This window comes from Arachis hypogaea, chromosome 19 (assembly GCF_003086295.3).
Source record: "Arachis hypogaea cultivar Tifrunner chromosome 19, arahy.Tifrunner.gnm2.J5K5, whole genome shotgun sequence".
Taxonomy (NCBI): domain Eukaryota; kingdom Viridiplantae; phylum Streptophyta; class Magnoliopsida; order Fabales; family Fabaceae; genus Arachis; species Arachis hypogaea.
Window position 1 is genome coordinate 111,321,948 of NC_092054.1, and position 72,089 is coordinate 111,394,036.

General features: G+C 37.2%; 3 protein-coding genes across 12 annotated transcripts; 2 read left to right on the plus strand and 1 right to left on the minus strand.

Moving 5' to 3' along the window:
* Positions 1-38,218: 38,218 nt before the first annotated feature.
* On the plus strand, positions 38,219-46,777 carry LOC112775469 (RNA-dependent RNA polymerase 1). 6 transcript variants are annotated; one of them, XM_025819092.3, is made up of 7 exons: positions 38,469-38,498; positions 38,775-38,831; positions 39,758-39,814; positions 40,891-41,432; positions 42,212-44,082; positions 44,931-45,081; positions 45,777-46,777. In XM_025819092.3, the coding sequence occupies exons 4-7, from the start codon at positions 40,917-40,919 to the stop codon at positions 46,587-46,589; spliced, it is 3,351 nt and encodes a 1,116-aa protein (XP_025674877.1). In that variant the 5' UTR covers positions 38,469-38,498; positions 38,775-38,831; positions 39,758-39,814; positions 40,891-40,916; the 3' UTR covers positions 46,590-46,777. The 6 variants fall into 6 exon arrangements, with proteins under 6 accessions (XP_025674878.1, XP_072083025.1, XP_072083026.1 ...); XM_072226924.1 differs by lacking the exon at positions 39,758-39,814 and having other exon boundaries at positions 38,448-38,498; XM_072226925.1 differs by lacking the exon at positions 38,775-38,831 and having other exon boundaries at positions 38,464-38,498.
* Positions 46,778-48,071: 1,294 nt separating this feature from the next.
* LOC112776298 (22.0 kDa class IV heat shock protein) lies at positions 48,072-48,982 on the plus strand. Its single transcript, XM_025820397.3, has one exon. It carries the CDS (start codon positions 48,166-48,168, stop codon positions 48,769-48,771), a length of 606 nt encoding a protein of 201 aa, XP_025676182.1. The 5' UTR covers positions 48,072-48,165; the 3' UTR covers positions 48,772-48,982.
* A 1,239-nt stretch (positions 48,983-50,221) lies between these two features.
* Positions 50,222-52,252, minus strand: LOC112778614 (uncharacterized). 5 transcript variants are annotated; one of them, XM_029295635.2, is made up of 3 exons: positions 52,068-52,177; positions 51,627-51,689; positions 50,222-51,533 (listed from the first exon to the last, which is right to left on the minus strand). In XM_029295635.2, exons 2-3 carry the CDS (start codon positions 51,670-51,672, stop codon positions 50,413-50,415), a joined length of 1,167 nt encoding a protein of 388 aa, XP_029151468.1. In that variant the 5' UTR covers positions 51,673-51,689; positions 52,068-52,177; the 3' UTR covers positions 50,222-50,412. The 5 variants fall into 5 exon arrangements, with proteins under 5 accessions (XP_029151468.1, XP_029151466.1, XP_029151469.1 ...); XM_029295633.2 differs by lacking the exon at positions 51,627-51,689 and having other exon boundaries at positions 51,690-52,252; XM_029295636.2 differs by lacking the exon at positions 51,627-51,689 and having other exon boundaries at positions 52,068-52,248.
* Positions 52,253-72,089: the final 19,837 nt, after the last annotated feature.

Here is a 72,089-nt window from a genome sequence, read left to right on the forward strand (position 1 = left end):
CACTTTATCCCCTGGTGAGAAGCCTTCAGTGGGGATTTTTTTTGTTTCTCCATCCTCTTGGCACTTTCTTCTTGGGACTCTTTTCTTTTTCAGGAGGTAGTTCAGGTTTTGAAGCCTCAATTTTTGGAATGTCCTTGCTGAGAATCTCAAATGCAGGCTTTGGTTGTAGCTTCTCCTCTATTCTTTGAGCTTGTTGCACCACTTCTACCTCTTCCTTTCTTTTCCAACATGAGCTTAGGTGTATTAGAAGTGTTTCATCAGGTGCCTCTTTCAAGTTTGGATCTATGGAATCAATCTTCATACACTCTTCCTCTTGGGTGGAATCTTGCAAATTCTTGAAGACATGGAACACTATATGCTCTTCATGCACCATTAGCATCAATTCTCCTTTTTCAACATCTATCAATGCCCTGGCAGTAGCTAAGAAAGGTCTCCCTAGGATAATAGGAGTGTTGTCATCTTTCTCTATGTCTAAGATGACGAAGTCAGCTGGGAGGAAAAATTTGTCCACCTTTACCAATACATTCTCCACTACTCCAAGAGCTTGCTGAATGGATTTGTCCGCCATTTTAAGGGCTATTTTTGTGGGTCTCAATTCATGAATCTGAAGCTTCTTCATCAAGGATAGAGGTATTAGGTTGATGCTTGCACCAAGATCACAAAATGCTTTCTCAATTGTCATGTTGCCTATGGTGTAGGGGATATGAAAGCTCCCTGGGTCCTTCCTCTTCCTTGGTAATCCTTTCTGGATGATGGCACTACACTCCGTATTCATTACAACCATTTGTACCTCCTTCAAGGATCTTTTCTTTGTCAACAATTCCTTCATGAACTTTGCATATAATGGCATTTGTTCAAGTTCTTCTATGAAGGGGATGTTGATGTGCAGTGTCTTGAATATCTCCAGGAACTTGAAGTATTGCTTCTCTTTGTTCTCTCCCTTGAATCTTTGAGGATATGGTAGCATTGGTTGATATGCTCTCACTGCCTCTTTCTTAGTTGACTTATCACTTTGTGTAGAGGTTTCTTAGTCCTGCTTTTGCTCCTTCACCTCTTCTTTTAATTCTTCTTTGTTGTGCTCTTCCTGAGTGATGGCTTCTGTCTCCACCTTCTTACCACTTCTCAGGGTGATTGCTTTACACTCCTCCCATTTTATGGCTTTTCCTGTGTCCCTTGGGTTGGAGATTGTATCACTTGGGAGAACATTGGTTGGTCGTTCAGCTTGTTTGGCCAATTGTCCCAATTGTCGTTCAAGGTTCTTCATGGTGGCTTCATGTCTCTCTTGTCCTTTAATCAAAGTCTCTTGCCCCTTGGCTAAATATTGAGTGGTCTAGGCAAGTGACTGTGTATTTTGGGTAAGAGCTTGCAAGGCTGCTTCAAGACTTGAGATCCTGGTTTCATGATGGTTAATGGGTGGTATGACAGGGTATGATTGTTGTGGCTGGAAGTTGTTAGAAGGGCTAGTGTGGTAATTTTGTGGGTTGGATGTTGGTGCGGGAAAGTTATTTTGATGAGTTTGTGGATTGTTGTGGGGTGGTTAATATGTGTTTTGTGGTTTCTTGTATTGGTTAGTGTTGTTAGATGAGTGATTTTGGTTGTGTGTTACGGGAGTGGTTGGAGTTGTTGTTCTTTTGCCACTGATTTTGATTCTCACCCCACTTCAGGTTAGGGTGATTCCTCCAGGATGAGTTGTATGTGTCACCATGGAATTCATTCTGAGAAGAATTTAAAGCATTCTGCATGTATTGAACTTGTTCTTGTTGCTGCTCAGTGTTGCTTACTTCACCTTGGCCCCATTCAATTGAAGGTTTATTTGTTGTGCTCACTGAAGCTAGTTGGAGGCCATCTATTCTCTTAGCTATCATTTCTATTTGTTGCTGAATTTGTTGGTGCATCAACTTGTTCTGTGCCAAGATCGTGTCCACTCCTTCTAATTCCAACACTCCCTTCTTTTGAACGGGTTGGCGTTGCCTCTGATGAGCATAGAAGTATTGGTTATTTGCCACCATGTCTATGAGATTCTGAGCTTCCTCGGCTGTCTTCATCAATTGTAGCGAGCCTCCTGCAGAATAATCCAAGGACTCTTAAGATTTTAGAGTCAACCCCTCATAGAAATTTTGAAGTTTATCCCATTCACTGAACACCTCAGGTGGACATTTCCTAATCAGAGCTTTGTATCTTTTCCATGCCTCATACAATGATTTCCCATCCATTTGAATGAATGTTTGCACCTTCGTCTTCAACCTGATGATCCTCTGAGGTGGATAGAACTTAGATAGGAATTTATTCACCAAATCATCCCAAGTGTTGATGCTTTCTTTGGGAAATGTCTCCAGCCATTGAGATGCTTTGTCCCTCAAAGAAAATGGGAACAATAGCAGCTTGTAACTATCTGGATGCACACCATTTGTCTTAACAGTTTCACATATTCTTAGGAAGACAGATAGGTGTTGATTTGGATCTTCAAGGGGACCTCCTCCATAGGAACAATTGTTTTGCACCAGAGTGATGAGTTGAGGCTTCAATTCAAAGTTGTTTGCATGAACATTGGGAGTGAGTATACTGCTCCTACAGTGTCTTGGATTTGGGAAAGTGTAAGAAGCTAGAACTCTCCTTGGAGGTGGGCCATTATTGTTGGCATCTCCCTCAGGAGGATTATGCAGATTGCCCTCCATGGCTTGGTCTTCTCCTTCTGAATCTTCCTCACCAATTATCCCCTTTCCTCTTGCTTCTCTTCTTAGTCTTCGGAGGGTTCTCTCGTCTTCAGGATCAAATCTTCTTGCCTCTGACATACACAAACACACGCAAACCAACACCACAAATGAAATACTCTATTGCTAGAGTGAAGTTAAAGTTAGTGAAACAAAATATCAAATAGTTAGTGGGCTTAAAGAAAAAGAAAAATTCTCAATCTAAACTACCATTCACTTAATCATTGTTAATCTTTGCCAATTCCCGACAATGGCGCCAAAAATTTGATACGCGAAAATTTAATATTAACGTGCAATCGGCAAGTATACCGGGTCGTATCAAGTAGTAAAACTCACTAAGAGTGAGGTCGATCCCACGGAGATTGGTAGATTAAACAACTTTAGTTAAATGGTAAATTTAGTTAAGAAAACATTGTTTTGATTCCTAAGATTTGAACACTTGAAAGAGATTGCAAGAAATTAAATGACAAGAAATTTAAAGAACTAAAGTAAGGGAAGCAAATTAAATGACTAGAAGTAATTGACGGAAACTTAAATTGCAAGAAACTTAAATGACATTAAAGATAAACTGCAAGAAAGTAAAGGTTGCAGAATTTTAAAGAGCAGAAGAGTAAATTGCAAGAAATAGAGAAACAGAATGTAAATGGCAAGAATGATAAATTGCAAGAATGTAGAAGGGAATTAGGTAGTGAGTATTCAAAGAACTAAAGAACAAAAGAGATGAGAATTAATGATGGAGAGATCATTAGGGATCAGAGATGTAAATTGTCATGAATTGATGTTACTCAATTCCTTCTCAATCATGGGTATAGATCCATGGCGGATTGTGAATAATTGAATCCCAATCTCTTGGCAATTCAATTTCTCTTCAACACAATTAATTGCCACTCTCGTGATTTAATTGGTCATGAGAAGAGGTGAAGTTCAATTTCTAATCCAAGGCCATACAACTTCCAGGATCTCAACTAAGGGAGGTTATATCTCACATACCAACCCAAAGTGTATTGACCAAAGAAAAAATGAAAGGATGAACTCTAAACTAAGTTACATGGCTCCTTTCTCAAGTTCACCATATAATTCATGTAGATTCAACCCTTCTCTCGAATGTAGTTGAATCTTTGACGAACAAGAGTTTCCTCTTGGATGAACCACTTGAATTGAGAAGGAAAAGAAGAATTATCAATCCATGCAAATAAACAGAGCTCCTCCCCCTAATGAAGGTGGGGTTTTAGTGAATCATAGCTCTGAACTCAACAATAAATGCAAAAATGAAAATTAAACTAAGTTTCAAGAAGAATGAAGAAGAAGAAGAAATATTCCTTTAAAACTGAAATTCAAAGTTGAAAAAAAAAACAAAATAGAAGACGGGTGAGATGCAGTAAAAGAGTAAAAAATGCTAGTGTAATAGTAAAAGTTTCTAAAAAAAGTAAAAGTCCCCCTAAAGTACAAACTCCTTCTCTATTTATACTACTCCTAAAACTCATTTGGAGATCTTCAATTGGGTTAGCAGTGTGGGCTTTATCCTTGTTGAATATTGGCTCAATGGAAGAAGTGTTGCCAAACAGAGGAAACAGAGCTCATTCTTCTCGCTTCTGGCCCAATGGTCTGGTGTTACTGGCAAACACGCCAGCTTTATGCATGTTGGCAACATGCCCAAGAATTTCCTGGGCTGGGAACTTGGTGCTTGGGTGTTGCCAGCCCAAGTTGTTGCTAAACACTTGGCCCTTTCTGCCTTTTTGAACTCAATTTTGATGCCCAAAGTTGCCTCTGGTTTGAGCTTCAATTTTATGCTCCACTTAGACTATTATATATGGTTGGAAAGCTCTGAATGTCAGCTTTCCAACGCAACTAGAAGCACCTCAATTGGATCTCTGTAGCTCAAGTTATGTTCCATTGAAGAAGACATGGTCAGCCTGCCAGAATTGCAGGCATTTTTGGCAAACACGCCTGTGCCAACGTGCTCAGTTTCTGAGGTTCTAAATGAAGCCAGATTTTGAAGCTTCAAATGAACTCCAATCCCATGATATGATATATGGTTGGAAAGCTCTTGATGTCTACTTTCCAATGCCACTAAAATCACCTCATTTGGAACTTTCTAGCTCAAGATATACTCCATTGAAGAGGACAAGGTCAGGCTGCCAATTTTTGCTGGAGTTGTTACTGGAGTTGTTGGCAAACACGCCAGCAACAACGTGCAAGCCTTTTCCTCCATTTTACATGGGTGTTGTTGCCCAAGTTGTTGGCAAACACACCAGCAACAACGTGCAAGCCTTCTCCTCCATTTTGCTGGAGTTGTTACTGGAGTTGTTGGCAAACACGCCAGCAACAACGTGCAAGCCTTCTCCTCCATTTTACATGGGCGTTGTTGCCCAAGTTGTTGCCAACTTGGTTTCCAAGTTGCCAACTTGCTTGTTCTTCCTTGCTCCAGGCACACACATTGGCGTTGCCAACTTGGTTTCCAGGTTGCCAACTTGCTTCATCACCTAAGATAAACCAAAAGATTTTCCTCAAAGTCTTGCCATCTTATGCAATAATTTTCAAGGGAATCATTCACATCAACTTGTATATAAACTTCTTGAGTCATTTACATGGATTATGCCAAATTTCGCTTAGTTCTTGGTTCATGAATACATGGATGAAAAGCTCACAAAATTGCTTATTTATTTCAAAGAAAATGAATGAAACTAAACTAAAACTACTTAAACTAACTAGCTAATATAGCAAAGATGCAAATGCATCAGCAAGGAAGCTTGATGATGCTTTCTGGGCATATAGAACAGCTTTCAAGACCCCTATAGGAACATCACCATATCAATTGGTGTATGGGAAGGCATGCCACCTACCAGTAGAGCTAGAACACAAGGCCTACTGGGCAATCAAACTCTTGAACCTTGATGCAAAGGAAGCAGGAGAAAAACGGTTGCTCCAGCTAAATGAGTTGGATGAATTATGACTTACTGCATTTGAGAATGCAAAAATTTATAAAGAAAGGGCCAAGAAGTGGCATGACAGAAAGATTTCTTCCAGAGTCTTTGAACCTGGACAGAAAGTTCTGCCTTTCAATTCTAGACTGAAGCTCTTCCCTGGAAAGCTTAAGTCACATTGGACAGGACCTTTCCTAATCACTAATGTATCATACTATGGTCATATAGAACTCCAGTGCAATTACTCTGATAAACGATTTACTGTTAACGGCCAGAGAGTGAAACATTACTTGGGTGGTGAGATTGATCAAGACAAATCCACCCTATTACTGACATGAATGCAGTACCGTCAAGCTAATGACGTTAAAGAAGTGCTTGTTGGGAGGCAACCCAGCCATAATCAAAGTTATTTCTCTTTTTCATTAAGTTTATTTAAGATATCTTAGTCTAATTTTTACATTTGTTTAAGTTTGTGATCATGTGCAGTAGTTAGAACAGAAACAGAAATAGTTAGAGTAGAAAACAGAACACCCTGGGGAAGGCCCCTTGCTGGCATTGAACGCTAGGCAAAAGGGAAAGAGGGGCGTTGAATGCCCCCAGGAAGTAGCAAGACTGGCGTTCAATGCCAGCGAAGAGGTACTGGTTGGGCTTGAACGCTACAAATGTGCAGCAATCCTGGCGTTGAATGCCAGCCAGGGGGCACTGGCTGGGCATTCAATGCCCTGAAGTGGGAGGCAAGGTTGGTGTTGAACGCCAGCCAGGAGCACTGGCAAATGCCCAGAGAGAAAGAGCAGCCTGGCGTTGAACGCCAGAATGGACACCATTCTGGGTGTTCAACGCCCAAAAGGGAGGAGCAGTCTGCCGTTGAACGCCAGAATGGATACCATTCTGAGCATTCAACGCCCATAACAGGGTAAGGAGGATGTTGACTTTTTCAATACACATCTTTTCTATATCTTGTCTTTTTAAATCATATCTTCTAAACAAGATTCTTCAAACTATCATATTTCAACTTCAAATTCCTTTCAATTTTAAAATCTTTTCAAATCTTTTTTAAAAACTCATATCTTTTGCAACTCCTTTTCAAATCTTTTTCAATTCTTTTTCAAATCTTTTTAAAAAAACTCATATCTTTTGCAACTCCTTTTCAAATTTTCTATTTAACTTTAAAATCTTTTTCATATCTTCCATCTTATCTTTTTCATATCTTTTGATTTTAAAAACTTATCTTTTTCTATCTTTTACTAAAATGTGAATCATATCTTACTTATCTTTTATCTAATTGAATTTCGAACTCCCACCCTCCCCATCCCTATTTATACCATTCGGGCACCCTCTTCCTCCTTCCATTCATATTATTCTTCTCCTCCTCTTTATCTTCTTTCCTTTCTTTTGCTCGAGGATGAGCAAACCTTTTAAGTTTGGTGTGGAAATAGCCTTTCCTTCTCATTCCACTCGAATTCCATGGCTCCAAAAAGTGAAAATTCCACTTCAAAAAGCAAGAAAGAAGACAACCAAGTAGTTATTTTTAAACCTTTCAGATTCTACACAAAGCAGCATGAAAAAATTATTACAAAATAATGTGCAAGAGGACAGTGATCCCGGAAGCCAAATTCGAATTAAAAGAATATGAGTACCCGAAGATCCTAGAGCAAATTTGGAAGAGAGGCTGGGAGATTCTAGCTGATCCTGAGATCAATGTTGGAATAATAATGATCCATGAATTCTATGCAAATCTGTGGATGACAGATAAGCAAAAGAAATATGGACAAGAATTCCATACTTTTTGTACCATGGTGCGAGGGAAGATTGTCTATTTTCATCTTGACAAGGTGAGAGAGATCTTCAAGTTACCTCCCCAAAAGGATGATCCAGAATCCCTTAATAGAAAGGTGGTGGCTAATCCAAAGTTAGATCAGATTCTAGAAAACATATGTCTGCCTGGAACTAAGTGGATCAACAACACAAAAGGTAATCCAAACCAACTGAGAAGAGTAGATCTCAAACCAATTTCTAGGGGTTGGTTGGATTTCATTTGGCGTTACATACTCCCTACTAGCAACTATTCTGAAGTTACCATCAGAAGGGCTGTGATGATTCACTGCATTATGATGGGGAATGAGGTGGAAGTCCACCAACTAATTCCTTTTGAGCTGTATAAGGTTGCAAACAGGATATCAACTCAAGCAAGATTGGCCTATCCAAACCTTATCTTTTGCTTGTGTAGAGAAGCTGGAGTCATGATTAACAAAGACTCATTCATCCCAGTAGAAAGCCCAATCACCAATCAAGTTGGAAAACGCCCAGGTACCAGCTGATCAACCCAAAAGGAAGGCGCTTGAGCCTCTTCAGGTGCAAGAGATCCCTCCAATTGAATATTTGACACAGCTGAAAGCATTTGTTGCACAATTACAAACCACCTTGGATCAGTTAAGAGAGGAGCAAAAAGATCATACTAGCATGCTTTGCAAACTGGTCAAGGAACAAGAGAAGCAGGGGCGTGAGCTAGAAGAACTAAAGCGTCAAAAATTTTCCCCTGAAGAGCCTAACGCCTACCATGATTAAGGTGGTTGAGTTCCACCTCCCTATTTCTGTGGCTATTCTAATTCCTATTTCTTATGTTTAGATTTACATGATCACTAGTAGCATGTTAGGTTTTTATTTAAATTTCTGTCTTTTAATTTAAGAATTGCATGAGTATTATTAGGATTTAAGTTTTTATTTTCCAATTAGCTATAAAATGTTCCTTTTATCATCTCATTGAACTTAATAAAATTTTGATTTTTTTAGAAGCAGTAATGATACATAAATTTCGAATTCAATATTAAGAATGGTTCAATTAGTTGATGTGGTGGCATTACTTTTGTTTTCTGAATGCATGAATGAACAACGCATATTTGATGTTGGAGTTAAGAATGTTGGTTCTTTAAAGAATGAGGATACAAGAGAAATATTATTGGTGATCTGAAAAATTCAAAAATTGATTCTTGAAGCAAAAAAAAGCAGCAAAAAGCAAAAAAAAAAAAGAGAAAAAAAAGTAGAAAAAGAAATAAAAATCAGAAAAAGCCAATAGCTCTTTAAACCAAAAGGCAAGAGCAAAAATCCAATAGCTCTTTAAACTAAAAGACAAGAGAAAGGAACCAAGGCTATGAGCATCAATGGTTAGGAGGGCCTAAAAGAAATATCTTAGCCTAAACAATTCAATTGAGCTGCTCCCCTAACTATATGCTTGTGGTGTGAAGGTGTGAAGTGAAAAGCTTGAGACTGAGCAGTTAAAGTCGTGGTCCAAAGCAAAGAGTGTGCTTAAGAACTCTGGACACCACTGGCTGGGGATTCTAGCAAAGTTGAATCACAATCCTAAGGGGTTCACCCAGTTAAAGTGTTTGTGGCATTTATGTGTCTGGTGGTAATACTGGAAAATAAAGTGCTTAGGGTCACGGCCAAGACTCTAAAGAAGCTGTGTTCAAGAATAAAAAAGAACTTAACTAAGAGAATCAATAGTATCATCTGGATTCTAAGTTCCTAAAGATGCCAACTATTCTGAGCTTCAATGGAAAATGAGATGCCAAAACTATTTAGAAGCAAAAAGCTATTAGTCCTGCTCATCTAATTGAAACTGAGCTTCATTGAGAACTCTGAAATTTATTGTATCCTTGTATTTATTTTTATCCTACTTTGTTTTTGGTTGCTTGGGGACAAGCAACAGTTTAAGTTTGGTGTTCTGATAAGCGGATATTTTATACGCTTTTTGGCATTGTTTTCATATAGTTTTCATTATGTTTTGTTTAAGTTTCATTATGTTTTCATAGGTTTTAGTGCAAAATTCACATTTTTGGATTATACTTTGAGTTTGTGTGTTTTATGGTGATTTCAGGTATTTTCTGGCTGAAATTGAGGAGCTTGAGCAAAAGTCTGATTCAGAAGCAGAAAAAGGACTGCAGATGTTCTCAAGATCTGACCTCCGTGCACTCGAAGGAGCTTTTCTGGAGCTACAGAAGACCAAATGTTGTGCTCTCAAAAGCTATGGAAAGCTAACATTCAGGAAATTCCAAAAATATATAATAGTTTATACTTTTCTTTAGAAATAAAGGCCCAAAACTGGCGTTCAATGCCAGCCACCAGTCCTACTCCTGGCGTACAGCGCCCACAGGGGAGTAGCTGGCGTCCAACGCCCAAAAGGGAGCCCAGGGGTGGCTTTCAATGCCTCTAAGGGGTACTAGCTCGTGGAAGACACTCAAGCTCAGCCCAAACACTCACCAAGTGGGCTTGATGATCGTGACTCTCGGCGATTTAGAATTTATCTAATGAGGTCTCGTTGTTAAGTATAGTTTCTAAACCAACCAATAGTCCTTTCACACAAAAATTTAGGTTGTCACAAGTAACAAACCCCAATAAAAATTTACCAGAGTATTTGGACTCCGGGTCGTCTCCCTAGGAACCAATGGAGCGCATGCGTATTGGCTATGATGGGGTAAAAAGGGGGTTTTATTTATAAGATGGCAAGGAAGTAGACTAAGTGAGTAAGTAAAGAAAGCAAAATAAAGAACTCTTGGCTAAGACTTGGGTACTTGAGATCACCATCCTAGTTAACAAACCAATTATTGACAATTATGAGAGGCCAACCCATTAAGTTTACTTCTCGAAGCCTTAAGTACGTAACATTTACTCCTAGACTTGAAGTATGTCAAACATGCTTGATCACATCCACCCATAAGTCCTAACCTACCTACCAATTGGCTTAGTAGTGGGTTAGCGTCAATGGGCTTCAAATTGATCACACAGGGTTCTCAAATTACCAAATCCATTATATCCAAAAACTCAAGACCACTCAAGTCCCTTGGCTTAGGCCAAGAGTTGATAAAACTACTCAAGAACTAAAGAGAGCATTTCATCAAACACTTAGAATGCAATGAAAATCAACATCATAAATTGCAAGATGCTAAAATCTACCACTATCAATTGCAAGAAAAGTGAGACCACAACTCAATTCATCAATTAAAGAAACATCAACATCAAAATTGCATTAAATGTAAACAAATCCAACATGAGTCATCATCACAAAAGAGAGAAAAATGAGAAATTAACATAAAAACTAAGAGAATCAAGATGTAGAAAGGAGAAATTATAGAAGAAACAAGATGAGATCAAGTAATTAAACATGAAATTAAAATAATCTAACCTAATCCTAACCTAATTCTAGAGAGAAGAGGGAGCTTCTCTCTCTAGAAAACTAACTAAAGGCTCATGTTGGCTAAACTAATTGCTCCCCCTTTGCTTGGACTTCAATTCTATATGAAATACACTTAGAAACAAGTTGGATTTGGGCCTGGGCATCTCAGAAATCGCCCCCAGCGTTTTGCCTTCAAGTGGGCCACGTGAGAGTATCGGCGCGTGCGCGCCATGTGCGCGTGCGCGTCGCTGGCAAATTCTCAACCCGCGCGGACGTGGCATGTACGCATGCGAGTCCATAGGCGAAATCACTTTTGCGCGTGCGCGCCTGGTGCACGTGTGCCTCCTTTGGTGCATTCCCAATCTTTGTTTCTCCATGCATTCTCCCTTTTTGTATGATTTTCTCCTCATTTCTTCCATCCAATACTTGCCTTATGGACCTGAAATCACTCATCAAACACATCAAGGCATCGAATGGAATTAAAGTGAATTAAAATCACCAATTTAGGGCCTAAAAAGCATGTTTTTACACTTAAGCAAAATTCAAGGGAGAATTATAAAACCATGCTATTTCATTGAATAAATGCGAGAAAAAGTGACAAAATCCCCCAAAATAAGCACAAGATAAATTACGAAATCGGGGTTTATCAAATCTCCTCACACTTAAACTAAGCATGTCCTCATGCTAAAATCAAGAAGAAGCAAAAGGGTATTAACATTTATTCAATGCAACTACTAAATGCAATCTATCTACATGATGCAATGGCTTAGTCAAAATAAATCAACCTCCAAGAATACGCATATAAGCACAAGGGCTAAGGTATTAGCAATCAAGCAAACCATAATTGGATTGAATCATTGAAAGAGTTCACAAACTTGCAAGAAAAGATGATCATGGGTGGAAACATGTAATTGAGCGATCGAACCCTCACCGGATGTGTATCCGCTCTAAGCACTCAAGTGTATGGGGTTGATTCACTCAATTCTCCCTTAATCATGCTTTCCAAGATTTGTTTTTCATCTAACAATCAACAATTACTTTATGCATGCATACAAATATCATGAGGTCTTTCCCATAGGTTGTAATGGGGCTAGGGTCAAGGTAGGATGCACATGGTCAAGTGAGCTTGAGATTTGAATTTTTGATTAGCTTAAACTTTCCACCTAACCTATGACAACCTATACAATTCTAAACAAACCTAACTACCCATTCTTCACTTTTTCCACACACTCATGTATTCTCTTTTTGATCACCACACCTATGCATTGACTCTTATTGAACTTCACTTTGGGGCATTTTGTCCCTTTTTTATTGCTTTTCTTTTTCTTTCTTTTATATATGAAAAATTTATTTAATTTTTTTTATATACAAGAGCATCAATGCATATGATTTACACATAATTAATACATGAGTATGTACCCAATTCCCAATATTTTTCAACAAGAACATAAACACATTTTTATCTCTACCCAATGTTCCCAACTTCCCCAAAATCAGATGATAAACACTCTCACTAGTTTAGGCTAATCAAAGATCCAAATTAAGGGATATTTATTGTTTTTCACTTAGGCTTGTAATGTGCTACAATTAAGAACAATTGGGTTAAGCAAAGGCTCAAAATTGGCTAACAATGGAAGATAAAAAGTAGGCTATTTGGGTAAGTGAGCTATTTGAACAATGGCTTCACTCATATAAATGCATGTATACATAAATTAATGGACATAAAGAATCAAACAAATCAAGGATTACAATCATAGGAGGAGAATAATGCACACAAGAATGGAAGTAAGTGGTTATGCATGATGTAACCACACAATTAGGCTCAATTCTCACATGCTTGTATTCTCAGCTCAAAACATGATCCACAAGTATATAGCTCAAGCAAGTTCTAAAAAAAATTTCAACCAATTGGGGTGGTGCCCTAAAAATGAGTTTCTTAGAAATTTTCATCATATTGATTAAGCTTATTCTAATGCAATATTGTGATTTAGAAAATTTTAAAAATTCTCCTAGTTTACCCCTTTTTCAATCAAAACACATTTCTTATATAAAAAGGGTTGACTAGATTTTTAGCAATCCATTAATTTTCTAATCACAATCAACAACTAAGATGCAAAACACAACCAAGATGCAATTATATATATATACAACATAAAGTATCTACAATAGCATAAATATGTACAGTAATCCGAAAATGATCTAAAAACATAAAGTACGGAATAGAACAAAATAGAGTAGTAGCGAATAGAAATAAAAGTCTGAAAGTTCACCACATAAATGCAAACACCGGTCACGAACGGTGACCTCCCCACACTTTAGAATTAAGCATCGTCCTCGATGCTACTACTGAAGCTCGGGATAGGGGTCAACAATCGCACCAGGCTGTGGTTCATGCTCAGGCTCGGGCTGTGGGATTGGAGGTGGTACTGGCTGTGGCTCAGGAATGTCATGCTGGACCTCAGGAGGCTGTTGGACCTCAGTGGTGGTCTGCGTCTTTGGTGGTGTCTCCTGCTGTGTCAGCTCCTCACTATGCTCCTCCTCCTGGTCCTGCTCGTCAGAGGTGGGAGAGTCTGGGAGTGGAGGAAGCTCAATGCCCTGTGACGCAAATACCTGGTCTAAGCGGTCAAGATGTCGCATGACACGACGCTCGAAGCACACCATGAAGCGAAGAAGGTGCTGCACCAACAGATAAGTCGGCTCAGGTGCTGATGGAGGTGGTGGCACGGATGCTGCGGCTGCTGCGGCTGCTGTGGAGGAAGAGGGTCCTGCTGCTGCTGTGGAGGGTGAGGGTCTGGCTGCCTCAACTACCGCTCTAGCCCGAGAACGACGTCTTGTCGAGGGCTTTTTGTGCACCCATCCACCCCATGGAATAGTAACTTCCTTGTCGTCGTCATCTGGGGGTGTGATGAGCGGATAATTTATACGCTTTTTGGCATTGTTTTTACTTAGTTTTTAGTATGATTTAGTTGGTTTTTAGTATATTTTTATTAGTTTTTAATTAAAAATCACATTTCTGGACTTTACTATGAGTTTGTGTTTTTTTCTGTGATTTCAGGTATTTTCTGGCTGAAATTGAGGGAGCTGAGCAAAAATCTTATTCAGGCTGAAAAAGGACTGCTGATGCTGTTGGATTCTGACCTCCCTGCACTCAAAGTGGATTTTCTGGAGCTACAGAACTTCAAATGGCGCTCTCTCAATTGCGTTAGAAATTAGACATCCAGGGATTTCCAGAAATATATAATAGTCCATACTTTGCTCAAGGATAGATGACATAAACTGGCGTTCAACGCCAGTTCTATGTTGCAGTCTGGCGTCCAGCGCCAGAAACAAGTTACAACTTGGACTTCAACGCCAGAAACAGGTTACAACCTGGCGTTGAATGCCCAAAACAGCCCAGGCACGTGAGAAGCTTAAGTCTCAGCCCCAGTACACACCAAGTGGGCTCCAGAAGTGGATTTCTGCGCTATCTATCATAGTTTACTCATTTTCTGTAAACCTAGGTTACTAGTTTAGTATTTAAACAACTTTTAGAGATTTATTTTGTACCTCATGACATTTTTAGATCTGAACTTTGTACTCTTTGATGGCATGAGTCTCTAAACTCCATTGTTGGGGGTGAGGAGCTCTGCAGCGTCTTGATGAATTAATGCAATTATCTCTGTTTTCCATTTAAACACGCTTGTTCCTATCTAAGATGTTCATTCGCGCTTCACTATGAAGAAGGTGATGATCCGTGACACTCATCACCTTCCTCAATCCATGAACGTGTGCCTGACAACCACCTCCGTTCTACATCAGATTGAATGAGTATCTCTTAGATTTCTTAATCAGAATCTTCGTGGTATAAGCTAGAATTGATGGCGGCATTCATGAGAATCCGGAAAGTCTAAACCTTGTCTGTGGTATTCCGAGTAGGATTCAAGGATTGAATGGCTGTGACGAGCTTCAAACTCGTGATTGTTGGGCGTAGTGACAGACGCAAAAGAATCAAGGGATTCTATTCCGACATGATCGAGAACCAACAGATGATTAGCCGTGCTGTGACAGAGCATTTGGACCATTTTCACTGAGAGAACGGGAAGTAGCCATTGACAACGGTGACACCTTACATACAGCTTGCCATGGAAGGAGCCTTGCGTGTGTAAAGAGGAGTACAAGAGAAAAACTGAAATAAAGAAGACAAAGCATCTCCAAAACCCCAACATATTCTCCATTATTGAGTAACAAGTATTTGTTTTATGCCCTTTGACTTTTTACAATTAAAACTAAGAATTATTATTGATATTATATCATGACTAAGAGTTACAAGATAACTATAGCTTTCTTCAAACCAACAATCTCCATGGGATTCGACCCTTACTCACGTAAGGTATTACTTGGACGACCCAGTGCACTTGCTGGTTAGTAGTACGAGTTGTGAAACGTGTGATTCACAATTCGTGCACCAGGTTTTTGGCGCCGTTGCCGGGGATTGTTCGTGTTTGGACAACTGACGGTTTCTTTTGTTGCTTAGATTAGGAAAAATTTTTCTTTTTGGTTTAGAGTCTCTTATTATTGTTCTTGTTAAAATTTTAGAATCCTTATTTTCTTTTTCAAAATTTTAGTTTTCGAAAAAAAAAATTTATTTATACCTTGTTAAAACACTTTAAATTTATAGCTTAATTAGTTAGAGCGTGCTGCTTATGTTCTTGGTAATTGGCTATCCTTTTTTTAAAAAATCCTTTTTTCAAAAATAATTTTTTTTAAAAATCTTGTACCAAACTTTAAGTTTGGTGTTTTCTTGTTGATTTTTCTTTGTTTTTCGAAAATTTTAGCTTGGTTTTCTAAAAATTTTAAGTTTGGTGTTCCTTCTTCATGTTCTTGCTGTTCTTGTGAGTCTTCAAGGCATTCTTGAGTTTTCCTTGTGTCTTGATCTTAAAATTTTTAAGTTTGGTGTTCCTTGGTGTTTTCCCTCCAAAATTTTCGAAAACAAGGAGCATTAGATCTAAAAATTTTAGATCTTGTGTTATTCTATTATTTTTCTCTTTTCTCATTAAATTCAAAAATATCTTTTCCCTCTATTTTGTAGTTTTTCGAAAATCAATTTTAAAATTCAGATTTTTTTTATTTTTTTATTTCAAAATTTAAAACCCTTTTCAAAAAAAAATCATATCTTTTTCAAAACTTCCTAACCACTTTCTCTCTCCTTATTTTTTCAAAAATCTTCACCCATTTTTATTTATTTTATTTTAATTTATTTATTTTCAAAATAAATAAATAATTAAATAAATAAAAATATTTTTTCTCTATTTTACATCATCTCCCTTTCTCCATCATAGATCTAAGTGGAAATGAACAGTCCAGAAGGACTCTGGGGTCATACGCCAACCCCTCTACTGCTTCATATGGGAGTAGTATTTGCATACCCTCTATTGGAGTCAGTAGCTTTGAGTTGAATCCTCAGCTCATTATCATGGTGCAGCAAAGCTGCCAGTATTCCAGTCTTCCACAGGAAGAACCTACAGAGTTTCTGGCACAGTTTTTACAAATTGCTGACACAGTACATGATAAGGAAGTAGATCAGGATGTCTACAGATTATTACTATTTCCATTTGCTGTAAAAGACCAAGCCAAGAGGTGGTTAAATAACCAACCTAAGGCTAGCATAAAGACATGGAAACAGCTGACAGAAAAATTCCTGAATCAATACTTTCCTCCAAAAAGGATGGCACAGCTAAGGCTGGACATCCAAGGCTTTAAACAAGGAGATAATGAATCTCTTTATGATGCCTGGGAGAGATACAAAGAGATGCTAAGAAAATGCCCCTCTGAAATGTTTTCAGAGTGGGTTCAGTTAGACATCTTCTATTATGGGCTTACAGAAAGAGCTCAGCTTTCTCTAGATTACTCAGCTGGTGGATCTATCCACATGAGAAAGACAATTGAAGAAGCTTAAGATCTCATTGATACAGTTGCCATAAATCAGCATCTGTACCTAAGCAGTGACCCTTCCATGAAAGAAGAGGTTAAAACAGTAACTGCTGAACTCAATCCTGCAGAACAAGCTGCTGAATTCAATCAGCAATTAGATTTTCTAACAAAACAGTTAGCCGAATTCAAGGAGAGACTACAAGAGACAAGGATGGCTAATATAAATATGGAAGAACAATTAAAGCAAACAAAGCAGCAGCTGTCAAAACAAATAACAGAAGAATGCCAAGCAGTTCAATTAAGAAGTGGGAAAACATTAAATACCCCACCTCAAGGCAGCAGGAAGCCAAGAAATGAGCAAACCACCCAACATTCATTTGAGGACAGTAAGAGCCCAGGAAAAGATAATTCTGGAGTTAAAACGCCAGAAATTGGGTGGAAGGCTGGCACTGAACGCCCAGACCATGCTCAGGACTGGCGTTCAACGCCAGAAACAAGCAAGGAACTGGCGTTGAACGCCCAAAGGAGGCACAGTTCTGGCATTCAGACGCCAGGAACAGATGAGGAGTTGGCGTCTAACGCCACTCCAGCTTCCAACCCTGGCTTTCAAATGCCAGTGAGGGATCAGACACCTGCAAGTGCTGATAATAGATCCCTCAAGAAGGCTTCTCAACCTACCTCTGTAGGAAATAAACCTGCAGCAACTAAGGTTGAGGAATACAGAGCCAAGATACCTTATCCTCAAAAATTTCGCAAAGAGGAGCAGGATAAGCAATTTGCCCGCTTTGCAGACTATCTCAGGACTCTTGAAATAAAGATTCCGTTTGCAGAGGCACTTGAGCAAATACCCTCTCGTGCCAAGTTCATGAAAGATATCTTGAGTCATAAGAAGGATTGAAGAGAAACTGAAAGAGTTCTCCTCACTGAAGAATGCAGTGCAATCATTCTGAAAAGCTTCCCAGAAAAGCTTAAAGATCCCGGGAGCTTTATGATACCATGCATATTAGAGGGTAACTGCACCAAGACAGCTCTATGTGATATTGGGGCAAGCATCAACCTAATCCCTGCATCCACTATCAGAAAACTTGGCTTGACTGAAGAAGTCAAACCAACCCGGATCTGTCTTCAACTTGTTGATGGCTCCATTAAATACCCATCAGGCATAATTGAGGACATGATTATCAAGGTTGGGCCATTTGCCTTCCCTACTGACTTTGTAGTGCTGGAAATAGAGGAGCACAAGAGTGCAACTCTCATTCTAGGAAGACCATTCCTAGCAACTGGACGAACCCTCATTGACGTCCGAAAAGGGGAGATAACCCTGAGAGTCAATGAGGATGAGTTTAAGTTGAATGTTGTCAAACCTATGCAACATCCAGACACATCAGACGACTGCCTGGGCGTTGATATTATTGACTCCCTGGTGGAAGAGGTCCATATGACTGAGAGTCTCGAATCGGAGCTAGAGGACATTTTTAAAGATGTTCAGCCTGATCTGGAGAAACCAGAGAAAATAAAAGAACCTCTGAAAACTCCTCAGGAAGAGGAAAAACCTCCTAAACCCGAGCTCAAACCACTACCACCATCCCTGAAATATGCATTTCTGGGAGAAGGTGACACTTTTCCTGTAATCATAAGCTCTGCTTTAGGGCCACAGGAAGAGAAAGCACTAATTCAGGTGCTAAGGACACACAAGACAGCTCTTGGGTGGTCTATAAGTGATTTTAAGGGCATTAGCCCAGCCAGATGCATGCACAAGATCCTATTGGGGGATGATGCTAAGCCAGTGGTTCAACGACAAAGGCGGCTAAATCCCGCCATGAAGGAGGTGGTGCAGAAAGAGGTCACTAAGTTACTAGAGGCTGGGATTATCTATCCTATTTCTGATAGCCCCTGGGTGAGCCCTGTCCATGTTGTCCCTAAGAAGGAAGGAATGACAGTGGTTCATAATGAAAAGAATGAACTGGTTCCTACAAGAACAGTTACAAGGTGGCGTATATGTATTGACTACAGAAGGCTCAATATAGCCACCAGGAAGGATCATTTTCCTTTACCATTCATAGACCAGATGCTAGAGAGACTAGCAGGTCATGAATATTACTGCTTTTTGGATGGGTATTCCGGTTACAACCAAATTGCAGTAGATCCTCAGGACCAAGAAAAAACAGCATTCACATGTCCTTTTGGAGTGTTTGCCTACAGAAGGATGTCTTTTGGTCTGTGTAATGCACCTGCAACCTTTCAGAGGTGCATGCTCTCTATCTTCTCTGATATGGTAGAGAAGTTTCTGGAAGTCTTCATGGATGACTTTTCAGTATTTGGAGACTCATTCAGCTCCTGCCTTAACCATTTAGCACTTGTTCTGAAAAGATGCCAAGAGATCAACCTAGTTTTAAACTGGGAAAAATGTCACTTTATGGTGATTGAAGGGATTGTCCTTGGGCATAAAATTTAAAACAAGGGAATAGAGGTGGATCAAGCTAAAGTTGAAGTAATTGAAAAATTACCACCACCTGCCAATGTTAAGGCAATCAGAAGCTTTCTGGGGCATGCAGGATTCTATAGGAGGTTTATAAAAGATTTTTCAAAAATTGCAAAACCTCTGAGCAATCTGCTAGCTGCTGACACGCCATTTGTGTTTGACACAAAGTGTCTGTAGGCGTTTGAGACCCTGAAAGCTAAGCTGGTCACAGCACCAGTTATTTCTGCACCAGACTAGACATTACCATTCGAATTAATGTGTGATGCCAGTGACCATACCATTGGTGCAGTATTGGGACAGAGGCATAACAAGCTTCTGCATGTCATTTATTATGCTAGCAGTGTTTTAAATGATGCCCAAAAAAATTACACAACCACAGAAAAAGAATTACCTGCAGTGGTTTATGCCATTGACAAGTTTAGATCCTACTTAGTAGGATCAAAAGTGATTGTGTACACTGACCATGCTGCTCTTAAATATCTACTCACAAAGCAGGATTCAAAGCCCAGGCTCATAAGATGGGTGTTGCTTCTGCAAGAGTTTGATATAGAAATAAGAGACAGAAAAGGGACAGAGAATCAAGTAGCTGATCACCTGTCCCGGATAGAACCAGTAGCAGGAGCATCCCTCCCTCCTACTGAGATCTCTGAAACCTTTCCGGATGAGCAATTGTTTGCTATTCAGGAAGCTCTGTGGTTTGAAGACATTGCAAACTATAAGACACAAGGTTCTCCTTCTATAACCATGGAGAGGAAGCATGAAAAGCTTCTCTCACTGCAGAGTCAACCAAAGCCCCCACAGTCAAACTCTAAGTTTGGTGTTGGGAGGCCACAACCAAACTCTAAGTTTGGTGTTGGGAGGTCCCAACCTTGCTCTGATTATCTGTGAGGTTCCATGAGAGCTCACTGTCAAGCTATTGACATTAAAGAAGCGCTTGTTGGGAGGCAACCCAATGTTATTTAATTATATCTATTTATTTTCCATTGCTATTTTATGTTTTCTTTAGTTTGATGATCATGTGAAGTCACAAAAACAAATGGAAAATCAAAAATAGAATGAAAAACAGCATAAAAAATAGCATACCCTGGAGGAAGATCATTCTGGCGTTTAAACGCCAGAAACAAGCATCTGTCTGGCGTTTAACGCCAAAAACAAGCATCAGTCTGGCGTTAAACGCCAAAAACAGGCTACATTTGGGCGTTTAACGCCAGAAACAGGCAGCAGTCTGGTGTTAAACGCCAGGATTGCACAGTAAGAATATTTTGTACACCTAATTGGAGCAGGGATGCAAAATCCTTGACCCCACTGGATCTGTAGACCCCACAGGATCCCCACCTACCTCACCATTCAAATTCAAACCATTTCCCTCCCAAACCCACCCATTCACACACTTCCATCTCCTCCATCTTCTCCACTTCTTCCTTCTTTTGCTCGAGGACGAGCAAACCTTTTAAGTTTGGTGTGGTAAAAGCATTGCTTTTGTTTTTCCATAATTCAGTGGTAGAGCAATTGACTGCAGATCAAAAAGCTATGAGGAAAGAGCAACAAAGGCAAGGAAGAGACATAGAGGAGCTCAAGAGCACCATTGGTTCTTCAAGAAGAGGAAGACGCCACCCTCATTAAGGTGGACCCATTCCTTAATCTTCTTATTCTTATTTTCCTGTTTTTCGTTTACTATGCTTCATGCTTAATTATGTTTGTATCTTTACTATATGATCACTAGTTTCTAAGTGTCTATGTCTTAAAGATATGAATGTCCTATGAATCCATCACCTTTCTTAAATGAAAATTGTTTTCTGAAAAAGAAAAAGAAGTACATGAATTTCAAATTTTAAAATAGTTTAATTATTTTGATGTGGTGGCAATACTCTTTGTTTTCTGAATGAATGCTTGAACAGTGCATATGTCTTTTGAATTTGTTGCTTATGAATGTTAAAATTGTTGGCTCTTGAAAGAATGATGAAAAAGGAGAAATGTTATTTGATAATCTGAAAAATCATAAAAATGATTCTTGAAGCAAGAAAAAGCAGTGAAGAACAAAGCTTGCAGAAAAAAAAATAGCAAAAAAAAAAAAGAGAAAAAGCAAGCAGAAAAAGCCAAAAGCTCTTAAAACCAAAAGGCAAGAGCAAAAAGCCAGTAGCCCTTAAAACCAAAAGGCAAGGGTAAATTAAAAGGATCCAAGGCTTTGAGCATCAGTGGATAGGAGGGCCTAAAGGAATAAAATCCTGGCCTAAGCGGCTAAACCAAGCTGTCCCTAACCATGTGCTTGTGGCGTGAAGGTGTCAAGTGAAAACTTGAGACTGAGCGGTTAAAGTCAAGGTCCAAAGCAAAAGAAGAGTGTGCTTAAGAACCCTGGACACCTCTAATTGGGGACTCTAGCAAAGTTGAGTCACAATCTGAAAAGGTTCACCCAGTTATGTGTCTGTGGCATGTATGTATCCGGTGGTAATACTGGAAAACAGAGTGCTTAGGGCCACGGCCAAGACTCATAAAGTAGCTGTGTTCAAGAATCAACAGACTAAACTAGGAGAATCAATAACACTATCTAGATTCTGAGTTCCTATAGATGCCAATCATTCTGAACTTCAAAGGATAAAGTGAGATGCCAAAACTGTTCAGAAGCGAAAAGCTAATAGCCCCGCTCATCTAATTAACACTGATCTTCATAGATGTTTTTGGAATTCATTGTATATTCTCTTCTTTTTATCCTACTTTGTTTTTAGTTGCTTGGGGATAAGCAACAATTTAAGTTTGGTGTTGTGATGAGCGGATAATTTATACGCTTTTTGGCATTGTTTTTACTTAGTTTTTAGTATGATTTAGTTGGTTTTTAGTATATTTTTATTAGTTTTTAATTAAAAATCACATTTCTGGACTTTACTATGAGTTTGTGTTTTTTTCTGTGATTTCAGGTATTTTCTGGCTGAAATTGAGGGAGCTGAGCAAAAATCTGATTCAGGCTGAAAAAGGACTGCTGATGTTGTTGGATTCTGACCTCTCTTCACTCAAAGTAAATTTTCTGGAGCTACAGAACTTCAAATGGCACACTCTCAATTGCGTTGAAAAGTAGACATCCAGGGCTTTCCAGCAATATATAATAGTCCATACGTTGCTCAAGGATAGATGACGTAAACTGGCGTTCAACGCCAGTTCTATGTTGCAGTCTGGCGTCCAGCGCCAGAAACAAGTTACAAGTTGGAGTTCAATGCCAGAAACAGGTTACAACCTGGCGTTGAATGCCCAAAACAGCCCAGGCACGTGAGAAGCTTAAGTCTCAGCCCCAGCACACACCAAGTGGGCCCCAGAAGTAGATTTCTGTGCTATCTATCATAGGTTACTCATTTTCTGTAAACCTAGGTTACTAGTTTAGTATTTAAACAACTTTTAGAGATTTATTTTGTACCTCATGACATTTTTAGATCTGAACTTTGTACTCTTTGACGGCATGAGTCTCTAAACTCCATTGTTGGGGGTGAGGAGCTCTGCAGCGTCTTGATGAATTAATGCAATTATCTCTGTTTTCCATTCAAACACGCTTGTTCCTATCTAAGATGTTCATTCGCGCTTCACTATGAAGAAGGTGATGATCCGTGACACTCATCACCTTCCTCAATCCATGAACGTGTGCCTGACAACCACCTCCGTTCTACATCAGATTGAATGAGTATCTCTAAGATTTCTTAATCAGAATCTTCGTGGTATAAGCTAGAATTGATGGCGACATTCATGAGAATCCGGAAAGTCTAAACCTTGTCTGTGGTATTCCGAGTAGGATTCAAGGATTGAATGGCTGTGACGAGCTTCAAACTCGCGATTGTTGGGCATAGTGACAGACGCAAAAGAATCAAGGGATTCTATTCCGACATGATCGAGAACCAACAGATGATTAGCCGTGCTGTGACAGAGCATTTGGACCATTTTCACTGAGAGGACGGGAAGTAGCCATTGACAACGGTGACACCTTACATACAGCTTGCCATGGAAGGAGCCTTGCGTGTGTGAAGAGGAGTACAAGAGAAAAACTGAAATAAAGAAGACAAATCATCTCCAAAACCCTAACATATTCTCCATTATTGAGTAACAAGTATTTGTTTTATGCCCTTTGACTTTTTACAATTAAAACTAAGAATTATTGTTGATATTATATCCTGAATAAGAGTTACAAGATAACCATAGCTTGCTTCAAACCAACAATCTCCGTGGGATTCGACCCTTACTCACATAAGGTATTACTTGGACGACCCAGTGCACTTGCTGGTTAGTGGTACGAGTTGTGAAACGTGTGATTCACAATTCGTGCACCAGGGTGGTGGTGTCGCATCATCGTCCTCCCACGGGACATCAGCTAGCTCAGCCAAACTAGTAACCAGCGTAGGAAATAGTAGCAAGCCGCGGATGTGAGCTCTCCACATGCTATGCCTAATCAGCCAGGGGAAATACACCTCTTTCCCTTCCATGACACACCCAATCAGAATCAGCATATCCATCGAAATCTCTGAGAAGTGAGTGGTAGGCAGGATGTAGTGGGCAAAGATCTGCTGCCAGGTCCTAGCCTCCCTAGACAGATATGCAGATAGCATCCCCTTAGGTTTCTTGTTGTTCGAGTCCATCACCTAGGGAGCGTCTGGTATAGTAATCACACGCCTAAGTGCCTCATAATCAAAAGTCATGGAAAGGATAGCCACCTCTGCCTATTGGTAGGCACAAGTCTCAAGAATACCAACTCTGCAAAGCAATGCATCCCCTATAGCCTCCTCAGTGATTATAATCTCTCTACCCCTTACGTGCACTGAATCCAAGTTCACTCGGAAGAAGTTATAGTAAAACTCTTTAACCTATGAGATGTTAATCCTTCCTAGGTCCCTATCAACGAAATCCAATCCCAACTCCGAAATACGGGCGTTTATGGCACGCCTCACATCATTGGGAAGATTCAGCTTCTTCTCAATGTTCAGATTTTTCTTTGTATAACGGGAAAAAGCGTAGCTCGCAGTAAAGGTTGGGGAATTTGGTTGAATCAGTGGATGGAAGTGACTGATTTTCTATATCTTCTTCATTCAGCGGATTCTTGGCATAGTTAGCATATGGTGAGGGGGTAGAGGTCTTGGAGCGCTTCTTCTTTTTGGAAGTGGTGGCTATAGCTTTTCCTTTAGCCGACATCCTGAAAAACAGAGATAATATAACATAAGCATATAGCCAAGTAGGTATAAAGCACCCAAAGCAAAGCATACTCATGAAGTGAATAAAGAAAGGATATTTCTTGGAATGCAAGCAAACATAATTTAGAATTCAAACCAAACTTCAAACCAAGAATTCAAACCATACTTTGCACATTATTCGTTTACTGAGCTTAGAAAGCACCATATCCAAAAGAATGTAAAGAGTTAAGTTGAAAACCAAAAGAAGTCAGTCGGTTAAACAGGTTAAAGTTAGAAATCAGTTTGAAAATCAGTGATATGGTAATTACTAACTCAATTCGAAAGGAATGCACAAAACAGGGATGTAAGCACGTTCACAATCATTAATTGCAACAAGTCATTGATGATGAAATATGATATAGCTAGAAAGCAACTAATGTGAAACAAACCATCAATCAATGCAAGGATCACTAGTAATGTTGGTGAAATCAAAACCTTGAGAAACAAGTAAATCAAGCACATTTAACACCAATTCTAGCAATGCATACAAGTCACAAGTTCAAATATGAATTGGAAACCTCATGGTCTATGTGACTTAATGAGACTATGTATGAACATAATGAACTATTTGGTCACATAGATGAGAACATTCAAACTTGTGTGTCTATGCAAAAGAGGCACAAAATTTTAAGGAAATCACAAGTGATGGTCAATTAGAAAATTCATTCAAACCATTCAATGCCTATACGCAAACCATCATGCATCACAAGCAAAGAGTTTAAGCAAGACCAAAACTTGTCCCTAAGGATTTTCCAAAACCAATTAAGCAACAAGATTCTAATTGAACAGAAATCATCAACTAGAATTTGTTATACCCATCAAACAAGGTTAATTTAAGGATTATGGTTAAGAAAAATTCGGCAGCATTTCAGCAGCATATTGGCTATTTTCCAAATTCAAACAGTCAAAGCAGATTCCATATGAATTCATCAACAATTAGAAACACAAAATCATATATATGAGTTCATATGGATGTAACAGATAGCCAATAGTTCAGCAACAAAACAATTCAAACAGCACAGAGAGCAGAAGCAGTTGCTTCAATCAGCATTTCCTTCACCAATCCATCACAAGTAAGCAGCATTAATAGATTACATGAACACAGAGCAATGCAGCAAAACAGAGCAATTTCACATAGCAGCAGAAACTCAAACAAGCCTAAATCCACTACTCAGCCCAAATTCGCTAACCACCTAAATCAAGCTAAACTAACTAACTAAGCTAATTCTAACTACACTAATAGAATTACAGTAAACAGTAGAAAGGATGCAGAATAGGGGAAGCAGGAACCTAGGGTGCAAAAACTGAACGGGGCAAATGAGAGGAAGGTGAAGTGGAGTGGTGGCTCGACGTCGCTGTGAAGTGAAGCTCGCACTGGCGACAATGGTGGTCGCGGTGGCGCTGAGGCTGTGAGAGCGAGCAGAGACAGAGAGGGGTGGAGTGGAGGAGAGAAAAGGAGTGAGGAGGAGGGGGTTGGTGATGGCGGCGGCGATGGTCGCGGGTCGCTCGCCGAAGGGTAGCCGGTGGTGGGTTGCTTAGAGGTTGGAGGTTGAAGATGCAGGGAGAGAAGAAATGGAACGTTAGGGGGGTTTTGCGCGAGTGCGCTAGGGCTTCGCGTCTCTGGTTAAATGGGGTTTTTGAATCCACACGCGCGCGCATCATGCGCGTCCGCGTGGGTGATAGAAATAGGGAGGTGGCGCGGGGGCGCCATACGCGCCTACGCGTATATGGACGAGTTAAGGGTTGGCGCGGACGCTTACAGTGCACGTCCACGCGGGTATGCTGGGCCAGAGGCACAAAAGAGGCCCAGAGTTGGCACAACTCTCGGGTCCTTTGGCCTGGGTGATGCTAAAACGCATCGACGTGCGCGCGCACCGTGCGCGTTCGCGTGGATGGTATGAGCTTATGGAATGGGCGCGGAGGCGCGAAGTACGCCAACGTGTGTATGAAGAAATAGGGAGTGGCGCGGACACGGACGCATGACACAGAGTTGGCCCAAAAGTGGCACAACTCTCTGGTCCTTGGCCCAGATAGTTGAAATGGGCAGCCTACGCGCACGCGCACCTTGCGCTAGTGCGTGGCTTGGGTTTTTTTTTTTTAAAGCATCAAAAGACCTCCTAACTTTCCATCCTTCTCTAAGACTCTAAACTAGCTAAGATGCAATATTAAACGCATTTTGAAACATAAGGACTTTTTCAAACAACTTGAGAAAACTTGCAATTCAAGCAAAAACTCAATTCAAAGATTCATCCCATATTAAAGCATAGAATGCATAAACACCTTAGCAAGCAAATGAAAATATATCAAGAAGTAAAGAAACTATATACAATGGAACCCAATTCATTCATTCATTATATCTACAAGAGAATGGAAAGAGTTTACCATGGTGGGGGTGTCTCCCACCAAGCACTTTTAGTTTAAGTCCTTAAGTTGGGCATTGGGAGGCTTCTTGTCAAGGTGGCTTATGCTTGTATCCATCCTTGAACCTCCAAGAGTGCTTGTCCTTCAATTGGTCGTCAGAAGTTCCAACCTTCTTCATTAAGCTTTGGTGAGGTCCTCTCCAAGATGTGAGCTCCCGAGATTGACTATCATAGGATAATCCAGGATCCCATATCTTGTCCTCGCACCCATCTTCTAGTTGATTGCCTTGACTTTGCCCGGGCGACGAGAAAACAGAATTATCATGGAAGCACCAAACTACTCTCCTAGACCCATTTAATTGAGCATACACCAATCCATGCTCTCCAATTTCGAGCTTCCCACTATAATTAGCCTAGATTTAGAACTCCAACCACTAAACATCCTCCTCTTTCGCTTAATTCCACAAAGCGCCATAAGTTGGCCATCCGTTTCAAGCAAACCATACTCAAGTGGGATAATAAAGCTGAGAGTTAGAAGTTTTACCCACTCAAGCGGTGGATTGGATGACGAACTAGGTGGAGGAGTTCCCAAAGATCTTGATAAAGCATGCTCTACTCCCGTCCATCCTCTTCTAGAGGTTTCCACCACTTGGCGAAGTTCTTCAAGTTCCTCCTCATGCCAAGCTTCCTCAAGTTCACATTCTTTTTCACCAATTTCTTCTATTTCTTCCCCATCACTCTCATCGTAGATGGAAGGTATAGTGAAATCTACCTCATCATCAATTCTATGCATTTTGGGGAAGGACTCTTCAAACTCAAAAGGATCATATGTTGATTTGGAATCATCATAGGTAGGAGCGCTTGTTGCTCGGAATACTTCTCCCAGTTCTTCACCCTCAGTAGGTCTTGGAGGTTTCAAGTCTTCCTCAACCTTACTTTCTAGTCCACTGGGGAAGGGTTCAACAAGATCATCAAGGGAATTGATCAACATGGGCAAAAAATCACTAGTGATGGAATCCACTTCTTGATCAATTTCCTTCAACTCTCTGTTTACTTCCGCAACATTACTCTTCTCTTCAATATCCTTTCCAAACTCCTTGAAAAAGGATTCTTTAATTTGTGATTCCTTTATGTACTCAACGTATCCTAAACATCCACCCACTACTTCCTTTTGTTCGCTAATCTCTATCTTCTCCTCTTATTGTTCTTCTTGCTTCAATTCTTCTTTCTCACCATGGAGCTTCAAGTTCATATCCTCACTAAGCTCCTTGACTGTTTCTCCACATTCAACAATGGGGGTACTTAAGGTGCATGAACTCAGGTGGGACGTTAGGTGATTCACAGCTTCTACCATGCTAGCTATCTTTGCTCTTAGCTCCTTAAACTTAGTTTCATCCTCCTCTTGCCGCCTTAAGATGCGAGATTCAAGGTCTCTCAGTCCTAATATGAAGGCTTCATCGGGAGGTGGTGTTGGAAAAGAGAATTCATCGGTTAAGGGAAGATTGTTGTAATCGGAAGGTGGTTCATATTGGTGGAGTCCTTAAGGCGGTGTATGTGGAATTTGTGGTTCTTGGGAATGTTGGTATTGGGATGGTGGTTGTTCTATATGTGATTCTAATGGTGGTTGATATGGTGTGTATGAGTTATAGTCATGTAGAGTTGAATGGTGATGTGAGGCTTGTGAGTATGACGTGTGGCTATATTGAGGAATAGGGTCACATGCATATGATGATTGTGGTTGACAACCACAATAAGGGTCATTACACACATTGGACTGGTATACATTAGGATCAGAATTATACCCATAGGAGTTCGTAGGAGGTTGTTGCCATGAAGGTTATTCATAAGTGTGAGGTTCCTCCCATCCTTGATTCCCAAATCCTTGATGCATATCCTCATTGGAGCTTCCATTTCCTATAACATAGTTTGAAATACACTCATAGCCAAAAGGATGAGAATTCATAATGAAATAGAAAATAAAAACAAAGAGCAATAAGAAATAAAGAAAATAGAATCCTAACTAGTAAAAACTGGCAAACAAACCAAAGTTCAAGCTATTCACAATATATACAATAGCCAATAACATAGCACCATTGGATCCCCGGCAACGGCGCCATTTTGATGATCGTGACTCTCGGTAGTTTAGAATTTATCTAATGAGGTCTCGTTGTTAAGATAGTTTCTAAACCAATCAATAGTCATTTCATACAAAAATTTAGGTTGTCACAAGTAACAAACCCCAGTGAAAATTTACCGGAGTATTTGGACTCCGGGTCGTCTCCCTAGGAACCAATGGAGTACATGCGTATTGGCTATGATGGGTAAAAAGGGGGTTTTGTTTATAAGATGGCAAGGAAGTAGACTGAGTGAGTAAGTAAAGAAAGCAAAATAAAGAACTCTTGGCTAAGACTTGGGTACTTGAGATCACCATCCTAGTTAACAAACCAATTATTGACAATTATGAGAGGCCAACCCATTAAGTTTACTTCTCGAAGCCTTAAGTACGTAACATTTACTCCTAGACTTGAAGTATGTCAAACATGCTTGATCACATCCACCCATAAGTCCTAACCTACCTACCAATTGGCTTAGTAGTGGGTTAGCGTCAATGGGCTTCAAATTGATCACACAAGGTTCTCAAATTACCAAATCCATTATATCCAAAAACTCAAGACTACTCAAGTCCCTTGGCTTAGGCCAAGAGTTGATAAAACTACTCAAGAACTAAAGAGAGAATTTCATCAAACACTTAGAATGCAATGAAAATCAACATCATAAATTGCAAGATGCTAAAATCTACCACTATCAATTGCAAGAAAATTGAGATCACAACTCAATTCATCAATTAAAGAAACATCAACATCAAAATTGCATTAAATGTAAACAAATCCAACATGAGTCATCATCACAAAAGAGAGCAAAATGGGAAATTAACATAAAAACTAAGAGAATCAAGATGTAGAAAGGAGGAATTATAGAAGAAACAAGATGAGATCAAGTAATTAAACATGAAATTAAAATAATCTAACCTAATCCTAACCTAATTCTAGAGAGAAGAGGGAGCTTCTCTCTCTAGAAAACTAACTAAAAGCTCATGTTGGCTAAACTAATTGCTCCCCCTTTGCTTGGACTTCAATTCTACATGAAATACACTCAGAAACAACTTGGATTTGGGCCTGGGCAGCTCAGAAATTGCCCCCAGCGTTTTGCCTTCAAGTGGGCCACGTGAGAGTATCGGTGCGTGCGCGACATGTGCGCGTGCGCGTCGCTGGCAAATTCTCAACCCGCGCGGACGCGGCATGCACGCGTGCACGTCCATAGGCGAGATCACTTTTGCGCGTGCGCGCCTGGTGCGCGTGCGCGCCTGGTGCGCGTGCGCGTCCTTTGGTGCATTCCCAATCTTTGTTTCTCCATGCATTCTCCCTTTTTGTATAATTTTCTCCTCATTTCTTCCATCCAATACTTGCCTTATGGACCTGAAATCACTCATCAAACACATCAAGGCATCGAATGGAATTAAAGTGAATTAAAATCACCAATTTAGGGCCTAAAAAGCATGTTTTTACACTTAAGCAAAATTCAAGGGAGAATTACAAAACCATGCTATTTCATTGAATAAATGCGAGAAAAAGTGACAAAATCTCCCAAAATAAGCACAAGATAAATCACGAAATCGGGGTTTATCAGGGCTCCAAAAGTGGATTTTCGGATCCCTAAGACTAGTCTATCATATTTCTGTAATCCTTTGGATTTTCCGTTGTTGGCACATACTTAATCTAACAACGACATTTTCTATGTTAATATGGTAAGATAGTATCTATACAATTGATAGCAAGGGTAGTAACATGTTGCACGCAAAGAGAGTAACGCACGCAGAGCATAATGAGGATCGTAACAAGAATGACTAACAAACGCAACTAATAGAATTGGTGCCTATTATGCGAGCGTGACATTGGCAAGAGGGACAGGTATGAATTGTGAGCCTTCCTTTTTGAATCTCTCTCTGAATTCTCTTCATGTGATTCCCTTTCTGTTTCTCATTCTTTCTTCTGCTCTGTGGCTTTATGCAGGTTGAGCCAGGCTACCATTACAAATTTCCAATCCTCTCAGCCCCAATATTGTACACCCATATGTACTCCCATTGACTCTATTTGTGATTTTCCTATACTTACATATTCATACCAATGGTTTTGCTTAATTTGAGTAAGCAGTCGTATCATTTTGGCGCTTTCATTGAGCTGCCATGGAAGACAACACGCGGCTACAAATGATGCAATCAGCCATTACTAGGCTCACTGAGCAAGGGGAGAGTCATCGTGAACAAATATCTACTATCAATAGCACGCTAGCTAACATTCAAGTTCAATTGGCCCAATGTCTTGAACAAAAGCAGTGGCCTGCCGACATGACTCCTGGGGGGGTCGGGCTTCGCTCCACCATGCCAAATGAAATTGATTTTTCCCTTTTTACGGGTGGTGATGACGTTATGTGGTGCACGAATCCCCACACTTTGTACAACTGAACCAGCAAGTGCACTGGGTCGTCCAAGTAATACCTGAGCGAGTCAGGGTCGATCCCACGAGTATTGTGGTTTAAAGCAAGCTATGGTTATCTTGTAGATCTTAGTCAGGTGAATTGGAGATGTAGGTATGTTTGTTTAATTACATAAAAGAAAATAAAGAGAAAAGGGTACTCAGAACTCAGAAGTTGTGTAAACTATGATAAGAAGGTGGCTAAGCCTTGGAGATGCTTTGTCCTTCTGGATTAACTCTAGTCTTACTGTCTTCTTCAATTATGAATGATTTGTTCTATGGCAGGATGTATGTGATTAACGTCTTTTTTAAGAGATCGCTAATTGAAAGAGTAGAAGATTGATGGTTTAGAAGTTATAGAAAACTCTCGTTGTAAGTATAGTTACTAAACCAAGCAATCAACCTTTCTTACAAACGTTTTGGTTGTCACAAGTAACAAACCCCTTTAAAATTGATAACCGAGTATTTAAACCCCGGGTCGTCTTCTCAAGGAATTGCAGGGAGGTATGTTCTTATTATTGGTTATGAGTTTGTAAATTGGGGAAATTTGGAGTTTGGGCAATGGGCACAGTATATTTAAATGACAAGTAAAATAAATAAATAACTGTAAACTAAACTCTTGGCAAGGTAAGAGAAATTGGAAGTCCAGACCAAGTTATCTTTATCAATGATAATGAAAATTGAATCTTAATTCCACTTAGTCAACCTTTACTAAAGCAAAGGAAAGTCAAGGGACTAATTAGTTTGATCTTTGAATCCTATTTATTTCCTAAGAAAAGATTGGGATTATTGAAGTTCAATTCAATTGGCAAGATAACAATTAACAATTATACTGTTGAGTTGGATAACTTCTGAGTTACTGATTTCTTAACCAAAACCAAAAGGGAAAAAGTAAATCTACTGGAATAAAAATGCCTTCAGATGTAACGCAACAATAACAGCAATCATAAATTGAAATATCTCAAATAACATTAATTAAGAGAATTATATGTAACATGGAAGAGTTCATAAATTAAATAAAAATAAAGAACCTGGGATTGAGAGTCACTCCTAAAACTAAGAGAAGTCCTAAATCCTAATCCTAAGAGAGAGGAGAGAACCTCTCTCTCTAAAAAAACTACATCTACTCCTAAAATTGTGAATATGAGAGCCTGATGATGAATGGATGCATTCTCCCACTTTATAGCCTCTAATCTATATTTTCTGGGCCGCAAACTGGGTCAGAAATAGCCCAGAATTTGCTGGTTGCAAATTCAAATGCGCTGGCTTCCGTCACTGCGACGCGGCCGCATGGATCACGCGGTCGCGTCGCCTAGCGTCAGAAGGACTATAGTATATTATATATCAAATCGAAGCCCCGGATGTTAGCTTTCTAACACAACTGGAACCGCATCATTTGGATCTCTGTAGCTAAAGTTATAGCCGTTTGAGTGCGAAGAGGTCAGGCTGGACAGCTTAGCAATTTCTCCAACTTCTTGTATTCCTTCCACTTTTGCATGCTTCCTTTCCATCCTCCAAGCCATTCCTGCCTTATAATAACTGAAAACACTTAACACACATATCAAGGTATCTAATGGTAATAAGAGAGGATTAATAATAAGCAAATATAAGATCAAAGAAGCATGTTTTCAATCAAAACACATAATTTGGAAGGAAATATAAAACCATGCAAATAGTATGAATAAGTGGGTAAAGAGTTAATAAAAATCACTCAATTGAGTACAAGATAAACCATAAAATAGTGGTTTATCACTAATACTCCTCCAGATCTGAACCCCAGGGTTAGTGCGGATCTATTCTGATTGAAGGTGAAGCTCCTACAGTTCATTCTCCTTGGTGATCCTACTCAAAATGCCACAGACAAGGTCGGATCTTCCGGATCAGAGAATGCTGCGCCTTTGGGGTCTAGCCTCTACCACAGAGACTCTAATCTCCCCATACCTCGGCTGAATTGGTATCTCAAAAAGTCCCCAATGAAGTCGTGGATTAGCCGTCTAAGAGATGTATAATCAAGCTGGTGGTTCATCATTATCCGATGAAAGACTCACTCTGAACCCATGTAAAATGTGATAACCTTATGCCAGTTCAACGCATTCATATTGATGAAAAACGGAGATACATCTTAGAATAGAGAATCAAACATGAATTGAGAAAGAACAGTAGTACTTTTATTAATCCATAAAACTCAGCAGGGCTCCTCCCCTCAACCTAGGAGGTTTAGAAACTCATATTGATAGAAAATACAATCATAAAAACGAAATATGGTAGATGGTATAGCTGCTTTGTTTACATTGCAGGTTAGGCAACTTCCAGTGGAGGAAGATTCATCCCCATTCGCCTTTCCTCCTGAGTTAGCACCTGATATCGCAAAATTACTGCATGGTTTCCCTGAGGGTTTTTGCCCTCCCAAAGGGCTTCCATCGAAGCGAGCACATGATAATTATATTCTTCTAATTTCTGGTACTATTCCTATGAAGGTCCGACCCTATAAATGTGCTCATAGCCAGAAGACAGAAATAGAGAAGCTAATGATGGAAATGTTAAATGAAGGAATCATTCATCCGAGTACTAGTCCTTTCTCATCACTGGTGATTTTGGTAAAAAAGAAGGACGGATCTTGGCGCTTTTGCACTGACTATAGGGCATTGAATTTGGAAACGATCAAAGACTCTTTCCCTATGCCAACAGTGGACAAATTATTGGATGAATTGTTTGGCGCTCGATTTTTCTCTAAACTAGATCTCAGAACAGGGTATCATCAAATTTGGGTCGCCCCTGAGGATTGCTACAAGACTGTATTTAGGACTCACCACGGTCTCTATGAATGGCTAGTAATGCCATTTGGGCGGACAAATGCACCGGCCACATTTCAATCCCTTAAGAACTCGGTGTTTGCTGGTATGTTATGCATATTCATGCTGGTATTTTTCGATGATATATTGGTTTATAGTCCTGATTGGCCTTCACATCTGACACACTTATGCAGGGTCCTTCGGTTCTAAGAGACAATTGTTTGGTTGCAAAGTTGTCTAAGTGCTCTTTCGGTCAGTGTAATATCGATTTTCTTTGTCATATAGTCTCCGGCGAAGGGGTCCGGGTGGATGATGCTAAGGTCTCAGCTATTAAGGATTGGCCTATTCCTATATCAGTGCGCCAACTACGGGGTTTTCTAGGCCTTGCAAGCTATTATCATAAATTTATCGAGAATTTTGCTATGATGGCATCTTCCCTCACTGACCTATTGCGGAAGGAAAGCTTTTGCTTGTCTGATTCAGTAGAGGAGACTTTTAATACGTTGAAGAATGCTCTGATGAATGGTTCTATTTTAGCTTAACCAGATTTCTCTAAACCATTTGTCCTGGAAACAAACGCGTCAGGTTCTGGTTTTGGAGCTATTTTGAGTCAGGATAACCATCCAATTGCATACTTCTCAAAGAAACTTTCATTAACTATGCAGAAGTAGTCCACCTATGCCAAAGAAATGCAGGCGATACTCACAGCAGTTTTAAAATTCTGGCATTATTTACTAGGTCATCGTTTTGTCATTCGAACGGATCATCGAAGCCTGAGAGAAATGCAGGACCAAGTGATCCAAACCCCAGAGCAACAAGCTTGGCTTCCGAAGTTGCTTGGGTATGACTTTACCATTGAATACAAAAAGGGCAAAGACAATCAAGGGGAAGATGGTTGTCTTGTGCCTTTATGACATTGTTCACCATGGAGTCCTCTTTTGTATTACAGCTTAAGGCTTCTCTCTGATCATTTACACCAGCTTCTGAGTTCTCGGTGGCTGAGTTGGAGTCTGACAGATTGCAGAAACAGGATGGATTGTGGTATTGGGATGGCAGGCTAGTGGTGCCAAATGATCCATCCCTCATCCCAACCATTTTAGCTGAATTCCATGATTCTAAGGTGGGCGGTCATGCAGGATTTTAGAAGACTCTAGCGAGGGTTTCAGCTCAATTTTTTTGGAGGCATATGCGTGCGGCTGTTAAAGAGTATATGGCTAGGTGCCAAGTGTGTCAACAGGCTAAGTACCTAACGCAGGCTCCAGTGGGGTTACTGGTTCCGCTGCTGATTCCCTCTGCATTTTGGCAAGATATCGCTATGGATTTTGTCACGGGGCTTCCTAAAGTACAAGGATATTCGGTGATAATGGTGGTGGTGGACCATTTATCTAAATTTGCTCATTTCGTACCTCTGCCGGTGAATTACACTACAGAAAAAGTGGCTGATATTTTTATTGATCGGATTGTGAGTTTACATGGTCCTCCAAGCTCAATTGCGTCTGACCAAGATAAAGTCTTCACTGGTATATTTTGGGAGTATTTTTGTGCTAGACAAGGAATCACACTGACTCATAGTACAATCTTCCACCCAGTGACTGATGGCCAATCTGAGGTGTTAAATCGTTGCTTGGAATTGTATCTCCGGTGCTTTACAAAACATAACCTACAAGACTGGATTTCTCTGCTTCCTTGGGCTGCATTCAGTTACAATACGTCTTGGCACTCCTCAATTGGCATGTCCCCTTATAAGGCTCTTTTTGGTCGTGATCTCCTTGCTATTCTCTGATACACTCCCCATTCTAATGACCCTCAAACCCTGCAGGATCCTCAAACCCTGCAGGATCAGCTGCAGTAAAGAGAGAGTGTTCTGGCAGAGCTCAAATTGAACCTGGAGCGGGCTCGAAATAGAATGAAAACCAAAGCGGATCTGAAATAAAGGGACCTGGAGTTTTAAAATGGGGATTTTGTATTTGTTAAATTGCAACCTTATCGACAGCAGTCCCTTGCTCTACCGGCGAATCAGAAATTGTCTATGAAGTATTTTGGACCTTTCAAGGTGCTAGCACGTGTGGGGAAGGTGGCTTATAAGTTAGATCTCCCGGCCTACGACCGGATTCATCCGGTATTTCACATCTTCCTTCTCAAGAAGTGTGTGGGACATCTTGTTGCAGCTACTTTTCCTTCTCCTTGGTTCACGGGTGGCAATCCTGTGATACTAGAGCCTTAGCAAGTGTTAAGTCACCACATGATTAAAAAAGACAACATATGGCAGGAGGAGGTTTTAATTCAATAGCACTCATTGGCAGCAGAAGAAGCCACTTGGAAACTATATGAGCAGATGAAGCACCAATTTTCTTCCTTTGACCTTGAGGGCAAGGTCCCTTCTAAAGGTGGGGTAATGATAGCAAGGATAGTAATATGCTGCACGCAAAGGGAGCAACGCACGCAGAGCACAATGAGGATCGTAACAAGAATGACGAACAAACGCAACTGACAAAATTGGTGCCTATTAAGCGGGCTTGACATTGGCAAGAGGGACGGGTGTGAATTGTGAGCCTTCCTTTCTAAATCTCTCTCTAAATTCTCTTCCCGTGATTCCCTTTGTGTTTCTCATTCTTCTTATGCTCTGTGGCTTTGTGCAGGTTGAGATAGGCTACCATTACAAATTTCCATTCCTCTCAACCCCAATATTGTACTCCCATATGTACTCCCATGGATTCCATTTGTGATTTTCCTATACTTACATATTCATACAAGTGGTTTTGCTTAATTTGAGTAAGTAGTCGTATCAATAATATAAAATTAATCTAATAATATCACACAATAATATCTAGGAGATAATAATTTTTATTAAATATAGTACTCTTTTAATTATTAAATATTCATTCAATGTTTATAATTATATTTAAAAATATTTTGATAATTAATTTTTCAGTATTCATAAATAATTAGTATAATACGAGTATATTTAATTAATAATTTAATTTAAATCAATAAAAACAAATATACCTATTTGTTATTTATCAAAAAGACCGGTTATTAGTTATTTTTTTTATAAAAAAAATTAATTTTTAATTTATTTATTATTTATTATTAAAATAAAAATTTAAAATTTTTATTTATAAATATATAAATACCTCGAAACCTAAATACCAAGAATTCCCTTTTTCTTCTCTGCTTTCTAATTTTGCTAGGTTCAAATTTTGTTCACAAATTTTCGATTTTAATGGATATAATTTCTAAATTACAAGAACAGGTTAAACAAATAATGTTATTTTTTAAAAATTAATTTTGTAATACTCATAAATAATTAGTACAACAATACAAATATATTTGTTTTTATTAAATTAAATTAAATTATTAATCTAAATTATAAACTATATCATTTAAGTTATAACTCATTATTTTTATAATTTTAAAATTTAAAATTATTTAAATTAAATTGAATGAAATAAAAATCAAACAAACATAGCATCAATTAAATTATACACACATTTCGGTGACTAAAATGTCAATTAAAACTTTGTGCATATTTATGCTACTAAGATCCTTTATGAATTTTGCACGTATTTCGATTCTCAGAATCCATTTAACTCTTGTGACATAAATCGGGTTATGAGTATTTAAGATTTGTTCATCTTTTGAAATTTCTCGGTAATCGAAACATGACACATTGTATTTACGTAATTACGCTGTATTTTATGTATTTTCGTAAATTTTGTATTTATTTAATTTAAATTAAAAAAATCAAGTTAATACTCAAGGTGGTCCTTAAATTTGCAGTCGAGTCTCAATGTTGTTCCTAAACTTAAAATTCTCATAAATTTGTCCCTCAACTTAACAACGGTGGTCCTTGAGATACTTTTCGGTGACGAAACGATGACTTAAAATTCTCCTAAATTTGTCCCTCAACTTAACAACGGTAGTCCTTGAGATACTTTTCGGTGACGAAACGATGACGTAATTGGATGGAGATCACGTTGAAAGCTACGCTGGACTGGTAAAACGTTACAGTTTTATTTTTGACGCCCAAATAAAACATATTCGAACGTCCTTTAGGGTATTTTAAGGGATTTTAAGTTTTAACTCCAAATACCCTAACCCATATCGTTTATATTCGATTTGGACGCTAAAAATAAAACGACGACGTTTTATCACTCCAGCATGACTTCTAACGCACCCTCTATCCAATCGTCCTCATTTCATCACCAAAAAGTATGTCAAAGATGATCATTATTAAGTTAAAAAACAAACTTAAAACAATTTTAAATAATTTAGGCTCTACTGTAAATTTAGGACCAATTTAAATATTTACTCAGAAAAAATATCCCTTCCTTAGCTGAGTCAAAAAATCATAATATATCGGAATTTGGAACGCAAACTTTTCGTGTTGACTTGGCATTGACGAGTGAGGATTCTTAGGTCAGTCTCTCTGATACTTTACTCTCTTGTCTCTTCTCTTTCTTTGTGCCTGATCATGATCATGCTCTTCAGTCGTATCCTCATGCTCATTTTCACTATAGCTTCTGCATTGCTTTACTCTTCTTCCAACATTGATTGGTTTTGTTGTTACTCTTTGGTCGTTGGACTATGATGCATTGTAGAATATAAGTGCCATCTTTGGTTGCTGTAACTGTAAGGAAGAGTCTTTTTATTTTTTCGGTCCATAACTCGTGGTGATCCAATTTCTTTAAGCAGGAAATGCTCAATTTTTTTGCCTCAAATTCACGCAAGTTCATCACTATTTGGTTAGAGGTTCGGTTTTCTGTTATTTTGTTCCATATTTATGACCAAGTTATCCTTTTTTTGACTAAGGAAAGCCAGAACTCGTTACCTCAGGTGTTAACCAAAATGATTTTGCAGCCATTTTTGGGGTTCCTTAGTGTGAATTCCTTGACAGTTAGTTTTTATTATTTTATTTTATTTTTAATCTTATGTTGGGCAGAAAAAACTTTTAACACTTATTTTTAAAATCAAATTCCTTGGTGCAAATAGCTGTTTATTCATATCGTAAACGAAAACAAAGGCTCTAGATTCTAGTAATGTGCTTATTTTGAGAAATCAGGTCGCACAATGGATGCAAATGCTTCTGATTTTGGGAAAAAATAATTGATTTTAGTATTTTACAACTTACTTTTTTAATACAGTTGATAATAGCTGAGGACAAATTTTATTTAGAAGGTTTTCTGCTTAACTTTTTGAACAAACGCTAAATATTTTTATACCATGTTGATTGTTTCATAAAATCTATACAAAAATGTGGAAAGTAATTTTTTCAGTAAACAAGATGATTTTTTGTCTAAAAACCAAAAGCATGCATCCTAATTTCATAGATATCTCGAAGCCATTTAAGCCATGTTCATGTCTGTTTCTTCAATAATTTTAATCAAGACTATTATTTATTTATGTTCTTTGCGTTTATTCATGAGCCAGTGAGTTTTTTACAACTTTTTCTATATAAAAAAGGTTGTTCTTGAGCTTCAGCTGTATTTTCTTTTTATTTTATTTATTCACCCTTCAATTTTTATATTTATTCATTTGCACTTATTGACTGCCCATTGGATCTTAAGAGAGTCATGATTTTGTATTGTGCACTTGAATATTTTCTGAAATTTTAGGATCTGGCTTACTTGTTACATTCAAAGCTAGACATAATTTTTATTTTCTTCTTCTCTTTTCAGTTGCATTTGTTTCAGTTGCACATGTTACATATTTTGACAACAGTATACTATATTTTGGTAAATATCCTCTATCCCGCTTACATAACCACTTGGTGGAATATCCATCTCTAGTGCTGAGCAAATTAAAGAGCTTATGTTTTTCTTGTGTTGGCTGAACATAATCCATGTTTGAAACTTTTGACATTTTGTTAACATGATCTTAACTCCATTAACAATTCAACCCATTTAGAATAAGTTTGGATAGTATCACTAGTTCCAGAAATCATTGACAATTTCTGCAGGGTGCACTCATTAAAATTGTTGAAACTTTTTGATAGATTGTGCTGTGCAAACTAGATACTTATCCATATTCTTAACAGCTGATAATTAATGAGTTAGGAAAGTCGTTTTATATTATTATATTCATTGATGTAACTTCTGATTTGTTCAAAAAGTATTACCTTGTTAATAAATGTTACATTACAATACTTATATTTTAAATTTTAACTTTACAGTCTTAAGAGATGTATGTATTTTCAGAAGATGTCAATGATATCTATTGTTACTGTGGCACCTGAGAAAGGTTATGTAATATGAATATACTTGGAATGTTTTGGTTTGGCTATGCAGAAAGTTTCTGAACCTTTCATGTTCCCTTTTTTTTTAACTATATTTACATTGTGGACTGCAATGAGAGCTGAATCTGTGAAATGCATTTTGAATCTCATCCATTAGGTTAAACCTAAGCTTGCAGCCTGAACTGATGTTCGGTTATTCAGATAAATTTCATCATTAAAAGTGTGGAAGTTCTTGCAGACATGGCTGTCTTATAACTAATTTGTGTATTTGGTCAGTTAGATTATGTTAAGAAGGGTTTGTTTTACATGTAAAACACCCATTTGTCAAAAGCAGTGAAGTTTTCCCTTGAAAACAAATTGGCTTGGAAGGTGCATTCTAGTGTCTGGATCAATTGTCATCTATCCATGTTTACCAGAACAATGTGAATAAACATTCAATGCATTTGATATCGTAATATTTTGGACGACAAATTTAAATTAACTGTTTAAATAGAAGATCTAGCATCATATTAGTGTTGCCTTTTGTCACTACTTTTTAATTGTTTTACTTATTTATTTTGTTCTCCTCCTATTCAGGAAAGGCAAAAGAGTGGTTATGAAGGATGGGTAAAACAATTGAGTTGTATGGATTCCCATATTATGTTACTGTGGACGTTGTAAAGACATATGTGGAACATATTACCGGTGAAGGAACTGTATTAGCTGTTAAGATAAGGCAAGGCAAAGGTAAGGTTCCAAGGGCATTTGCGATTATTCAATTTACCTCTGCAAGCAATGCTTCACACATACTGTCTAAAGCTACAAAAAAGTTGTGGTTTGGCAACTCCTATCTGAAGGCTCGGGAAATGATAAAAGATATTGTGCCAAAGCCAAGATCTTCTCAGCATTGTTTGAATAATGTGAAACTTTATTTCGGCTGTCAGCTCTCCAAGGAAAGATTCTCTGTTTTATGGAGAAATATGGATGTCCGTTTAAGTTTCGGGTATGGAATGAGAAAGTTTCATTTCTTTCTTTCCCATAACAATTCAGAATATAAACTTGAGCTTTATTATGAGAATATTTGGAAGATTGAGCTGCATCGACCCAGAGGTGAAACTGCTAATTATCTCCTGATTCAGGTTCTTAAATCTAAACTTATCATTATTGGTTTTAATCTATTCTTCAGATTTAAGTAACACTTTTATTATAGTGGAAAATGAATTCCAACAGAAAAGTTTAACTTCCAACAGGAGTTACCCGCTGTAGTCACTCTCCTACCCATGGACCATAATAAATACATTGCTTGAGTTTGAATTGGGGTATTTCCTTTTGTTGAACCTTGGTTCTAGACTTGAGCAAGTTTCCTTAGCACTGGATTTTCTTTAACTGAAGGAAAATAGTTCTATCAAAGTGACAAGAGACCTGACAACAATGCTGTGATGTTTCTGCAGAAGTTAATAGGTTGGATACCTTGTTCACTGAAAATTCACAATGAAGTGAACCTGAACTGATAAGTCAAACTATATTTAAAAAAAAAAGGTATAAACCAGCTTTCTTGCAAGAAAGCAACTAAATATAATGATACAGGGAGTAGCCTTTAGAAATCCTATTGACAATGCTCATTAACTATTTTCCTTATCATTTCATCTATTACTAGGTGTAAACCCTCGACCATCCACAACAATGTGCATATGGTTTAAATTTGATCTCAAGCGTGTTATTACTTATTGGAACGTTTTTCTTTTTTAATGTATTTCAGAATTTACCATGTCGATATGACTTGGAAAGCCAAAATAATTGTCTTGATTTTCAGTCTTTTATCGTTTCGTGGGATGTTTTTTCCTTGTAATTGCATGTTGCTATGGATGCTCTATGCATGACTTATGACGAACATCTTTAATTTTTCTTCAAATTTCAGTTACTTGGTGCTCCCCGTATTTTTGAGAAAGAAGAATCTACTTCAGGAGATATATATGATCATCCGTTATTCAACTTTTATAAAGATGTTCCTGATGACCAATGGATTCGAGCAACAGATTTCACACCTTGCAGCAGTATTGGGCAGTCATCTGCCTTAGTTATAGAGCTTCCATATGACCAACAGTTTCCAGATTTCAGGGAAAACTTTGGTTATTATGAGGAAAGTGAGAGGCAATTCACTTTAGTGACAGGGGTTCCTTTTTCTAGCAATCTGGACCTTGTTCCCATTGTTACTCCTCCACAAGGCATTCAAATACCATATGACATCTTGTTCAAAGTTAATTCACTGGTTCAGCATGGGAGTCTCGCTGGTCCATCACTTGATGATGACTTTTACCGTTTAGTTGATCCATACAGAATGAAGCTTGAATTTATAGAACATGCTTTAGAAAAAATGTTCTATTCAAAGGAGTTCTGTTATGAACCCATAAAGTGGCTGAGTGATCAGTACAGAAGGTACATTTCTGGCAATGCATTAGGGAACCCTCCTCGATCACCTGCGATATCCTTGGATACTGGTTTGGTCTATGTAAAGAGGGTTCAGATTACACCTTGCAAAGTGTATTTTTGTGGCCCAGAGATTAATGTCTCAAATCGTGTTCTCCGCCATTTCCATCAGGATCTTGACAACTTCCTACGTGTTTCATTTGTTGATGAAGAGCTAGAAAAACTGTATTCTACTGATTTGTCACCACGTACTTCTGTGAACAGGAAGACTGAAATATACACAAGAATTCTTTCCATCCTTAGAGATGGCATAACTATTGGTGACAAGAAGTTTGAATTTCTAGCTTTCTCATCAAGTCAGTTGCGGGAAAATTCTCTTTGGATGTTTGCTCCTACAGCAACTGGATGTACTGCTGCATATATCAGGGAATGGATGGGAGATTTTCGTAATATTAGAAATGTGGCCAAATATGCTGCTAGGCTGGGGCAATCTTTTGGTTCATCTACTGAAACACTAACTGTTAAGAAGCATGAAATTGAAGTTATTCCTGATGTAGAGTTTAATGGCTATGTCTTTTCTGATGGAATTGGGAAGATATCTCTTGAATTTGCCAAGAAGGTTGCTAAAAAATGTGGTTACAGTTCCACTCCATCTGCCTTTCAGATCCGATATGGCGGGTACAAAGGAGTTGTGGCTGTTGACCCAACATCGACAACAAAGCTATCACTGAGGAAGAGTATGCGGAAGTATGATTCAGATAACTCAAAGTTGGATGTTTTGTCATGTAGTAAATTTCAGCCTTGTTATCTAAATCGTCAGTTGATTTCTCTCTTATCTACTCTTGGCGTCAAGGATGAAGCTTTTGAGAAAAAACAGAAAGAGGCTGTTGATCAACTGAACACTATACTAACAGATTCATTAAAGGCGCAAGAGGCTCTGGACATGATGTACACTGGGGAAATCAGTAATGTTCTGAAGGAGATGCTCATCTGTGGCTACAAGCCGAATGTAGAACCGTTTCTATCAATGATGCTGCAAACATTCAGGGCATCAAAACTTTTGGAATTGCGACTCAAGACGAGGATTCTGATTCCAAAAGGACGAGCAATGATGGGTTGTCTGGATGAAACTGGAAGCCTAGAATATGGTCAGGTGTTTGTTCATTTCTCTGACAATAGGCATGGGAGTCTTTCTGGTAGTTCTTCATATGATCCTGCAAAATCTTACATAGTCAATGGTAAGGTAGTAGTGGCAAAAAATCCCTGTTTGCACCCGGGAGATGTGCGTGTTTTAAAGGCTGTGAATGTGCCAGCCTTGCATCACATGTTAGATTGTGTTGTTTTCCCACGAAAGGGACGCAGGTACTTATATTTCTTAATATCTCAATTATTATTTATGGTAAACACTATCTCAGAAGATACTGTATCATGTATATGTTAAGCGCAGTCCACATCTTAGTGACTAAAATTTACATAAAACAAGTTTGGGGAAATAATTAATACCTACTTGGCCTTTACCATTATGTATAGGCAGCTGCACTATGAACTGCTAGTTTTACGTGTTGAAAATTGTCCTTGCTTCTGTTACTTTTAAGATGTATAGCTGTAACTTTTTTTTTTTTACTTTTTTTATGGTTGTTTTTTAGTTTTTCTGTTAAAAAAACATCAACTATGAACTCCATTCAGTCAAATAGACGTTGCAGTTTTACAGTCAATGGTGGTTTCTTCCACTGCTTTCTAATTATTTTTGATACTCCATTAATATTTTAGTTTTCACTTATATACAATATTTAGGTTGGATAATATAAATTTCTTAAAAGATTATTTCTAATGATGACATCATTTAAAATAAAAAATAGAGAGAAAGAATGAAGAAGAAAAAGACCTGCATGCAATGCAATTTGGGGGTTAAAAGAAAAAAAAAAGTAAATCAGAGTGAGAATGAAAGAGAGAAAAACCTGGAATGCAGTTGCAGCTAATAATATTCTTTTAGGCATCAATATTGTTCTTTATTTCTCTTAGATATGTTCGTCAAATGCTTATGAGTTTTGAATCATACATTATACATGATCTGAATGGTACATCAAAGTTGATCTTCTTTAAATATGCTTGAGCAAGTTATTTCCATTCATAAATGATTTTTTAAACTTTTGCATGTGGCCATCCTCTCAAACTGTCTCTGGGCATCAATAACTGATTTTCGTTATAAGGCCTCATCCAAATGAGTGTTCTGGAAGTGATTTGGATGGTGATATCTACTTTGTTTCTTGGGACCCTGAATTGATTCCACCAAGAGTAATTGAACCAATGGACTACACTGCTGGTCCAAGTACGGAACTGGATCATGATGTCATGATTGAGGTATCGTTTTTAGATATTGTTATCTTTGATATATTTGTTATTATTTTTGTTTTTAAATCTTATGTTGCTATTATGTATAATCTTTAATCATGTTTCAACATTTCTGCTGTTGTTATGGATTATGTTGTCACATCCATCCAAGGTTTCACTTCAATACTGATTATAAGTTATAACAACTTGAGCCAAGCTATACTTTCTGTCAGAGTATCTCCCTTAAAATAATTTCCCATTTTTCTTTATCTTTTCAAAGTGTAAACACAACTTCACTTAGTCACTTAAATACAGTCCACGTCAATTCTATTATCTAAATCCAATAGTCATTCTAAATTAAAATATATGTCGTTTTGTTATTTATTTTTTTCTAGTTTCATTTCATAAGTCAGAAGTGTTAAACAATCTCATAAATATTAGTTATGTTCAAAAATACCAAAATCTAGCCTCAAAACACCCAAAATGTCTCCTGTTTTAGTCATTCTCTTCTATCGCAGATCACATCTGAAACATTTCTCTTTTTCATCCACGAAGCTTGAACTCTATAACTTAGATATCTCTATTTTCTTTTCTATTTGTTATGAATTTACGATAGACCAAAATACTGAAACGATTTAACTTTTCGTATGGTCTTTGAGTTCATCTTAGTCTCTTCTGTACCAATTCACTTTTTATTTCAATTTTCTTTTAATTATTTGGTACAGGAGATTGAGGAGTATTTTGTAAACTACATAGTTAATGACAGTCTAGGAATAATTGCCAATGCACACACTGTATTTGCTGATCGAGAGCCCTTAAAAGCAATGGCTGAACCATGCCTCAAGCTAGCAAAGTTATTTTCAATAGCGGTTGACTTTCCAAAAACTGGTGTTCCAGCTGTTCTTCCTCGTGAACTTTATGTCACAGATTATCCAGATTTCATGGAGAAGCCTGATAAAAATCCCTATGAGTCGCAGAATATTATAGGAAAGCTTTTCAGGGAAGTGCGAGGAATCGCAACCAGTGCCAGCTCGATCACATCCTTTACCTGGGAAGTGGCTATACAGTCATATGACCCCGACATGGAAGTTGATGGTTTTGAGGATTATGCTGATGATGCTTTCTTTCACAAAACCAACTATGACTACAAATTGGGAAATCTGATGGACTACTACGGGATCAAAACAGAAGCGGAAATCTTGAGCGGGAATATCATGAAAATGTCAAAATCTTTCACCAAAAGGAGGGATTCAGATGCAATTAATGCAGCTGTGAGGTCTCTAAGGAAAGAGGCTCGAACGTGGTTCAACGATGGCAACGGTGATGATGCCTATGCAAAGGCTTCTGCATGGTATTATGTTACTTATCATCCTGATTACTATGGTCTGTATAATGAAGGCATGAATAGGGACCATTTTCTAAGCTTCCCATGGTGTGTTTACCCTCAACTTGTTCAAATCAAGAAGGAGAAAGCCTGGATTAGAAGATCTTATAATCTATCATTGGAGGATAGTTTCCCGCAGTTGAGTTTAAATTGACAACTCTGCCCTTCTCTTTGTTGACTATGTGTGTATATTTAACTATTTATGTTGTGAGTAATTTAAGGCTCTGCTTCTGTTTGTTATTTCACTTGCATGCATGTAAATATGATGAAGATGTATATGGATGGGTAAAAACTCTGGCTATTGCAGATGTGTTAATGATATCCTTTGTGTTATTTCCCTTATATGTAAAGTAGTATTAATGCCTGCGAAATAACGAATGTCAATTCCCACATGATGAGTTTTATTAAAAAATAAGTAAAATAAATTTATTCTTGTCTACATTTCCAAACACGATGATCATTATATGAAATTAGACAAATTGAAAGAGAATAATGAGAGTTTCAACTCTCAACTTTACTTGTATAAAGTAAAATTCTCTATGAATTTTAACATTATTCACTAATATTTAAATATTTCAAACTTCTCTTGACTATAATTCGTTCACTTTTTCAAATTGTGGAAGTCTGATATAAGTATAACTGACTGCCTGCATGTGCTGCACTTTTTTTTTGTCTCAGCTTGACACTCCTTCACCTTCGTCTCCTTCTTGTTATATAGCTTTATATTTTAGTAGATAGCAATTGCAGGTAGCCCATCAGTAACCAAATTGAACTAAAATAGCTATGTTAACATATCTCTCCAATCAATCTTTTCTTTTCTCTCTGAATTATATATAAGTCAAATAAGTCCCTTAAAATTTTGTTATAAGTAAAAAAAATCTCTAAACTTATAAAATATATGTCAATTTAGTCCTCTCAAAAGAAACAACTAGAAGGTGGGGAACAAAGGTGGAGGACGAATTTGTCTATTAAAAATGGCATCATTTGGTGTTTTAGCCACGTGTCTAGGGACTAATTTGTCTCAACGCAACGCGTATTATTTTACCTGATACCTTACACCTACAATCTCTACGTAAGAAAGAAAATGTTGTGTTAACTTATTTAACTTGGCTTGGGATTTATATAATATATATCTAACAATCTTAAAAATTGAAAACCTAAATTTTTTTTATGACAAATCTGTTGGAGCATAAGATTTTTAGAAATTTATTTAAGATATTAGTCTTTTTAGTAATTTTTTTTATGATATGTTTAAAATATGACTTTAGGACATATATGAGTAAGATCCTGATAAATAAATTTTTATGTCAGATTATTTTATTAGTAAATTTTGTTTGTCTTTAATATAAAAATTTAACACTAAAACTTATTTATTTAAAAAATAAATAATTAAAAATTAATTTAATAATTAAAATTTATTAATAATTAAAATAGTTTATTAAAAGTTTGGACTTTGGATACTACTAAATTTATTAATAACTAATATTAATACTCCACAGTTGAAAGTAGTATGTGCAAAAGACAAGAAGGCTCTGGAACATTTAGGAAAACTCTTGCACTCGCTCTTACGTTCCTATACTATCGAATCATAATGGAACATTCTCCATATCTCTACCACCAAATTAAAGCACATCCTTTCACACTATATATAGACACCAGAATTACACTTAACTCATCAGTCATCATCACTGCCAAGTCCAACCAAGTTCTGAATTCCAAGCACAACGAAAATGAGGCCACAAAAACTCAAGTTGCTGCTAGCATCATTGTTGTTGCTTATTGTTGCGCAATGTTGTTCCAACACAAAAGCTTCTCTCCTTCCTTTGATAGATCCTCCCACCTCTCTCTTATCTGACCTCTGGCCGGACCCGTTCCGAGTGCTGGAGCAAGTACCATTCGGGGTAGGCGGCAGGGACGAGCAAGCGGCGATGGCGCTCTCGCCGGCGAGAGTAGACTGGAAGGAGACTCCGGAGGGTCACGTGATCATGCTGGACGTGCCGGGGCTGAAGAGAGACGAGATTAAGATCGAGGTTGACGAAGGAAGGGTGCTGCGAGTGAGCGGAGAGCGCAAGAGGGAGGAAGAAAGGAAGGGAGATCACTGGCATAGGGTTGAGAGGTCATATGGAAAGTTCTGGAGGCAGTTTCGGATGCCGGAGAATGTTGACTTGGATTCTGTTAAGGCGAAGCTTGACAACGGTGTGCTTACTTTGATTCTTGATAAGTTGTCACCTGATAAGATCAAGGGTCCTAGGGTGGTTACCATTGCTCCTGGGGAGTCTGAGGGTGAGGGTCCCGCCAAACTCGACAACAGTGGCGCCAAGCGTCAAGAGCTTTGAATTTAGAGTCTTTTCGCGAGTTGAAGGGGATCATCATCACTATCGTCTTGCGTTTAATTTGTGAATAAGAGTATGTACAATGTAATGTTGCTTGCATTGTGTCTCCATGGATGAAGTTTGAGGTCCTATATATATGTGGCATATATACGCTACTAATACACAACTGTTTTGTTAATCTGCTGATGAATGGAAAAAGAGGTTTTTTAAATAACTAATTTTTCTTTGATCAATAATCAACCAATAAATTAGTGAATTGACAAATCTTAAAGGTTAAAAAGAAAAATTCAAAGGAGGATATTTTTTTTTTCCTCTTCAACTAATTTATTTTGATTGAAATAATACTAAGTTAATATTAATTTATTGCTTAAATTATTTTATTTATTTTAAAATTTAAATTTTTTATTTTAAATTTTAAATAATAAACAACAAAAGATCTGAAATAATAAATTTTAGTTTTAAAATTAATTAATATTAATTCATTATAAGTTAGTTTTTATATATTTTATCATATAACGAGAATATCAACAAGCAAATCAACTTGGCATAGTTTGGTCAGAGTTAGGCCATGAGATTGGTTTAAAAACAGTTTCTTGATCCGTAAAATAAAATTAGAAAGTCCACCAAAATCCATCCTCAATCGGCTTATCAAATTCTCTTCCGAAGATGTCTCCACAAAGCTCAAAGCATTTTTAGCCTAGGTCACTAGCATTCTTAGAAGAATAATGCTATATATTTAAATTTTTTTGTTAACTAAATTTAATTTAGTCTAATATAATAAAAATTAATTATAATTAACATTATTTTAGGTCTTATTGTTTAATTTAGATAAATTTAATTCATAAAAAAATTTAAATGTATAGCATTATTTTTGTTAAAATTGCAACCAAAAGAATCCGAAGATCTGTTGTCTCCATTTAAGATAAAACATAGATAGCTAGCGATAAATTAAATTTAACTTGTAGCACAAATTTATCAATGTCGTGCATGCTTTTGATTTGTTTTCTAGTTTTTAGAGGCAGATGTTTTGTAAGTCCGGAGATTCAAGACCTTTTCTTACTGACTTTCCATATATCAAAAGCAAATCCTCTAGTCTTGTATTATTTATCTGATTCTAGTGGCTTAAATTACTTGTTTTTTTTTTTTTTTTTGTTCTTTTAAAAAGGGGGTAACAGTGATTGATTAGCACTTGAAACTGGAAAAAGAATTATTTAACTTTACAGCATCTTTAAAATGTTTTAGGTTTGTGTAATAAATTTCGATAAAAGAAAAATTCCATGATTTGTTCTTTGTCATTCACCCTAGGCAATAGGCATCTAACATATAAATCCCCTGACAAAAATAGTTTTCTTTTAGATACAACCAACGTGACTTCACTTAACAGTAGACTGTAGACCTCTACTTTTCTACAAAAAGTTCTACATACGAATGAATTAGATTACTCAAATTTCTAGTAACAAGAATCCAATATCAATGGTAAAAGAATTAGAAGTGTCTGCGATTCAATAACTAGAATTATAAACTTTTCAAGTTTCAACTGGAGTATGCCATATATGCACATAAAATCAAATGATTAAAAATCTACAATCAAAGACTAGATTCTTTACTGTCACCATTAACTGCTTCTATACTTCTTTATCTGCATTATTTGGAAGTTGGAAACTCTATTGACATCTTCCCCAAAGATTTTGTTAGCATGTCAGTCATAGTATTAGAGCCTGCAGATGGCATGGTTGCTTGGACTCCGCTTGTCCTTTCTTCTGGCTTCTCACAATTGTCTTGATCATAACTTTCAGATTCTCTCAAAAATGTTTCCCCCGTCTCATTTGCTTTCTGGCTATCATTAGTATCCGGATTAAGAGCAGCTAGTTTTGTACTAAGCGCATTTACAGCAACGTCCATAAAATGGTTACGAAGCTCCACCTGGTAGATGCCTTTTGCAATGCCGCTCTCTTTAGGTTGGCTTGTCCCGCTATATTTGAAATCTGGCTCCTTTGTGTTTCGCTCATCAGAGCCGGTCAAGCTCATATCCTCCAAGGCACTTCTTATCTTGGAAGGATTAAAGTAACTTCTTTTAGCAACAGGGTGCTCCTCTTGGGAGGCATTTTCCCTCTCTGTTACTTGCTCCTCATTGCGCTTTCGCTTTACTTTCTGATACATCTGTTGAACATCTTTTTCTTGAGTTGCAGAGGAACCCTGACAAGTTTTTCTCAGTAATGTACTGCCATGAAAGTTGCTTACATCATGTGCCTGTGGATTGACAGTGTGCAAACCCCTGGAGCGCCTCCTTGCTGATAAAACCCTCCGTCTATCTAGTTCAACTGCCATAAATTCTTTGTTGCAAACAAAACACAAAAGTCTACAGTTAACTTTAACTCTAGGGTACAGGAATACAAGCTTGCACCTACGGCACATAGTCCAAAATGTACTTGATCTTGATGCAGGTGAATTGTCCTTCTGAATCTTTGCATTTGAAGAGGCAGCCTCAGTAACATTGTGATCACAATTATCCCCCTCTTGTGATGGTATATATTCACACTCAGTTGCAAGTTTACATGTTTCCACCTTCACCTCCTCATCGAATGCTGGGGCATTAATCTTCTCATCGAACATTGCCCTCTTAGCCTTATCCGACAGCACACTCCATGCTTGCGAAACAAGTTCAAAGGCCCCATCTGCGCCAACAAACTTGTTCTCCTCAGAGTGAATCAGGGAAGCTAAACTCATGTACGATTCCCTCATTATGGCAACATCGTCTTGCGCACCTACACCAAGCATAGTGTACCAATCAATTTCACCATTTATTTTGATCTTAGCAGCCAGGTATATACCAAATATTTTTATCATCTGCTTAATACCCTCAAGACCAGGAAACAAATTTCGAGCCATACAAGCGAACCTCATTGCAGTATAAACATCACCTGCAGCAAACATTTTCTCAGAAATCTCTTTGGCTCTGATGGCCTTATGCTTATTTGACTCATCCATGTGCCTGCGGAAATATTAAGATACAATCCACACTTCTCTTCTGCACTCAAAAACTACACAGCAGGATCCTCCATTGATAGGGTTATGAAAACAATTTATAAATTTTCATAGGAATGCATTCATTCTCTACTGTGATCAATAAAGTGCATTATAATCACTAACCATCAAATGATCGGAAACCCCTTTCTTTTCCTCCCTCTTCTTTCGTTTTCTACAATTCTAAGTTTCTAAGTTCTAACTGCTACCTAACAGCATACTGAGAGTAAAAAATTGAAAAGAGAAATAGAAACTTCGAAGATAATTTGAAATACCTCAAATCTCGATGATGCTGTTGGAGAACTGGTGGAAGAAGGAGAAGAGAAGAAAGATCAAATAATGGGAGAAGAAAGAACTTATTTTTAGGCAAATCCTGCTTTTGCTGACTTGATTCTTTGCTTGTGGAAAAAACCGCAGATTCGGGGAAGTTCGTTTTGCAATTTTCAAAATTAATTCAAATATGGGAAATTGGGAATATATCTATTTATTATGTCTTTTCTCTTAATTGTTTTGTCTGGTATAATTTTTTATTATATAATTTTTAAATTTAATTTAAAAAATATGTGAGAAAAGATATTAAATAATAAGATTATATTTAATAAAATAAATAATTAAAAAATAAAAAATAAAAATTCCATTTCAGGAGAAGATACAATTTGTTACCAAAATCCAACCTTTTTTTTAATATTGTATTGTTAGAGGTGAAATCCTTTATCATGAACTAAACTGTGTATTAAACACAACTATGGTCATTTACAAAACGTCAATTGTGTTTCTTCAATTAAAATAATATTTTTCTAACAAAACGTCACTAATATTTTATGTTTTAATAATTAAAATAATATTTTTTATTACAAAACATCAGTGATGTTTTGTTTTTTGATGATTAAAAAAATTTTTTATTACAACACATCAGTAATATTTTTATATTTCACATTAAAATTATCCATATATAAAAATTTTAGCCTACCAAAATCCCTCCTAACGTGTTTGGATCACTTTTCCTTTTTTGCATTTAGTCAAACTTTTACGGAGGAGTATGTCAATTTTTTTTAACTTGTAAAATTTTTAAATATTTAATTTTGAGAATTTAATTTTTAAAATTTAAATTTAGCATATAAAATTCAAAATTTAAAATTAAGTTCAAAATTTAGAATGAAAAAATCAATTGATATTGACATTGAAAAAGTTAGCTCGCTATTAAGTTCAAATTTTATTATTCAAATTTCTTTGACAATTTTATATTTTATCTTTTTCATTTTTTTCTTTTAATTTTAAGCAAAATTTTTAATCATGTCATATATATACAAAAAAATCAGTTACTAAATTAATTATTTATAAAAAATATACATTAAAATAAATTAAATAATATATATTTATATATAATATATAGTAGTTAATTTGATTGTTAATTTTTTGTGTGTATGTATAACATTACTTTGCTATTTTTCGATGTGAGGATTATAATATTTTTGTTTTTTAAACTAGAATTATTAAGATGATTCTTTGTATTAAAATAATTCTCTTGTTTTAGTCTTTAAATTATATGTAAAACATAATGTTTATAATTTTATATTTAAAAAGTACACCAAATCTCTTTTAAGCCTAATCTAATAGTCAATAGATATAGTACATAAGCTTACGTTAACAAGAAAATTTTCATAAACAAATTAAAAATATCTTTTCAAAAACAATTAAACAACATTTAAATATCAAATTATTTTTTGGAGCAAAAATCAATTAAGTCCATCTCGATTACGACCAAATTGGTTGGATTCCAACAACCGATTATGTTTTTTTGTATTTTTTTTTCTTTTTACATTTGTAATATATGTATTATTTTTAGTAGTGAAATTTTTATAGTTGCTAGAAATAAATTTTCAAAGTATAATTTGACTTAAATATTTTTAAAATTAGTAATTCATTATTTAATATTATTTAAAATATTATTACATAGTTCTAAAATTGAACTGTATCGGTCGGTCAAATAAAAAACTGAAGACTAATCCGATTTAGTTTGTAAGAACCATTAATAGAAGTGAGGTTTGGATGAGCATCGTTGCTGATAAACATCCAAAATTGAAAGAACCATTATGTCAAGAATCAAGATACTAATAAACTAAGTTCGTGGTTATGTACTGATTTTATACGAGAAAAACAAATTTTTACTATTGGCGGTTATCTCTCACATGAAAATAATGATAGGATGGTATTTCAATTTAGGTTTAATTACTCTGTTGTTTTTATAGTTTTGTAAAATTTTTAATTAAATTTTTATATTTTTTTTTAATTGAGTTCTTGTACCAAATTTTTTTTTAATTAAGTCCTTTTTAGTAGTAATTGACTTAATTTTATAGAGACCCAACTAAAAAAAAATGGTACAGAACCTAAATAAAAGGAAAAAAAAGTGTAGTCAATTAAAAAAAAATTGATTCAAGGGCTCAATTAAAATAAAAAAAGTATAGGGACTTAATTGAAAATTTTGCGAAACTATAGGACCAGAAAAATAATTAAACCTCCAGTTTATTGTTACAAATAATCATATTGCAACTGTGCCACAAGAAGTTGAGAATATTATTTAATTTAGAGTAAATGTCGATCCTAACTATTTGTCCGATGAATTTTGCATTTCTTAATAAATATAAAAATTTAAATTGATCTCTATCTATTTTTATATATGTACAATTTCGTCTTTACAATCGATTTCCAACAAATCACTTGCTGATGTGTCAGTAAGTTGTACACGTGGATTTTTCTCTTTCATAATTGAGACAAATCACCTCCTGGACCTTTGACAAAACATTGCATTCCATAAATAAGCGTTATCATCTGGGTGTTCAAAGTTGTTTATGATTTTTTCTTTATTATTCATTATCTTCATTATATGTAGAGTGAAAATAAGCGTTTTTCTCCCAAAGAAGACTATGGCTACAGAAGTTAGAGACTCTTCTTTACGAACCATGGAGAAAAGTAGTAAAGCTGGAAACAATTTGTGCTGGAGTCCAACTCTGAGTTCCACTGGGAGTATAGGAAAAAGGGTAAACCAAGGCAAGAAAAAATTTGTGGCACCCAGATATCATTGTGGCACATATGCAATATTGTTTAAATTTAGCACCGCAGAAAATCTGAACATGCTTTTTTTTTTCTCTTATTTTAAGGTAAGATTCTTTAAATTTATTTTGTTTCAAAATTTGTTGTTGTTACCATGGAGTGTTATTTATCGCATACCGTAGCTCCACATTGCAAATATTTGCTTGGCTTGAAGAATATATTGCTTTATATACACATAAAGCCGATATCAATCAGAATGGAGTGGTTGAAAGTTTGAAGAAGATGGAGGAAAGATTGGAGGCACTGGAAGTCATGATGACAAAGTAGAGAACTGAAAAAATATTTGGAAGCAACACTAAATGCAGAACCCTAACCACTTTTTTAATTGGAATTGCAGTTACACTTCTAATTTTATCAATTTTCAGTGGATTAATTGATAAAAATATAAATTTGTTTGGTGTTGTATTTTGTGTAGGTTTGCTGAAGGAAAAGGAAAAGTAGCAGCTAGGGTTTCATTTAGGAATAGGGTAAAAAGTGTGTTAATAGAATTAGGGTTTGTGTATAAAATTGGGGATTTTGGGTTTAATTTGAATAAGATAATTTTAATAAAATTGGAGCATAGAGTACTAATTTTTAAAAAAACTAATTTAATCTCTAAAGTTACTTTAAAATATTTGTGGTATAAAAATATTAATTGATTCTCAATGAATTATTCTAATTGAAAATACATGGTAATATAATTAAATTTCTTTATCTTTAAACTTAAGGTATTAAATGATATAAATATAAATTATCTAAAATTAAATCATATAAAATTATTATTATTTCATAACTTCCAACTTCATAATTTAAACATAAAAAAATAATTCAATAATTATAAAATTAGACAAAATTCTAATTTAAATAGCCAAACCTCATTATTTTCGAATTTCTTAGAACTTTAAATCATAAATAGGAAAATAATCTATAAGTATAGAGTTTGGATAAAAACCTTAATTTTTATTTCAAATCCAATTAATTGCCTTTAATTATTTTTCAATAAAAATAATTTCTAAAATTAAAACTATAAATAAATATATATAATTTGAGATTAGTTCAAAATAGGACTTTTCAAAAGTCTTTGGTCTTACATCCTACCCACCTTATAAAAATTTTCGCCCTCGAAAATTGATACAAAATGAGAGAGATTTTCATATTACTTCACTTTTGAACTTATTTAAAGAAATGGCAACAAGTCCTCAATATATATATATATATATATATATATATATATATATATATATATATATATATATACACACACAAATAGTTTCAAATACCAGAATTTTCATATGGCATAAAAATATAAAGGATATAAGTATGATGTGAAACATAAGTTACAAGATAGACTTGATGTGCAAGATGATATGTTTCAAATATTTGATGGTAAAGCAATGCGGCAAAAGGTTATAACACAAGTTGGGGTTAAAATGATGTGCTTAACGTCCACATACTGATCTTATATCAACTTTAGAGATTCAATTATTCAAACTTCAACATAATTTATCTCCATCATTTTTAACCGTACTTCATTGAGCAACTCATCCGAAGGTTCTCAACTTTGTTAAACACTTTGCAATCCTTACTACTGGTTATAAGTCCCACATCAACAAAACTCTTTCACGTAAAACAAGGTTTCACAACTCCCTGTGATGTCGTACACTTATTCACCTTTTGCATTCACCAAACGTGTCCTAAAGGACTAATGTGTCGTATACTAAGTCTAATGGTCGCACAAAATGCTAAAATTAATCTCGAGTATACTTAGAAGGATAGTAGACCATAGAAAAGAAAGAAAAGTAAAAAGGATCGTGTTCGTGAGAATTTGAAAGAATTATTGAAATCACAAGTAGACAAGGATAAACAAGTAATGAAGAATGTTGGAAAAAGCATCAACTGATAACTTTAAGAGTAACTCTTGAGTCAAAGGGATTGGATAGGATCAATAAGATGAAAAATAACACAGTATTTTGAAACGAATTCAAGCTAAATCAAGAAATATGAGGTTTACAGAAGAAGAATATCCAAACCAAAAACAAAGTTTATAGAACTCAAGAGTATGGTTTAAAAATATTTTCGAATGCATTGTTCGTAAAGAATGGAAAACTTAAGGGAAAATCATTTCATGTTCTGAAAGAGAAAATGGATAACAAACATCCTTCAAAAGATTAATAAAAGCATAAATGTGGCACTATTTCAATATAAATTCAAGTGGAAATAGATTACACAAACTTTGTAAATGGAAAGATTAATTTGGCTAAGAGCAAAATTGTATTTTCTATTCTTTTTTTTTAAGCATGTATGAAAACTATAATCTTGTTGGAAGAAAATCTGAGATAAATTTTTACTCATAAAAGAAAAGATGATGCATTACAACCAAACAGGTTTAAATCACATAGAAATTTTCAGAGTATAAGGTAAAGGAGTGTACGCTAAATTGAAAGCGATTTTATTAAAACTTCAATAGATGTATCGCCCCAAAACAAGTTCAAATTACACCAAAGAGAGGCACTGCTTAAGTAAAGCAATTCTAGTCAGGGACAACTTTGCATAAAAATAAATCGAAACTTGTTTAAAAAGGTTTAAGACAAAACTTCAATAATATACTTTAAGTCACAACTTTATAAGGATGTTCAATAATATTTTTTATGTGCTAAAAAAAAGAAACTAACTCATTTTAAGAAAGAGACTTAAATTAAAGGATTTCAATTAGGATTCATAAAGCATGTCACTCATAGAAACAAAAAGCTTAAGAAGAAACTTAACAACTTAAAAAGTTGATTCAACACTTAAATTTCTTCAAAAGAATTTAAAACCTTTTCAAAAATGGTTCAAAACAAAATTCTGAAAGTATACTTGAAATAATCGCCTCGCAAGTATCATTTAAGAAGATCACGATGTGCTTAAAATGAAATCAGTCCATGGAAGAAAGGACCTTTAATTAAGGGAATTCAAACAAGAACTCACTGGGTATGGATTATCAAATGAGTTTTCAATTGGTCTAAAAGAATACAAAACACGCCAGGAAGACAACTCAATCAATAGAAAATTCTCAAGAAAGAACCTTTGACTAAAGAAAGACAAATAAAAGGACAAATGGTGCATTAGATGGAAACGAATTAAAGTTGATTCGGATGAGAATGAGATTCGCAAGAAATGGAAAACTAAGACTAATGGTGACGTTTAAAAAAATAAAAGGGTAGTTAAAAACAGAATTAAATATGACATCCACAGAAATAAAAAAGTTTAAGAAAGAAATTGGTCCATTCATGAGAATAAAGACATGAGTCCAACATTTTTTTTGTAAGAACAACAATTGCATAAATAATATAGTATGCTAAACCAAATTCGAATGAAAAAAATAAATTAGGTGAAGCTTACCAAACAAAACCAACTGGAAAGAGACAAAAACCTTTCTTTGAAAAATATCTAAATATATAGTCAAATCAGGATATTCGCAAAAACTGTAATAAAATTGTTAGAAAATCAAATTGTATTTAAAGTATATATACATTTCCATAAATCAGTGAAGAAACAGGCGAGGTATTGGAAACAACTAGTTTTAAACTGTATAAGAAACTTTTAACGTTTATATAAAGAAGTACATATCAAATTAAAAGTGGTTGTATATTTCAAATCAAAAACGGTTTTGTTAAGATTTAAAGAATGGCTGTAATTATTGTCAAATAAGAGGAAAACTAAATTACAATTTATTTACAAAAGACTCGAAATATGAATTTAAAAAGCTGTCCTGCATCAAAACAGATTCAAATGTATATAAAAAATATGTGATTCAAAAAGAAGTGCCTAAATAAAGAAGGTAAATACACCAAGGGTTTTAAACAGGCATATGCAGTTAGGATCAAACAAAAGCGTACGTGAACAAGAGAGTAGGATTGAAAGATAATCTGTTCACTTTCCAAGAAAAGTATCGCAGACAAGAACCTTAGAGCATACCAAGCAGGAATAAGATAAGTGATATTCGCAGAGTTCAAGACACCTAACCGAGTAACCTCAAGAATTAACTCCTAACGTTCCCAAAACCTGCGATTCGCATTACCTATGACTCGCATATTGTCTATGATAACCCATTGGTGTTTCCATATACATAATTCACTAGTGTTAAGCCGGCCAAACTTAATACCAGGAATTATGCAATGCAAGACTATTGGCATTAATCAATAGACCGTCATGTGCATAAAGCTCTAATTCTCGTTATTCAAACAAGACCTGCTACATGACAAACTCTCAGAGTATGCAATTGAAGCATAAACAATCCATTCGCAAGGCTCTACAGGAAAGACTGCTTTGATACCATAATGTAACACCCTCACTATTAGAAGTCACGCTTTCGGCTGCGCTACTCTGATAGCAAGGAGTATTACGACTACTTTACATACTAAATACTAAAATAGGAGCATGTGACTCAACACTGTATCGCTGATTTCCTTGAAAACCGGAAATAAACACTTTATCTTAAGAAAAATACAAACAGGCATAGATTCATATACAAGATTCCTTACATAATAACTCATAATATAATATACATATAAAACATACAATTCCTATCCCTCTTACAAACTTGTAATAACAAAGACGAGGGAATAAAATAATCTAATTAATACAACAACATATCAACCAAACGCAGTATAACTCTTCTTAACGCTTCTTCATCCGGTTCCTGAAAAGGTAAAGCTGTAGGGGGGTGAGAACCTAACCACACGGTCTCACCACGGAGTTTCAAAGTTGTCATAAGAAGATATTCAATAAGAAAACTGTTTTCAGATTCTGTGATTATCATTGTCTTATAAATACTTCTAAAATCCAATAGCTAATCGTTCAAAACCTTTTCAAAAAGGCAGTGTTTAACATTTTTAGAAATTCAAAATCTTTCCTTTCTCATAAGCAAATCTCAATCAGAAAAAAAAACCACACAATCAAACAACACAGTCATTAATTCAGCACCAAGGTTCATTCTCAAATGTAGCACGCCAGGACAAACACAGGCAAGACAGACAAGGAAAGCACAAGTAGGTAGCAGCTACAGCAAATAGTTCAAGTAGCAGTTAAGAACAGTTTAGAAATTAGGCAAACCAAAACAATTTCAAACCCAAGCAAAGCATACGAATGCATATGATGCATGCCTGTCCTATGGCTGATGAGGCTCATCTGTCGGTTATCCAGCCAACCCAACAAGTCTGAATTGTCCTTAGACCATCCCCCGACGTGCATCCCCAAGAGTCTATGCATAGCTTTTTCTCAAATAATCAATATTGCTCAATAGGGGTAACATTCCCGGGAATTTATATAGTGCCCGGTCACACTTACGTCGTAGGGTCAACAGAGTATCGAGTTTTCAACCTGGTACACGTGGTGGCAAGCCACGGCACTTAATCCAGGGAACCTCGTATCTCAGATATTTCAAATTCATAAGCCATATAAATAATTCATTCATCATTTATCAACATCTAAGCCATTCTCAATATCATCATCATTCGTCAATCCATATCCATTTCCATATTCATTCAAAAATCATATTTCAAATCAATCCTCATCATCCTTCTTTTCGTTTCGTTCACTAACAATTCTCAATCCAAAACATAACTTTTTCTTTGATAAATGAAGTATTCTTAAATTATATAATGCTTAAAATTAAACCTTTTAAAATAACTACTTCAAATGAAACTTCTAATTTTATAAAATTTCGGCAGCATCTCCTCTAAAACTCGGATTCTGCTACCCTTTTCGGGTCCCATCCAAACATTTCTCAAACCTTTCCAAAACCTCAATCATTTTCCAAGATTCGGCTAGTTCCAATATCAAATAATTTTCAAAGCGAATCAGTGCCCATAATAGATCTCTTTTTAAAATCAAACCAGCTCAAATACTAATCATTTATAAAGTCACTAACTCAAAATTAAACCATTTCCAAAGCCAGTTCCTTTACATCATCAAAAATAGCTTCAAAACCAAGAAAAGCCATTTTTCATAATAATCAACTAAATAACCTTTCAAACTAATTTCTTTTCAGCAATCACAAACTACTCAAGCAGTCAAGCAATCAGTCATTCAGTCCAGCAAACAACCACATTTAGAAGACAATTATAATCACAGGCATATGTTCTCTCGCATTAATATCTATTTATCACAACTCTGTAATATAAATTAGATTTTAAGAAAAAACCCTACCTCATTCGCGATTCAACTACGCGACAAACTGCATTTCTATTCTTATCCCACAACAACAGCATCAATACTGACCATTCCAGGAGTAGCCACAGCCTCTAAACACAACCTTAGCTCAATCCTAAAACATTAATGTTGCGTAAAACTCAATAATCTATAACAGAACATCAGCTAAAAGAGTTTGGAACAAGGAACGACTTACTGGGCTGACGAATGATCGAGAAAACGGAGCAACAGCAGCCCCGATGACGACGCAGCACCTTGATGCTGTATGTAGCAGCCATAGAACTCAGCATTCAAGACCCGTAACTCGATCCTATGACACCAAGACCCCAGATCCTCAAACAATTTAAAACAAAAATACTAATTTAAAGATTTCAGAATGCATCGCTTACCCAAACAGACTTAGGCCTCAGTGGTGGTTTTTGGTGGCAGTGGCAGCGGCGTGGAGCTCCGGTAACGCAGAGGCGCGGCTAGAAGCTTCAGCAGCGGCGGATCTGGCGACGGTTCAGACGGAGACGGCGCCGACAACGCGAGCTACGACTGGGCACGGCGGCTGGACAGGTCGCGGCCTTCCCTGGTTTCTCTCTCTCTCACCTGGGGATCCTCTCTCTGCCCGTCGTTCTGCTTGACGGCGACGGACTCCGAGGCGGCGACGGCGGCGTCACGTGCAGTAGCAATCCATGATGATGACGATGGCAGCGCTGGTTTCATGGCGAGAAGGACGGCGGCAATGGGCTTCACGGCAGAGACGACGATGACGACCGGAACCCGCGAAGACGACGACAGACCCAGCTTCGACGGCGACAGCTCCTTCGCGAGCTCCTTCCCTCTCTCCTCGTGTTCGCCTCTTTCTCTCTCCTCCATTGTTGGCGACGACAGCAGTGACTAGCAGTGGGCTGGGCGCAGCTGGGCGGCGGCGGGATGAGCTCGACGGCGAGGCGTGGTGGCGCGGCCGCGATGCTCCTCCTTCCCCTCTTCTCTTTTCTCTCCGTGGATCCCTCTCCTCCTTCCCTTTTTGTTTCATTTTCTTTTCTGAAGGAGTTGTGTGGTGTTGTATTTTATGTATGTTTGCTCAAGGAAAAAAAAAAGTAGCGGCTAGGATTTCATTTAGGAATAGGGTAAAAAGTGTGTTAATAGAATTAGAGTTTGTGTATAAAATTGGGGATTTTGGGTTTAATTTGAATAAGATAATTTTAATAAAATTGGAGCATAGAGTACTAATTTTAAAAAAAAACTAATTTAATCTCTAAAGTTACTTTAAAATATTTGTGGTATAAAAATACTAATTGATTCTTAATGAATTATTCTAATTGAAAATACATGGTAATATAATTAAATTTCTTTATCTTTAAACTTAAGGTATTAAATGATATAAATATAAATTATCTAAAATTAAATCATATAAAATTCTTATTATTTCATAAGTTCCAACTTCATAATTTAAACATAAAAAAATAATTCAATAATTATAAAATTAGACAAAATTCTAATTTAAATAGCCAAACCTCATTATTTTCGAATTTCTTAGAACTTTAAATCATAAATAGGAAAATAATCCATAAGTATAGAGTATGGATAAAAACCTTAATTTTTATTTCAAATCCAATTAATTGCCTTTAATTATTTTTCAATAAAAATAATTTCTAAAATTAAAACTATAAATAAATATATATAATTTGAGATTAGTTCAAAATAGGACTTTTCAAAAGTCTTTGGTCTTACACTATGCACCTGGCAGGGATGGTAGGTCAATCCCGCCTGTCGAGGTCGCGGTGGCGACGTAAGGGCGGTGGTTAGTGCCGCTTACGTTGAGATGTGAAGTCTATGGCAGAGTATCTCGCTCACATCCGGATTACAAGAGTGTGCCCGACACTATATCCGTGGGTAGTGTGCCCGACACTATATCTGTGGGGGGATCCCAGTTATATTCATGACCGAAAGGCGACATCTCCATGGGGATGTGTCAGGTTGGCAGTTGAACCGACGATGAGATATCACAGCCAAATAAGACAGACATTCATCATATGCATATTTTATCTGTTTGTTTTCTTTGCTAACTTGCATTGTTTACCTAATTGTATAACATGATTATTTGCTTCTTGAATTTCTTGATATACATGATTATACTTATGTTTTACTTGCATTGTTATTACTTGTGTTTTCTGCTGGGATTGAGGAGGTTCGGAAGGTGGTGGCGATGGGATCGCATGGAGGTTAGGCTGGTGAAGACTGTGGGACAGCGGTGTAAATGTTAGATTACCCTTACTTTCATTATGGTTTTAAAGTGATGGTTTTAAACTTTAGTATGCTTTAAGCTTGAATATTTATAATTGATATGAAGTTCTAGGATTGCCTCTGGCGTCCCAGAGTCTTATATCTCACATTACTGGGCACTGTTACCATAATGAGAACCTCCGGTTCTCATTCCATACTTTGTTGTTGTTTTTCATATGCAGGGCATAACCTACCTCGGTGAGTTGCGAGATGGTGACAGAGCGAAGGATCTTGATTATCTTTTGGAGTCTTTTAATTTCTTTTGTTTAGTACTCCTACTTTTGTATTTATATTTGCCTTAGAGGCTTACTTTGAGAGAGATATATTGTATATGTTGGTTTTACTTTCAAAGCTCTGTATGTCTATATGTAACTAGTTGGCCTAAATTCCGCAGGCTGAGGCTAGTTCCTTATGACTATTATACTCATATATCTATTTAAGCTTTCTAATCTTGTATCTATATCCTATGTCTTAAGTTTGTGGCTTCGTGTGAATGTTTTGCGCTTTTGAAACTCTGTTTTTGAGCTTATTTCTTCATCGGGCTTCTAGAATTATTATATCCTTCTATATATATTAATGTATAATCCTTAGAATTGTCGTGACCTTTAATTAACCTTTTCTTTATGGCATGAGGTAAGGCTTAGGGTAATTAGGGTGTTACATTTAGTGGTATCAGAGTGGTTCGTCCTTGTGAGCCTGAGGGATGGACCGATTGTGCTCCATTGCATACCCTGTGTCTTTTTCTTTGATGCTATTTAGGTTATTTGCTTCATATATGCATAGCATGCTTGTTTGTGAGTACCTTTTTGGGATAATTGAAGCACTAGATTTTTGATATTGAGACTGGTCACCTTGATATCGACTGTTTGTTGTAGACAGGAACCCTAATGGCTACTCGCGGACGAGGTTGTACTCGTACATGGGGAGGAACTAAGAATGACCAATCGGCCAACAACCATGCCGAGTTCATGGCGGCTATGACTAATCTGGAAAATACTATGCAAGCTAACGCTGCGGCAACCATGCAAGCCATGGAAAGGATGGGTCAACCATTGGAGAACGATAATGGAAACAAGAATGGAAATGGCGAAGGAGACAGTAATGACTTAGGAGGTGCTCCGATGACCTTGGATTCGTTTCTCAAGGTTCATGCACCGATTTTTAGAGGTTCAACCAACTCCACTGAAGTGGACAATTGGTTTCGAGCTATGGAGTGCGCACTACAGGCTCAGCATGTTCCAGCTAACAAATACGTAGAGTTTGCAGCCTATCAACTGTTAGGAGAGGCACAACATTGGTGGTAAGGAGAGTGCTAGTTGCTGCGACTTCTAAATGCGAAGATTCCTTGGGACGTGTTTCAAACGGCGTTCTATAGGAAGTATTTCCCAGGGTCGGTAAGAGAAGCTAAGGAGTTAAAGCTTATGCAGCTGAAGCAAGGCTCATTGTCTGTGGCCGAGTACACTAGTTGGTTCGAGGAAATCTGTAGGTTCTCTAGGGTGTGTCAAGGTGCCCCAGAGTCCTACGAGAGTTGGAAGTGTATAAAGTATCAAGGGGGTTTGAGGGACACCATTATGACTGCTGTGGCTCCTTTGGAGATATGAGTGTTTTCTGAGCTTGTAAACAAGGCAAGGGTGGTGGAGGAGTGTGCTAAGAAGGTGACATTGGCGAGAGATAACCGAGGAGGAAACAATGCTAGAGGCCAAGGCAAGTACTTTCAGCCGAGGGGTCAGAACTTCAAGAGGGGAGGACATCTCTCTCAAGGTCAAGGCAACATTAGAAGCCCACTTTTGATCAGTACCACCAGGCGAGAGGAAGAGGTAATCAGGGTAAAACATCTCCGGATTTAATTTGTAATCGTTGTGGGCGTTTCATCCTTATGATTCGTGCAAGTTGGGTATAGGTAGATGCTTTACATGTGGATTGCCTGGACATCTGGCGAAGGATTGTCCTCGTGGGAGGAACCAAATGCAGGTCAGAATCAACACCAAGGAAGGGTGTTTGCTGTGAACGCAAATGATGCGGCTAAGGGGGATCCCTTAATGAGAGGTATATATTTAATTGGTGATAAAACATTGGTTGCATTATATGATACTGGAGCTTCGCATTCGTTTATTGCATTTGATAAAGTTGAGGAACTAGGATTGAAAATGCCAGAATTATCTTTTGATTTGCATGTGCATACCCCGTACCAGATGGTTGTGACAAAGTTAGGTTGTAGGCAAGTATCTTTCAAGCTTGAGAGTAGAGAATTCATTCATGATTTGATTTGTTTACCAATGGTTGGGTTGAAAATGAATTTGGGGTTTGACTGGTTGTCAAATAATCGGGTTTTATTGGATTGCTTTGAGCGATCAATTCAGTTTATGCCATAAGGGAAAGGTGGAGCAGTGATAGTTGAGGGTTATTACCTGAACTCTGTGTTGGTGAACTGTAGTGGAGAGGAGTGTCAGGGTTATATATTGTTGGCTATGAATGCATTAGGCGATGAATAGAGGTTAGATCAAATTCCGGTTGTTAGAGATTTTCCTGAAGTATTTCCTGAATATATTCGTGAATTTCCGCCTCAAAGGGAAATTGAATTTGCAATTGAATTGGTGCCAGGAGCTGGACCAGTGTCGATTACGCTGTATCGAATGGCTCTGATAAGCTACCTGAACTTAAGACTCAGTCGGAAGAGCTTCTAAACAAGAGGTTTATTCGACCGAGTGTATCTCTGTGGGGAGCACCAGTTTTGTTGGTAAAGAAAAAAGATGGGGAAATGCGACTTTGTGTGGATTACCGACAATTGAACAAAGTGACAATGAAGAACAACTATCCGTTGCCGAGGATACATGACTTAATGGATCAATTGCAAGGAGATGGGGTATTTTCCAAGATTGATCTGAGATCTGGTTACCATCATATACAGGTGAAGGAGGATGACATTCCAAAAACTGTATTTAGGATGCCATATGGACACTATGAGTTTGCGGTGATGTCCTTTGGGTTGACGAATGCACCTACTGTGTTCATGGATTACATGAAGAGAGTATTCGTCCCTTTTTGGACAAATTCGTGGTGGTTTTCATAGACGACATCTTAGTTTACTCAAAGACGGCGAAGGAGCATGAAGAACATCTGAGGATTGTGCTACAAGTTTTGAAGGAGAGAGAATTATATGCTAAGTTGTCCAAATGCGAGTTCTGGAAGGAGGAAGTGAAGTTCTTAGGTCACGTGGTGAGTAAAGATGGAATAGCCGTAGATCCTTCAAAAGTAGAGGCGGTGGTGGAATAGGAAAGACCGACGACGGTAACAGATGTTAGGAGCTTTTTGGGGTTAGCTGGATATTACAGAATTTTTATTCACGGGTTCTCACAAATCGCACTACCAATGACTAAGTTAACTAGGAAAGAGACACCGTTTGTGTGACGGCGGAGTGTGAGGAGACCCTTCAGACTTTGAAACAAAAGTTGACTTCAGCGCCAGTTTTAATTCTACCTGAACTACATGAGCCGTTTAAAGTATAATGTGATACTTCTCTGAATGGTTTGGGTTGCGTGTTGATGCAACACCGGAATGTGGTGGCTCACGCATCGCGTTAATTGAGACCACATGAGGTGAATTATCCAACTCATGACTTGGAATTGGCAGTGATTGTGTCTGCGTTGAAGATTTGGAGGTATTACTTGTACGGAGTGAGTTTTAGAGTCTTTTCTGATCACAAGAGTCTTAAGCATATCTTTGATTAGAAAGAGCTCAATATGCGTCAGAGGGGGTGTATGGAGCTGCTTAAGGATTTTGATTTTGAACTGAGTTATCACCCTGGGAAGGATAATGTGGTAGCGGACTTTTTGAGTAGAAAGTCTTTGACTGTTTCTTGGATGAGGATCAAGGAAGAGGAGTTAGTAGATAAGTTTGCAGAACTTAAGCTGGATATTGGTGAAGCTAACGGACAAGCCTGTTTGAACCAGTTGTGCATTTCGAGTATGTTTAAGTCAGAAATTCAAAAGGCTCAGCAAGACGGACAAGAACTTCAGAAGATGTTTCAACCAATTGGTAAGAAGAGGCATGGAGAGTTTATTGAGGATGAGGAGGGGTTGTGGAGGTATAAAGGGAGAATTTGTGTTCTGGATGTCGAAAGTCTGAGACCAGAGTTGTTATTGGAAGCTCATAACAGCAGGTTTTCTATTCATCCAGGAAGTATAAAGATGTACTATGATCTAAAAAAGATGTTCTGGTGGCATGAGATAAAATGTAGCTACAGTTGTGTCTAAGTGTCTGACGTGTCAGAGAGTGAAGATAGAGCCCCAGAGAACGTCAGGAATGTTAGAGCTACTTGAGATTCCTCAGTGAAAGTGGGAAGGAATTGCCATGAATTTTGTGACTGGTTTACGAAGGACTAGGTCGGGATTTGATGCGATTTAGGTGATCGTGGATCACTTAACCAAGTCTACTCACTTTCTGCCTATCCGAGTGAACCACTCTATGGAGGAATTGGCGAGGTTGTATATCAAGGAGATTGTAAGGTTGCACGGTGTGCCATCGAGCATAGTGTCGGATGGTGATCCTCGATTCACATCAAGGTTTGGAGAGCCCTTCAAAGAGCTTTCAGTACGAGACTGTGTCTCAGCACGGCGTATCATCCGCAAACGGATGGGCAAACGGAACGGACTATTCAAACGTTAGAAGGTATGCTGAGGGTGTGTATCTTGGATCAACCGGGAAGTTGGGACCGTTATATGCTATTGGTGGAGTTTGCGTACAATAATAGCTTTCATGCGATCATTGGGATGGTTCCGTACGAGGCTTTGTATGGAAGGAAGTGCCAATCTCCACTTTGTTAGTATGAGGCCGGTGAAGCAAGTGTGTTAAGGCCGAATTTGGTAGCAGAGACTACTGAGAAGATTAAAAGATTCGAGCTAGGATTTTAACTGTACAGAGGCGACAAAAAAGTTATGTTGATCAGAGAAGAAAACCGTTGGAATTTGAAGTGGGCGAGCATGTATTTCTGAAGGTTACTCCTACAACTGGGATTGGAAGAGCGATTAAGATGAAGAAGTTCAATCCGAGGTATATAGAACCATTTGGATTTTGAGGTGAATCGAGTCGGTGGCATATCAAGTAGCTTTGCCGCCGCGTTTGTCTAACTTACATGACGTATTCCACGTGTCACAACTCTGTAAGTACATGTCAGATTTGGCTCATGTGTTAGAGCCTGAGTCAGTTGAGCTGAAGGAGAACTTAACTTTTCAAGTAACACCGGTGCGAATTGATGACACTAGTGTGAAGAAGTTATGCAGAAAAGAAGTTTAGTTGGTCAAAGTTGCTTGGAAGAGAGAAGGGGTGGAAAAGCATACTTGGGAGTTGGAGTCCGAGATGTAGAAGGATTATCCCGAGCTATTCTCAGATAATCACTAAATTTTGAGGACAAAATTTCTTATTTGGTGGGGAGAATGTAAGAACTGCGACTAGTTAACCGCTTAATTAAATTAAATTAATTTTCAAAAATAGGATCCAAAAATTTAGAATGTTAATTAGAAAATTTAAATGTGATTTTCTGACTCAGTAGATTTTTCTGAGTTGAAAAATGTAATTTTCTGTGAAAAATCGCGTAAAAACCCGTACCGGTAAATTAACCGGTAGTACCGGCTTAAATCTGTTCGGTACTATGCGAGGATGATAAAAACTGTAGGAAAACTTAGAAAATTAATTAAAGTTGAAAATCGGGCACTAATTTTAAAGGTCTGGCTCAAAGTTGGGCCAAATGAGCCTAAAACGCTAACGGGTTGGACCGGGCCCAAGTTGAGTCCAAACCCAACATATATAAGTGTGTAAATGAACTCAATTCAGCTCATAACACCCTTGAAGCCCAACCCTAGCAGCTGAGAAAGAAGAGGGAAGGGAAGAGAGAAAACACAATTCACATCCAACTTCATTCAACCATATTTTGAGTTACGATACTCCGATTCATGTGCCGTCAGTGGCGACATGAAGCTCTCGCTGAGCCCGTTAGTTCTATCTAACCTTTGTTGGTAAGACTTCAAATTTCACTCCGCATTATGCTGTTCTAATAATTTTGAAATTTAGGTTTGGTTTTTGAGAGAATTTTTTGTGATTTTGGATTTTAGGTACATTCTAGCACTTTGTTGCTATTGGGTTTTGCTCCTGAAATTGATTGTTGATACTTGTTGGAGTTGGTTGGTGATTTATTGGTGATTTGGAGGCTTGAATTGGACTCAATTTGGTGTATAGCACATATTGGGAATCGGCCAAGGTATGGTTTTAGTTTCCTCTATGTAATATGTAATATTTTTGGACACTTAAACTAGTGGACCATAGGATAGGTTTGAATTGTTGATAGTGAATTATGATTATTGATGCTTGTGATGATTTTAAGGAATTGTGATATTGTTGTTGATTATTGAGATTGAAGTTGAATAATGACAATATTGAGTAGTGATATTGGGTTTGGATGCTTGTGGACGTTGATGAATGTTGAGGATTTTTGAATTAAGGTTAAGTTGTGAGTTATTGAAAATATGAAGGTGTGTAAGTAGGAATTTTGAGAGGAAATGGTGAAAATGTGTATGGATAGGTTGAAAAATTAATTGAGAGATATAAGAACATCATTTAGGTCCATTGGAACTGTTTTGATTGTAGGATAATGGGTTTTGATTGTGAATTTTGAAGGTTTGAGAACCTAGTAAACTTTTGGTAAAAACCAATTTTTTGTGAACTTTGACGGATCATATCTTGAGTTACGGTTTTTAAAATTGAATAAATTTTGTATCAAATTAAATATAATTTAAATGGCTTTAAAATGGTATATATTTTGTGAAAATTAGACTTTTGTGAAAAAGATATGATCGTTGGAAGTTCGTGTCAAAAATCTGATTTCTGTGATGTTGCAGAAATTGTGAGTTCAAGTTTGTGCACATGCACACTATTGTGCGCATGCTCTGAGTAGGGGCCATGTTTTTACTTGTGCGTATGCACACCCTGTGAAATTTTGAAAACGTGCGCACACATACTAGTGCGCACACTGCAAAATTTGTAAGTTGTGTGTATGCACAACATCGTGCGTACGCACATGTCAGGAAGTACCTTCTGTTGACGGCGTTCGCACGTATCCATGTGTGCATACAAAACAGAAAATTTTACCTTATCTGCGTACGCACACCTCTATGCATATGCACACTTTGGAAAAACTCTTTTGGGAGTGTGGTAGCACAAATCTCTACACCTTCGTACTAGTGTACCAGCAAGTGTATTGGGCCGTCCAAATAATACCTGAGCGAGTCAGGGTCGATCCCACGAGGATTGTGGTTTGAAGCAAGCTCTGGTTATGTTGCAGGTCTTAATCTGGCGGAATAAAAAAGTTGTTGGATTAAGTATATGGAGTTGGATGAAGTATCATGAAACTGTGAAAGGAATATGTGATAGGATTAGAGTTGAGAGTCGGAGTTGCTTTATCTTTCTGAATTAACTCTGGTATTACTGCTTCCTTTTCTTGTGAGTGATTTCTTCAATGGTAGGCTGACGGAGGAAAAATGTCGGTAAAGATTTTCACAAAAATGTCGCGTTGCAAGTATAGTTCTAAACCAACAAATTATCCTCAATCAACGTTTAAATTGTTTGTCACAAATACAAACCCAATAAAATTAACCTAAGTATTCAAACCTCGGGTCGTCTCTCAAGGAATTGCAGGGAAGTACGTTTATTATTTGTTATAGAAAAGTATTTTTGGGGTTTTGGAATAAGAGACAAAAAATGTAAACAACAAGGAAGTAAACTAACAATTAAGAAAAGTCCTAGCTAGGATTGATAATTGGAATTCTTATCCCCATTATCTTATTCACTTGTTATGGTAATTGCCTTTTGCTATCACTTAGTTAACCTCTAACAATTGGAGGAAAGTCAAGTGAGCAAAATCAACTTAACTTCACTAATCCTAATCAAAGAATAGAGTTAGTGAAGCTCAAGCCAACTAGCAACTTTAAATCACTAACCAACAAGAGATTTTGACAATTCAAGAGTCTCCAAATTACTCAATCCAAGCTAAGAATATAAAATATAATTTAAAATCCTACCAAACATTTTATCAAACGCTTGGTAGGCACAAAATAAAAGCATGATAAAATTAACAAGGAATATTAAATCTAAACAACCAATTGCAAGCATCAATGACTAACAATTAAAGAAAGTAACAATAAACATGGAAAATATAAATTGCATTAACCGAAATCAAATGTGACAAGAGCTCATAAACATAAAAATGGCGGAAAAGGGAAATTAACAAGAGAAGAAGATGAACTAAAGTGCTTAAACACTAAAAGTAAGACAAAAACTAAATTAAAGGAAGATTGAACCTGAAGCTAAAAAGAAATTGGAAGAAGAAATCCTAAACCTAGAGAGAGGAGAGAGCCTCTCTCTAGAAAATTATATCTAAAACCTAAAATTGTGAAATTGCGAATTGAATGATTGATTCCCCTTCCAGCTCCACTCTGCAGCCTTTAATCTTCATTTTCGGGCCTGAAATTGGGTCAAAAGCAGCCAAAAAATCGCCCTCAGCGAATTCTGTTTAATGCAGCACGTGATACTCGTCACGCATACGCGTCGCTTGCCTGCTGCACCGGTCACGCGTACGCATCGCCCATGCGTGCGCGTCGCTACCAGATTTTGAAATACTTCATTTCTTGTGTTCCTTCCACTTTTGCATGCTTCTTTTCCATCCTCTAAGCCATTCCTGCCCTATAAACCCTGAA

Excerpts from the sequence above, each read along its gene's own strand:
- LOC112775469 (XM_025819093.2), top strand. The coding sequence starts at position 40,917 with ATGGGTAAAACAATTGAGTTGTATGGATTCCCATATTATGTTACTGTG. Across the intron at positions 41,433-42,211 it reads CTAATTATCTCCTGATTCAG|TTACTTGGTGCTCCCCGTAT; the intron begins GTTCTTAAATCT and ends TTCAAATTTCAG. Across the intron at positions 45,082-45,776 it reads ATCATGATGTCATGATTGAG|GAGATTGAGGAGTATTTTGT; the intron begins GTATCGTTTTTA and ends TATTTGGTACAG.
- LOC112776298 (XM_025820397.3), top strand. The coding sequence starts at position 48,166 with ATGAGGCCACAAAAACTCAAGTTGCTGCTAGCATCATTGTTGTTGCTT.
- LOC112778614 (XM_029295632.2), bottom strand. The coding sequence starts at position 51,672 with ATGAGGTTCGCTTGTATGGCTCGAAATTTGTTTCCTGGTCTTGAGGGT.